This window comes from Ursus americanus, chromosome 20, assembly GCF_024610735.1.
Source record: "Ursus americanus isolate L20-20 chromosome 20, mUrsAme1.1.p, whole genome shotgun sequence".
NCBI lineage: Eukaryota > Metazoa > Chordata > Mammalia > Carnivora > Ursidae > Ursus > Ursus americanus.
In genome coordinates this window covers 34,522,369-34,586,477 of record NC_142146.1, presented here as the reverse complement: position 1 = coordinate 34,586,477, position 64,109 = coordinate 34,522,369, and the positions used below count along the sequence as shown (strand labels likewise).

General features: G+C 43.9%; 1 protein-coding gene across 1 annotated transcript; it reads right to left on the bottom strand.

Moving 5' to 3' along the window:
* Positions 1-15,376: 15,376 nt before the first annotated feature.
* CLDN18 (claudin 18) lies at positions 15,377-34,156 on the bottom strand. The gene is made up of 5 exons (XM_045791948.2): positions 33,751-34,156; positions 23,842-24,006; positions 23,088-23,205; positions 18,754-18,864; positions 15,377-17,564 (listed from the first exon to the last, which is right to left on the bottom strand). Exons 1-5 carry the CDS (start codon positions 33,968-33,970, stop codon positions 17,393-17,395), a joined length of 786 nt encoding a protein of 261 aa, XP_045647904.2. The 5' UTR covers positions 33,971-34,156; the 3' UTR covers positions 15,377-17,392.
* Between the last annotated feature and the right edge of the window lie 29,953 nt (positions 34,157-64,109).

The following is a 64,109-nucleotide window of genomic DNA, read 5'->3' as shown; positions in this document are numbered from 1 at the left end:
TAACAATATCTATTCTTTTATAGACTGCCATGTGCTAGGCACTTTACACATATCATCTTTAATCCTTGCAATAACAAGGTAGGTATTAGCCTGTGTTGACAGAGCTGCTGAGGCTAAGAGTGGTTAATAACTGGCCCACTTTCACACAGCTTGCTAGAAAGTATGACTCCAAATTTCCCAGGACCCTTCCTCCCACGTTCCTATGAACCATATTTCTAATTCGGTCTTATGTCATGGTGCATTGAAACACCATGGGCTTTGAGTCAGACAGACAGGATTCAAATCCCAGCTCTAGTAATCACCAGATGAGTAAGTCTGCAAGTCATGTAACCTCCCTGAGCCTCAGTTTCCTCAGCTGTGTTTGTGATAATGATGCTTTGAGAGGTTGTTATGGAAATGAAATGAGCTGAAGCACTTCAATGTCCCCAACATGGTATTGGCACAATTACATAGCACCGCAGGATTTCAACAAATGATACTTTCTCTTCCTTCTTTATTCATCTCTGTACCTGCCATGGCCCCTGGTACAAAGTAGGTACTCAAGAAATATTTGTGGAAGTAAATTCAAAGGATTCTGCATGGCCTTGCTTCCCAGGGACATTATGAAGTTGGACCCTCTCCAAAAGCTCCCTGAAAGAACAAAAGAAGTTTTGAAGCATGTCAAATCTACGCATGGTTAAAATCTTTAGCACGAAGCAGGAAGACAAGAATAATCCTAAAAACAACAATAGTACTAAGATTCTGAAGTGAAATTCACTAGGTGGAGTGCTGTTGCTTTTCAAGAAATAGCAATGGTTGAGGATTGTTAAGTGCTCTGAAGCATAAGGGACAAAAAATGCAATGAGAATGACTCTTGGGTTTGGTGGATTGTTCAACAAGGACTGGATTGGCTGGAGACAGTGCACTTTTATAAGTATACCCTTGCTTAAGAGGAGATAAAAAATAAATACAAGATTTTTGAATGCGTAACACAGGATGTTGAAAGAAGCACATCCTCACTGTGGTGCAGAGAACGGTTGGCTGGGTTCCATCTCAGAGGGATTCAGAAGGGTGAGTGTGTGGCATGTGTGCTGCCATTCCCCAGCCAGTTCCATGACAGACACTGCTCATTGATTGTGGCATTCTCTCATGCCTGAGTCCTTCTAACCACAGTTCATTGGAATCAGTCTGAGTTGGCATTTAAGATCTAACCATTTGTGTCCCTGGCTCCAAACAAGGAGACTTAATGCCAGCTTAGTACCCAAGATTCAGAGACCATTCCCCCTTCCTGGGAAACTTCAGTCCTGTCTCCTGGTGCAGCCAGGTCATGGTACCAAAGCTACCAATACCTCTCAAAGTATGTCGTGGAGATTTTAGTGAAGTAGTTGCCAATATTTTTCATTTCTTTTTATAGTGCACTTGGCCTAGAATTCAGATACAAGTCTATGCACAGATTAGAGGACAATCAAAACGAAACCATCAGACTGCATCCAGAATCATCCCTACTCATCTTTGAAGGAAACTTGTTCTTTCCCCCTTTTCTTCCCTTGAGATGGGATGTCTTAGGACGTGCTTTGATTTTCACTCTCCTCATGTTCACCAAACCCGTGTGGCACAGTGGATATTTCTGTGGGAGCTGTATCCCCCCATGGTCTTTGAGGAAAGCCTGGTTTGGGTGTCCATGTTTGTTTTGATTAGGAGGCATTGGCTTTAAATAGTAGTGAATCCCAACTGAAATTAGTTAAGCAATAAAGAAGGTAATTATCATACATTATGAAGAGTTCAGTGATGGGAGGTCTGCAGGTGAGGAACATAAGTTTGAACTGCTAAGAAACAGACATTCAACTGTGCAAATTTGAAAATCTAATTGGCTTTATTCAATAATTGATAGTGAGCTTATCTTTAGTGAAAGAAGTTTTTTTGTATGGGAAGCTTCCCAAGGCTGTTTCCCTTGCTTTTGTTTTGTTTTAATGTGTTTTTTATTATTATGGAGATTTAATTTATATAACATAAATGTCACCACTTTAAAACGCACAGTTCTGTAGTTTACGGTATATTCACAGTGTTGTGCTGCTACCCCCACCATATGTTCTGGAATGTGGGTGCATCCTTATGGAGTACCTACCATGAAGCCAATTTTTTTTCTTTCTTTCTTTGATGATTAAAAAAAATATTTTGCTACACAATTCATAAATGTTGTATTTTACCAGCAAATTTTCTTCATGTTGGTGTAAAATAGCCATGAAATACATATTTATTCAGTAAATGAGTACAGTGAATCTTGAAAGTATATTATCTGCATGAAGCTCAATGTGGAAAACAATAAATTCAGTGCCGAGCCCCAGGTTCAGATGAAGGGGAGCTAGCTTCCTTGTAGAAAAGACGATGGTAAAGGGTTGCACCTAAGTGGAGGAGACTTCTTTCCAGAGTCTCCATTCCACGGCAACATGAATCAGAGCAGGGCAACTGGAGGGCAGCCAGCTGTGGGGCTCACAGTAGCGTCCTTACTCCCTGTCTGTCCTGCCCTCCTCGGCAAACCACACCGCTCACAGCTCGGCTGTCCACGGCAGGAGCCCAGTCACTCCCTTGAGGGAGTCTGGCCTGAGGACTGCTGCTTCAGAAAGGCTTTTCTTCCCCATCCGGGAGGGAAACGTGCTTAAAGGGAGGGGAGAGCTGAACTATTTGCCATTAATGATGAGGACTAATTGACACTCTGTAATCCTTTCGTGAAATAGTTTCTAGGTGATTAAAAGCAGAGTAAAATTTGTTTCATTTCTTTTAAAATCCTGTCTCCCTACAGCTTTCATATATACACACGATTCTCCCACTATCACACTTGTGTGGAAAAGTTATTTTAGCAGGTATTTTCAATTGATTCAATGTAGTAGGCATAAAATTACGTGGTTTTGTTTTTTGCTGTTATTCTTCCAGGAGTCGAGACATCTCCCATTCCTTAGCACATTCTGGTTGAGAACCAAGAACTATGGAATCGACTTTGTTCTAGCTGATACCTGCTTTATCCATAAACACAAAACAAAGAAAGACGCGTCACACAAAATATTCAATGTTAACACACAATAAAGGGGAGATTAAAATGTAAGAAGAGATGTCTAACAAACTGATAGCTTGGTAAGAAATACGAAATGAGAAAAGATTTTTTTTTAAAGCTGATGTTACCTCCTAATACGGGACAAGACATGCAGAGAATGACCTATTGATTCTTTGTCTTTTGTACCGGCTTTTTTGATCATCTAGGGACTTCTTGGGCGATGCCTTTGAGATAGGGGGATCGCGAGGAAATTTGCAACCTGAGGCTTCTACTTCTCTATCAAATGTCTACAGAATAACATTTTTATAATTGTTCTTTCAACTGGTTTCCAAAGTTAAGAATTTCCTGGTTTCGGGGCACCTGGGTGGCTCAGTCAGTTAAGTGGCCAACTCTTGATTTTTGGACCATGATCTCAGGGTCCTGGGATCAAGCCCCATGTTGGGCTCCTCACTCAGCAGGGAATGTGCTTGAGGATTCTCTCTTCCTCTCCCTCTGTCCCTCCCCCCACTCAGGCTCACTCACTCACTCCGCCTCTCAAATAAAAAAATAAATCTTTAAACAAAAAGAATTTCATGGTTTATTACTGGGTATAGAGACTGCCAAGATTTGCCCATTGCTATTATACATAAACAGATATTTGCTTCTTTTTTTTTTTTTTTAAGATTTTATTTATTTATTCGACAGAGATAGAGACAGCCAGCGAGAGAGGGAACACAAGCAGGGGGAGTGGGAGAGGAAGAAGCAGGCTCATAGCAGAGGAGCCTGATGTGGGACTCGATCCCAGAACACCAGGATCACGCCCTGAGCCGAAGGCAGACGCTTAACCGCTGTGCCACCCAGGCGCCCCAGATATTTGCTTCTTAATGTGGCTCCATTGATACTCCCAGTTATGTGGGGGAGTGTGGACACTGACAGCTGCCCAGACCTGCTGGGGTGGTTATAGTGGAAGACCAGATGCAGTGCACTGACTGCTCAAATTCTCAGGCTTTGAACCTGGCATTATACCTAGTGATATGTAATGTTCTATTTAATAAGGTCTGTTTCTGATGTTCTTCATTTCTTCCTGAAGATCCTAGTTTCCATCTGGCATCATTTCCCTTCAGCTTGAAGAAACTTCTTCAACATTTTCTGTAGTGCGGATCTGCTGGCCATAAATTCTCGTGGTTTCCTTTTATCAGAAATCTGTATTTTGCTTTCAGTCTGGAGGGATATAGAATTTTAGGGTGACGGTTTTTCTTTCAGCATCTTAATAGTATCACGCCACTTTCCTCTGGTGTCCCTTGTTTCTTTTTAATATTATCCTGTAAGTCCCTGAGGTTTTGTTAAACGATGTACTATATGTTGGCTAATCGAATTTTAATGAAAAAAACAAAAAAACCCTTCTTTGTCACTGTTCTTGGATAATTTCTATTGATCTATCTTCAAGTTAACTGATAATTTCCTGTCATCTCCATTTTGCTTTTAAGGTCACATAATATATTTTTAAAAATTTTAGATATTGTATTTTCAGTTCTAGAGTTCCTATTTTTTTTTTTAAGATTTTATTTATTTATGTGACAGAGAGACAGCCAGCGAGAGAGGGAACACAAGCAGGGGGAGAGGGAGAGGAAGAAGCAGGCTCCCAGCCGAGGAGCCCGATGTGGGACTCGATCCCAGAATGCGGGGATCACGCCCTGAGCCGAAGGCAGATGCCTAACAACTGCGCTACCCAGTCGCCCCTAGAGTTCCTATTTTTAAAAAAATAATTTCTACTTCTCTGCTGAGATTTCCTATCATAACGAAAATTCATTATGAGCATGTTTTCTTTTGTATGTGTGAGCATAGTTACAATAGCTGCTTTAAAATCCTTATCTGCTAATTCCAACGCTGGAGTTATTTTGAAGTTAGTCTCCCTGATTGCATTCTCTGTGAAACATGGGGCATGTCATGTGCATGTCAAGGAATTTTTATTCTATTCTGGATGTTGTGAATGTTATGTTTTAGGAGACTCTGGATTCCATTATGTTCTTCCAGAGAGTGTTGACTTTGTTTCTTTGTTTGCGTAAACGGTTCACTTGCTTATACTCTTACTACAAACTCTGTGTCTTGGGGGCATCTCAAATCTCTGTTCATTTTTGAATCCTAAGCCAGCTGTTTGTAAGTCAGCCCTGTATTTGTATAGTTCAAGATTTAATCAGAGATTTAGGGGAAAATTTATGCACAAAATTTCAACATTGCCTCTCTGGGTCTGTTTATTCCAAGATTCCCTTTTCATTTTATGGTGGCTATCATTGCCCCGAACCCTGTTCTTTGATTCCTCAGCCCACAAAGAATGCAGGTTTTCTAACAGAGGTTTAGCTGCTCCCGCTCCATGCTGCCTGACTTTGGCCTTCATTTGGGCCAGAAGCCACCAAATGGGAAACCTGTCTTATGCCTTTCTTTTCTTCTAAGTGTCATCTATCCTCCAGAATATGCCTGTCTTCGTTTGCACTTTGGTGGTTTCAGGTGGTTGTTTTTCATATATATATATACATATATATTTTTTAACAGAGTTTATATTTGTTATCTGCAGGAGGGTTAGTCTGGCAGGAACTTTCTAAGTCGTACTAGAAGCTGAGCTCCCCCAGACTAGTTTTGGTAATAAATTCTGTGCCATGCAAAACCCGCAAGCCAGGAAAACCTGGGAGAAGCACAGACGGTAGACCATGAAGCCTTATACACGGCATGGAGCGCGGGTTCATTCTGCTCCCAGGTGATTGCTCCTCCGTCGTTGGTACACAATCAGTGGCACATTCTGTTCAGTGTTTGGGGGCTAGTGAAGGCAGGATTTCTATCTCCTTTATGTAGCGAGCTCAGTTCCAATATCTGCAGGCGTGGCATCTGATGCTCCCAAAGGAGGTCAAAATACAAAGCTCGTGATGCGTCTCTAGTGGAAAACCCTGCGGGCCACATGGCATCGGCTCCCACTCATCACTTCGGCTTCAGGTTCTTTCTTCATTTCCAGCACTTGGGGTTGCCATGCTCTAGTTTGGCTGAAGATTTAAAAACATTTTTGTTCAGTTTTATCCAGCATTCCTGTGTGTTTGAACTGGCTGTGGGGCGTGTCAGCTCAGCTTGCTGTCTTGAGTGGCAGGCAACGACCGGGAATCCTGATGCTCCCGGTGTCAGTTTGCTTAGCTGCTTCTGTCTGGGATGGAGGGGGGGAGGCTCTCACCCATCCTCATCCAGACTCCGCCCAGAATCTTGTCCTAAGCTCCCAAGGGCTGAGACAAGGGGCAGTTGAGGAATGCCACCCTGTGTTTGATTTTAAAATGTTCCGTGCTGAATATGCTGAACCAGTGTCCCAGAACCACATTGGGGACCTTGCCTCTCCTGCTTCACACTGACTTTCTTCTGTCCAAGTAGAGCCCCTCCCTTTTTAATTTTGGAAACAGACTTTGTTCTCTCTTGTTGCTAAAGACTTTTTTTTTTTAAAGATTTTATTTATTTATTTGCCAGAGAGAGAGAACGCAAGCAGGGAGGGGGGCAGAGGGAGAGGGAGAAGCAGACTCCTCCCTGAGCAGGGAGCCTGACATGGGGCTTGAACCCAGGACCCTGCGACCATTACCTGAGCCGAAAGCAGACGCTTAATGGACTGAGCCACCCAGACGCTCCCTCTTGTTGCTAAAGCCTAAACCTTGTGTGTCATGATCCAAGCGTCAGTTAGTTGCACAGACATCTGCGATCTTCCTCCCAGATCTTTCTGCAAACAGATCTCCCTCATGGTGGTGTGTTCTATTGTGTAGGAATTCCTGAGGTGGGTATATATGCGCCATTTCTCCCGCCCCCACCACCCCCCTCCCTGTCCCTTTATTTCTCCTAAGGCCCTATTTTCTCCTCTAGACACACAAAACGTGGTAATTAATTTTTTCCCTTCAAAGTTGTCTGAAATTTTACTTCCCTAAAGAGTTTGCTGTGGGATTGGCACATTTGCTGTAGCAAAAAGGTTAAAAGAAGGAATTAAATTTGCTCCTTTCCCATTCCTTCTGGCTGGTGGGCGGAGTATTCACCTGGGAGGGGCATGTCAATGGGGAGAGAGCTGAGAGGGCTGCAGGTGCCAGCCCCAGCCTGGGGAGGGGAAGGGAGAGAAAGCCCGCTGATTCCATAGGGAGGCACTCCCTACGGCATTCCATAGGGAGCCAGGTCCTCCTGGCTGTTCACCATGGCCTTGGTACAACCTTGCCTCTCTCTGCTCAGTCTTCCTCCCTGTCCCCACTTTTTTTTTTTTAAACAGCAAAAGAGGAACCAAAAGGGGAATGTGTTAGAGAGAGAACCACTGCTTTAAACATAGTTAACTCTAGCTATTTCTGATGGCAGGGCTTCCCAAATTTCAATGAGCATACAAATTACTTGAGGATCTTGTTAAAGTGCAGTTTCTGATTCAATAGGTCTGGGATGGCATGGAGATTCTGCATTTCTATTTTCGGTTTTAAAGGTTTTTAAAATTTTTTTAAAATTTTTATTTATTTATTGGACAGAGGGGGAGAGAGAGAGAGAAAGCACACAAGCAGGGGGAGCAGCAGGCAGAGGGAGAGGGAGAAGCAGCCTCCCCACTGAGCAAGGAGCGGACCTGGGATCATGACCCGAGCTGAAGGCAGACACTTAACCCACTGAGCCACCCATGCACCCCAAGTTTCTGCATTTCAAACAAGCTCCCTGGGAATACCCAACCCACTGGTCCTTGAGTAGAAGGGTCCTACGGTTTAGAGGTACAGCCAGGTACTAACATCAAAAGGAGGGCGTCTGGGGCTGGGGTTAGAATGGTGAGATTTTTGTGATGCTTCATGGTCTCTGCCGCAGGGGGGCAATACCAGCAGAGGCATAGAAGGAATGAAAGGGCGTGAGGTCTTAAGTTTGGGGTCTCTGTCTTGGCAACAAAACTGTACTTTTATATACGTTCATAAATCTGGTCTTTGCTTGGGTGTGATTTCAAAGGAGGAGAAGTCCACACTGAGCAACAGAAATATCTATGTGACTACTACGTGCTATGGAATTTTATCGGTTTTAAACTCATACACGTGCACACCTAGGCCCGTCTTAAGAAACAGTACCATTGCACCAGTTAGGAGTACATCCAACTTCCAGTAACAGAGAATCCAGTTAACGGTGGGATTGATCGGTTTCACGTAAGGGGAAGTCTGAAGCATTGGGTAGTGTGGTATTACCTCTGACCTGCTTTTCTATATGCCTGCAGACCTGGGTTCTCGGCTGTGGCCAAACCACCAGGGGAACTTTTAAAAATCCCGATGTCCTGTAGACCACCTAGACCAATTAAATAAAAATTGCCAGGATTAGGACCGGCCATCAATATTGGCAGAACCTGTCCACATGACGGTAACGGCTGAGAACCTCCGCTCTTGGCCTTGCCGCCACACAGCTTCCTCCAATACTTCTCATCACGGTCTTAACAACCTCAGCCGCGGGCGTTAGTTCAGGGCCTGACAGTGTTACCACCAGCCTGTGATCCAGCTCGGTTCCCAGATGGCCGCTGTGGCCCCACTTGTTCCCTGCGTCTGCACTCTAGGCAGGAAGAAGGAGAAGGAGAGAGGCAAAGAGAAGGCAAAGACGGGGCTCAGACTTCACTCACATCTCACGGCTGGAACTGTGCTGTGTGGCTTCTGCTAGGACAACGGGGGCTGGGAAAGGGGCCGGATGAGCTTTTCCAGCCTCTGCAGCAGAAGCGGGCAAGAGCCAAGAGGGTGGGGAATGCTAGAAGGTAAGAGAACACGTGCAGGTCTTTCAAAACTTCTCCTGTCATTGCAAACGTAAGAACTACATGCCCCTTACAGAAAATTAAGAAGAACGAATAGAAGAATATAAACATACCCAAGTCTCAGCGCTTAAAGACCAGGACTGTGAATAGTTTGATGCATTTCCTTCCAGATTCTTATCCGTTTCCCCCATGATTCAGATCATAGTGTACTTATAATGATGAATTTTACCCTTTCTTGTAACATGAAAGGATGAGATTTTCTCCATCTGTCATGACGATTTCTTAAACACAATTTTATCTTCTGCCTTATATTTCATCATGCTAATGTGCTATAGTTCAACTTTTCTCCTGCTGTTAGGATTGTTTTTTGTTTTTGTTTTTTTACTTTTTCTGTTTTTACAGAATTAAAAACAACCCTGCACTGAACTTCTTTGTGCCTTTAGACTTTTGTCTCCTTTGTTCTATGTGTATCTTTTTTTTTGGTGGGGGAGGGGAGAAGGTAAAAAAAAGTTCGATGTTTGCTTCAAAGAGCTTTCCCGAATAGCAGTGATTCATTTATATTACACACCATCACTGATGAACACTATACTCCAGGCTTTCGTGACAGTTTGAAATCAAGAGAATGTGTGTAATATGTGTTTTTCTGGAATCTCCTGTACTCATTTGCACCTAAAGAGGCATGTTGCTTGTGTTCTTGTTCTCAGATGAAAGGTATTGACATTTTGGTTTTAAGAACAAGTTAAAAAAATCACAAATACAACCTGTATTTGGGTCTGGACTAATTACTAATCAGCAATAATAGTCTCAAATATTCAAATACTTAGTGAAACTGTAATGAATGGAGGGACTGTTGGTTGTAAGAGCTAGGCAGCCAACAGGGACTGAGGGAAGAATTTTAAGTCCGAATACGAAGTTCAGAGCCAAATGTCAATAATCTCCCCATTTTTGCAATATCTATAAGTAAGGTCGAGGGAAAGGATAATAAGAATTACCTGAATAATGTTAAGTAATAAATACATACAGAACAGGGGAATTTTTTTCCATTAAATTTGCCATTCGTTCCACTTCAATAAAATGCTTGTAGGGAGAACAACAATTTAGGGCAGAAGACTATATTGCTGTTGTTCAGAACTTCTTGAGAGCAAAAGAATGACTACTGATCAACTTTCTTGATTTAAAGTTAACTTTATTTGTTTTAAAACATGTTATTTTTGGGACACCTGGGTGGTTCATTGGTTAAGCGTCATGATCCCAGGGTCCTGGGATCGAGTCCCTGAGCAGGGAGCCTGCTTCTCTCTCTCCCTCTGCCTGCCGCTCCTCCTCCCCCAGCTTGTGCTCTCTCTCTCTCTCTCTGACAAATAAATAAAATCTAAAAAAAAAATTATTTTGTGACTTGAACCTCTATGTTATGCCTTCAAAAGCCCAGGAAGAAAGTAAAATCATATAGAAATTCAGAAATGTCACCAGTACATCTAGACAGACATTTGTGGTAGTTTTTGGTATCCGAAACCTTTTCCCCCCACATCACACTGATGCCCCTTTTACTGTAGGTGCAGCCCTGGAAGGAACGGGAACCCAGGTGGTGCGCAGAACTTTTACAAATTCTCCAAGTGGGGAACTTATTCTTTCCATGTGGATCAACTCCTGCTCTTTTGAAGTCAAGGCTTTATTTTTGTTCAGCTTTCTTCTACCACTTTCTGTGGTATTCCTTGGACATGTCAAGACATGTCTGGAGTGATAGCAGTATCGTTTCTTTTCACGTTCTCCGTACCCCAGGCTTCTGTCGATGGCTCCCTCAGCAGCAGGACCACAGTCAGGCTGGCTTCCAAGGAGCAGATTCCTGGGAATGGAACTACTGGGTCCCAGAGAATGAACCAGGTAGAGTCTTGTGTATGTTGCCAGAGAGGCTGTGAGGGTCATTCTGACACCAACTCTCCGCAAGCCTTCACTGGGTTCTCTCTGCTCTATCGGCTGTGCCCGTCTGCAGCTGGGTGGGACGGTCTGTCTGCACGAAAGCTACCGCAGGGGGGCTCTGCCAGTCCTGGTGAGAAGATGCTCACATGCACTCACCATTGACATTCAAAATATCTCCACCCGTATTTTGACCTCCCACTCCCACATCCTGTTTGTTTGCACCTGGACATCTTTGTTTCTCTCTCTCTAAATTATGACTTAACTCCAGAGACTTGGGCAAACACTCCCAGTATCACAAGGGGCTGCCTGGCCGGGCAGTCTGTGCCCCGTTATGGTATTTTATTCACCCTTCAGCCTCACTCCATCGTCCTTACCAGAGCCATTGCCATGGCAACTGTCCTCTTTTGGCCATTAAGTATGGGTGGCAAAGTCCCACATGCTTAACATGTTTGATATTTCATCTTTCAAAAAATTCTTTGGGGTAATTCAAGTTGGCTTGTCGAATAAAACAAATAAGATTTTTATAGTCAACAAAGACTGAGGGCGGCAGCTTTGATAACAGGGAAAGGCTGGCCTGGCCAAAAACTTCAGGCCAGTCACATCCAGCTCCACTTGAGACAAGAGAGGAATGGGAAGTCTCTAGAAGGTTAGGGGAGACTGACTCAGACCCTGGTGTTGGGAGCTTCAACCTAAGAGTAGTGCTGAGATGACATGAGCCTTGGCCCAAACCCAACGTCAAGGACCTTTGGGTGGTTTAGCTACCACTGCTGGAGGAGTGCGCTTAGAGACAGTGCGCTTTGGGGGCTCTGGGGTTTCCCTGCCCTTCGCACAGCATCACACCACAGTGCTCTCTAGCCCGGGAGCCCTTAAAAGCACACACACGTTGCATAGCACCCTGAGAGCTTTGCTGAGGCAAATCCGTCAGCTCGGAAGGGACCAGTTAGCCTGATGGTCTCCTCCATTCCCACCATCTGTCCACCATTTACAATGCATTTGCTCTTGTTCGACATATTTTTAAACTTGAGAATTAAAAATCGACTTTACGGTGTGTTGTTCTAAGTATTATGCTTCTTGGATTCATGGGCAAATACCTTTTTCTTTAAGGTAGATTTGTTCCTCCCCCTCCCTCCCTCCCTTCCTCCCTGTCTTCCTTCCTATGTATGTATGTATTTTGCCTGTTTAGTGGGATTCACTCTGGTATAGTAGGAAGAGAATGAGATGTGGAGCCAGACAGACCCTGGTTGGAATCCTTTTCTGTTAGCTATGTAACCTTGGCATAGGGTGACCAGCTGTCCTGGTGTGCTGGGGGCCGAGGGGTTTCCTGGAATGCAGCACTCTCAGTCTAAATCCAGGCCCATCTTGAGTAAACCAGGATAGTCAACAACCTTACTTGGGCAAGACACAACCACACTGAGCCTTGATTTCTTTCTTTATCTATGAAACGGGCAGTAGTACCTGTCTCCTGGGTTATTTTGAGGGTTGGGGCTAGTGTACAAAAAGGGCCTGAAGCTCTAGCTGAGGTCTCCTAGACCTAAACAGATGGTGATGACGGTAATATTAACATTCCTAAGTATCTGTATTTTTTAGGCTCAAAGTGATCTTTCACCATCATGCAATGCTTTTTTCTTCATTTCTAATGTCTGTTCAGGAAAGGGGAGTTTATTCTGGGTATCGGTATAAAATGAAGATAGTCTTGGAAAGTACTGAAAAGTATAAAGAAAAAGTATCATTATTATATCCCAAACGAGAAGCAACCACTTTAAAAATACTTTGGATCCGGGTTTACTATTCTAAACAATAGATATATATCTTTGGGCATAAATATTTATGATTATTTCCTTAGGGGAAATTAAAAAAAGAGGAATTGCCCAATTAAAGGACAAACATTTTTAACCTTCTTTTATAGTAGATATAACATTATCTTTACATTCCTCCAAAAATCGAAGTTGACAGAACAAAATAAGATGTTTTCTATGAAGGGAGTTACGTGTTTCTTGTCTCCACACAGGACCCAGCTCTCCCTGGAAGACTTTCTAAGAAAGAAGTCTGATGTCTTCCAGCAACCCCTATGGTAGTGGTGGCTAAGAGATTTCATCTTATTTAGCCATTAGGCAGTAGTTGCTTTTACTATTGAGTATTGTGGTGGTGTGCACACTAAAAACCATCACTGTTAGAGCTTTTTTTAAATAACTAAATTAAATACTTTAGTAACATCTTGTCTCCATGAAACAGTATCTTGCACTCAATATTAAACCAAAAGGAAACTGTTTATCTTCAACTCTTAATACCTTTTAATGGTCATTTCATATTAATTTGAGCTACTATAAAGAGAAGAATCTCTTTCCTTTCTAACTGTGGATTTGTAGGTATGAAAAACCAGCCTGGCTTCAGCTTGAGGAATGGAAGAGTTCAAAAGCAGTTCGGAGGCACTGCAAATGCCTAAGAATTGAAAAAGCAAAGAAATTATGGTCCCTGTTGAGGATCCAGAGATATTAAACATGGCGTTTGAGTGTGTGTATCTGTGAGTGTGCATTTTTGTGTGTGAGTGTGCCTGTGTGTGTGCGTGTGTGTTTGTGTGTGTGTGTGTGTGTGCGGTTGCTGACGAGTGTCTGTGAGCTTCCGGCTGCTCACTTAGACTGGGCATAGGTTGGAGGTTAGTGGGGTGAGATGGAGATTGTTGGAGGACTCGAGATGAAGTAGGTAAAGCATTAAATGGAGTGCTGATGATGACAAGGAATCAATAAGAAAATAATGAAACATGCTGGTGAGTCATTGTAAATGATCTTTCCGGTTCACAATGCTGGTTGGTAGTGGAGTCAGGACCAGAAGTTCCGGTTTCTGATTCTGAGTCCAGTGTTCTTGCCAGCGGAAAGCATCAGCTTGGAGATGCCAGGTGCTTTGGCAAAAACTGGCTATTGCAGTGGTTGACCCTATGTAATGTCCTGTGGAGGCGGGGCAGGGCTGACTATTAATCTAGAAAAGGCTAAAAGAATTGGCCATCCCATGGAGACATGGATTAAGCCTCCTTTCTTTTGGACCTCCAGGTGGTGACAGAGGAGTACTCAGTAGTCAGCAGCTTGGCTGCTGGGATTTTTATGGATAATGGCGGTGAGTCATATTTTGAGCACATATGTTATGATTTGATTCCTTCAATTATGTCTTTGCACGGGAGTCTTCAAAATGCCCCTAATCTTAGGAAATCTAATTTGAATAGCTCAAAATTATATAACTGAGGGCAGTTTTCTACTAACAAGTTTTGTCATCCCATTTGTTTAAAATTGAATGTAAAGTTTTGGCCATTTTTAGGTTTTAATTATCCATTTTCTGTGAGAACCAGAGTAACCTCTCAGATCCTCCCTCTCTGTCCTATAAATACTATGCTGTTTGGTAACTGGACAGAGAGGTTCAGAGGTTGCCCCTCTGAAGCTTTTCTTGGACATCAGGTTCAACCAAATGGGTAACAATGAGGCAAAACAATGAATTTGCCTGATTTCTAAGGACGCTGGGTCCTTTGTGGCATATGACAACTCTATTTTGACTGTGGGACCCAGGCTTGGCTAAGCTAAATACCACTGCTCTGGTTATATGAAGATGTTTAGGGGTGGCTACATGACTCAAATAGTCCAATAAGTTTTATCAGAATTTTTTTCTCCTACAGATATCAGGAAAGAGATACTTGCTTTTGGCAAGGTACCCAAGCTGAAAGATGACATATGCCTAGAAATTTGAGCAGCCTGTGGGGACATCCTGCCTGAGAAGCAAACCAACAAAGAGGAAAGCAGAACTGAGGTATGGACAGAAAAAAAGTAGAATCTTGGTCATATCCCTTGATCCAGCTATGCCTGAAGCCAATGCTGGCCTCAGATGTCCTAGTTACCTAAGCCAATGCCCTGTTTGTCTTAAAGTTATGCAAGTTGAGTCTCTGTCTCTTAAATAGGTCCTTTACTTGCATTATTCCATTATGCTTATTATCCCCATTCTATAGAAACCGAGACTCAGAAAGATTAAGTGCTTTACTCAAGCTAACACAGCTGGGAAGTGGGGAGGCCTGGGTTTGAGGTTGGCTGTTCTGACTCTATAGCTCAATTTGTTGTTGTTTTTAAATTTTATTTATTTATGTGTCAGAGAGAGAGCACAAGTAGGGGGAGTGGCGGCAGAAGGAGAAGCAGGCTCCCCGCCAAACAGGGACCCCAATGTGGGGCTTGATCCCAGGATGCTGGGATCATGACCTGAGCTGAAGGCAGATGCTTAACCAACTGAGCCACCCAGGTGTTCTGCTCATGTTGTTTCCATAGCTTGATTCTGCCTCAGTGAGTTCAGCTAATTGAGCTGGTGAAGCCAGCCTTTGACAGCATTACAAGGACAGGCATTGACTTTCCTGTTTTACTAGCTCTTGGGCAGGCCAGTGACATTAGACACTTAAGGCTGGTGCACTGAGGGTCAGACAGGCTAAATGTGGTCCCTGGATTCCATGCCATATGACTGCCTGCTCTGGTAATCCCTTTTGATTCAGGCTTCTTGACTTGCAGGAACCACTAAGTGGGCGGAATCAGACCTCATTGGCCTCCAGGCAGCCAGGCTACTGCTGAGCAGACAGATTCTGCAAGCAGAAACATTCCAGAAGATGCCCTCAGCTTTGAGGTGCTGCGACTCCACCCCCCTCCCCCCATATCCCAAAGTTTAGGACAAAAGAACAGGAGCTGTTTAAAAGTGAGATAATAGTAATTTTAATATTTAGTTCACAAAACATGCAGGTCAATAGTCAATGCATATACAACAGGACAGAGCAATAACAAAAAAGTTACAAAGCACAATCTAACTACATGGAGGCTTTCAAACAACGAAGTGTTGGATAGAGAATGTGCTAATTAAAAACCCAGCTGAGCCACACCTCAGTGCCTCAGACCTGACCAGGGACTTTCTGGTGGTAGAAAAGAGAGCTCATTGTGCCCATGACCTTCACGTCAAATCCTGAGGATTTACAGTCTCCATGCCCTGGATCGCTCAGTTTTGTCTTCCCCCATCCCTGCTTTTTTTTCTTTCTCTTCTTAAATTACCTATCCATCCCTTACCCCATCTCAGGCAATGAGTTCCCCAAATACTCTATCTGATGTAGCCTAGAACCACTGCTGTCTCAGTGAGAAGGGTCTCTGAGTTTGCTTTGGCTGTTGGTGAACAAAATTCCTCTCTGTTTAATGGGCTGTGATCTGGTTTTCCCCAGACATCATCTGTGCAGCCTGAAGACCCCTAGGAATAGTCCCCCATCTCCCTGGAGGCCACTTTCATATACACTATTGGTGTAGGGACTTTTTTCCCCAAATAATAGCCCGATGGTGAGATTCCAATGCTGCTCCCTGACTGGGTAGTTTCGAGAGACTGCCCTTATTTTACTTCCCAGGGGATCTATCCTGGCTCTGGTGCTGAGAAGGAATTCTGGTGGCCTGGAAGGAGTTAGGTTTTCTGCAGCAGGGATGTGAACACAGGGAAGGTGTGTGGCTGCCAAGAACTTTCAGTTCTTGGACATCCAATGGTCCAACCACTATAGCTGAAGTTAGTGAAGGGAAGAGCTCTCCGGGTAACAAAGCTGACCACAGCGCCTAGTAAGCGCTCCTGTCAACTGACAGCGACCTCTAGCCATGCAAACGTGCACAGGCGTCACCTGTCGTAACATTACATCCAGGCTCACCACTTTGTTGTTGCTGTTGTCTTTTGAAAGAACTGGTTTCAACTCACTCCCTCGGTTTCATCATTTGGTTTTTACAGGGTTACGCTCTATCTGTCCTGTGTGGTCATAGTCCCAGAGAGCTCAAAGGGAAACAATTAGGATCAGTGAGCATTTCATGGGATTCAAATTTACATGTGATTTTACAAAGTCGATATAGACAATATCAAAGTAATTATTTTTTCATTTTCTTCTATTCATGTGCAAGGGTGAGGCTAATTCAGAGACAGTGTATCATTTCACTAACATATTATTTATTCTAACTATATGGAGAATACTATATATATTCAGATTACCCACAAATATCCTTTTCTCATTCTTCTAGGGACACTTTCTGGCCTGTGACAGAAAGAGGACCTGCAGTGGGGAGCCCAGGAGACCCATGGGGGGCTCTTGCTGGAATTAGCAGATGCCAACAAAAGCAGAAAGCTTTCCTTAAACTGAAATCGCTTTGGTCCAGGTAATGTCAAGATCACAGTGTAAGAAAACTCAGATAATGAGCTGGAGACATTACAAATATCTTTCCCCAACACCTCTTCTTCAATCAGTGTTTATTAGTAGCCAAGTTGGCGGGGGAGGTTGAAATCAAATAGCAGGAAATGATGTCTTTTGATGGACTCTCCTTTTTTCCTTGCAGAATTGTTCTGGGGGACGAGTTGGGAAATAGATCATCGATGGGCTATTGTCTGATAGGAATTCAAACCACATTCTATCATCAGATTAGGAAGGTTAAATTAAACAACGAAGAAATAGAGGATTGGAAACTGAACTGTAGCCTCTAATTCATATCTGATAACTCAGCTGTTTTTGTGATGGAACATTAGAGACATAGAGACATGTGGCCCAGACCATCTGGCCTCCTCACGGGTGAAATCAAGGTTTTTCTAACTTCCAACTGTGAGTCAAAAGCAATCAGGAGTCAAGGTAAAATTTCCTTGTTTTTCAGGTGAGCTCTAACCAGGGGGCTCTTGTGCCCATGCCGGAGCGTCTTAGAGCGCTACACGTAGTCGTACTTGGAAGGATGAGACTGTACCTCGTCCTCTGTGCGGGCACCCCCATCATATATCTTCTTGTTTTTGCTGTTGGGCCCAAAGCCGGTGCTGGCCTTGAAGCCTCCGGGCTTGTAGGCGATGTTGTGGCCCGAGGCATGGTAAGACACAGCTTTGTAGCTGAGAGAAAAAAGAAAAGTTCCATGACTACAGGTGTACTTGGTAAGAGGGCAACCCACTCCGTTTACCCTGGGATGTCTCAGTTTTAGCACTGAAAGTCCAGCATCCCAGGAAACCCTTAGTCCTGGGCAAACCGAGAAGGTTGATCGCCCCCGGCTTCGAGACCCTGGATTTTCTGCCTCCGCACTGGAGCAGAGGTTCTTGCCTTGTATCAGAGCCGGTCATTTGTGACTAGTGAGCTCCCTCTGTTAATCAGTTAAAATGAAGCTGAACCAGAACCAATGTCCAGGGGAATATGGTTATGCCAGAAAAATAATCACAGAATTTGTGAGCTGGAAGGCACACACAGAGCCTGTCTCCTCTAATCTGCTCAGTTTATGGATGAGCTAACGGAGGCCCAGAGAAGGCAAATGACTTGCTGGAAGTCACAGGACTAGTTAGCAGTAGCCCCGGCCCGGGATCCAGGTCCCCCAGCTCCAGGTCCATGTAGGGGGTACAGTGGGGTTTCTCTGCCGCAGGACTCTGGCATTTTGGAACAGATGCCTCGTTGTCACGAGGGCCTCTCCTGTGCATCGCGGAAGGTTTAGCAGCACCCCTGGCCCCCACCCACTAGATCCCACTATCCCCCCCACCCCACCCCACCCCAAAGCTGCAACAGTCAAGAGTCTCCAGCTGTTGCCAAATAGCCCCTGGTGGGCGGAATTGCTTTCAGCTGAGAACCACTGAGTTACAGATTCCTGAAGTCAGAGGGAACCTAGGACGATAGTTTTTTCTCTCAAACAGGATCATTCCTAAATCTGCTCATCTGAAATGTTCCTATTCTGTTCTTTAGGTTCCCCATAAAAGAGAAGGTTCAGGATCCTTTAGTTTTTTTTTTTTTTAAGATTTTATTTATTTATTTGACACAGAGAGAGACAGCCAGCGAGAGAGGGAACACAAGCAGGGGGAGTGGGAGAGGAAGAAGCAGGCTCCCAGCAGAGGAGCCCGATGTGGGGCTCGATCCCAGAACGCTGGGATCACGCCCTGAGCCGAAGGCAGATGCTTAACGACTGTGCCACTCAGGCGCCCCATCAGGATCCTTTAGTTAATAAGTTCTTCCATAAACCTAGGCTGATCGTTCTGGCTGCAAATTATACTTTAAAATGGACTCCGATTAAATGTCTGATTGCACTGGAATGGGGAGACTCACTTGGTTTCCTCGGGCGCCAGGCCCCTGCAGGCGATGCACATCATCACACCCCCAATTAATGTGAGGCCGCCGGCGACCCAGCCCACGAACAGAGCCGAACCAAAGGTGTACCTGGGGGGAAATGAGGGATGAATGTGGGCGACTCAACGCTCCACTGCACTTGGCCACGCCCATCCTCTCTGTCTGCTCTTTTGGGTTCCATACCCATCCCCGCCCATGCCGCTGAACACATAGCCCTTTGGGTCTCGGCCAGCTGAATGAGGTGCCCTAGAGAACAGAATTGGGACTGAAGCTCGTCAGCAAAAGAGCAGTGGGATTCTCGGGCCCCTAGCATCACTCAGGCATGGAATTAATCATAAGTCTCTAATCTCAGAGAAACATCTCTGGAAATCCACCTCCCTCCCTGTTGGCATTGGGAAGTGTCTTAAAGGTTTGGCAAGAGGAATTTGAGAGACGTGGAATCAGTCTGAAGTTATTATTTCTGAAGGAATTTTGGCCCCTTGCGTTCTCCCTGTGGGCCAATAAGCTCTCATCTTACCTAATTCAGGTACCCTGGTAGCTGTCCATGCAGGTAGGAACGTTATCTTCAGAAAGAACTAATGTGAAGTGACCATTCATTCTTTCATTCATTGTTTACACATCTGTTCAATAAGTGTTTATTGAGCTCCTACTACGTGCCTGACACTGCCCTGGCACTGGGACACAGGGGTGAACAAGACAGACACAGACTCCACTTTCCCGGTGCTTCTGTTCCAGCCCACAATGGAACTTGAACCTGTGGTCTTTTGACTCCAAAACTGGTATCCTTTTCCCTATGAGGGATGCCTCCAAGGGACTCGTTACCTCTGAGCAGGATTTCTGAGAACAAAGTGTCCTGAGAATAAAATAATGCTGATCCCAAATGGACCTTTGTGGGTGGTAGAGACCGTGACCAAAAACTGTTAGGACGTCAGTGGGTATTTCAGTGTTAGTCGGTAACTTTCCCTTTAACTCCAAGAGCCCTGCAGGAAAGGGGAGCTCAGCACAGTGGACACCTGCCTGTGGAGGTTTTCTGCCTGGGCTCATCAAGGAGCATGGGGCTGTTTGTGGAACACCATGAATCACTGGTAGGTTTAAAAATCACAACTGAAGAACATTATGCCAGTAGTTGGAAGACAGAAATATGTGTGCAGACCTCTGCAACCTAAGAAATGAAGATACTTTAGACGTGCTTAAAAGGTACACACATTTTAGCAGGATCAGAGTAAGCAATATGAGCCCGATGACCAAGTGTAATGTAAAGGGCAAAGCTGGTTGACTGAGCTCAGGGCTTGAAAAAGTTCTGGGAGAAAATTTATCTGTAGGGTATTTTTATTTCCTTTGGACTAGGGAAAGACAGACATTTGGTTTGAGGGCTGTTGGCTTGGAATGAAAAACCCCATCCCACCCTCTTGGTTTTCCCCATTGTGGCTAGGGGTTTAACAGCTGACCTCTTCCTCGGGCTCCTTCTCAGCCTCTGGGTGAATCTCCTGGGGGCAGCCCTGGTCCCTCTGTCCTGGCACAGACAGAACCCCTGTCCTTGATACCCCTAGAGATGGTTGAGTGACTACATAACGTTAATGATGACAACAATTGCTACCAGTTATTGAGCCCTTACTGATACTGTGATGGGCACTTTTGTCATAATTTTATTTAATTCTTCCATCAGTCCCATTTAGCAGGATTTATCATTCCCATTTTATAGATGAGGAGACTGAGGCTCAGAGAGGCTAAGTAACTTTTCCGAAGACCCGGGAAGGAGTTGCTGGAATTCCATTGCAGATCCCTCTGCCTCCAAAGCCCTCACCGTTAATCATGAAGCAAATACCACCTGCTGCGCATGGGGAATGAGGTCCTCCTTTAACTTAGATCCTCTTGGTCAAGGTTAGCAAACTTAAATACCTAACTGGGACAGCTATGGAATTTAAATGAGTGAAGCAGGCTGGGTATAAGAAAATATTTCCCTTTCTCACCTCGTTATATGGGGAAAAAGCCCCACAAGCATAATGATAAATGGCCTCAGAGTTGGGACATTTGATAAACTGGAGGGCGTGAGTCCTTGCTAAGAGGGCATCTGTCTCAGCTGCAGAGATTGTTGCCATAGAGAATGAGGGTGCAGTACTGTCGGATCGGACGTTTTCTTTCTTTCTTTCTTTCTTTCTTTCTTTCTTTCTTTCTTTCTTTCTTTTTTTCTTTCTTCCTTCCTTCCTTCCTTCCTTCCTTCCTTCCTTTCTTTCTTTCTTTCTTTCTTTCTTTCTTTCTTTCTTTCTTTCTTTTACAAGAAGCTGGGAAAACAGATTGTGCGTGTGTGTGTGTGCGTGTGTGTGTGCGTGTGTGTGTGTGCTCTGCCCAGGTCCCGTACGTTCGTTTAACCATTGCTTCTTCAGCTCCTGTGGTCTTTGCCTTTGCCCGCCGGCCCCCACGCGTCCCCCTGAGCTCTAGCTTTGGTACACGCGTTGGTGCCATTTTGCCTACATGCCTAGAGGCTGACGTGTGCTGGTCCTGAAGTGTGAAAGTTTGGAGTCAAGACAGCTCTGAGGTGTGCTTCATGCTCACAGCTCCCGGGAATTGGGTTGAGTCCCAGACTTCATTGCAATTAGCCTCTTCTCTGTCCTGGGTGCCCCGCCCCTACCCAGTCTCCCCTTCCTTAAAACATCCCTCGCACAAGGTGCCTTGGGATCTGTGTCTCAGGATCTGTTTCTGAGTAACCCAACCTACGACACTTCTAGTTTTTAAAAGTTGGTGATTAATTCAGATTATAAAATGGAATGTTTAGGCTGATACAAAACCCCTCACAAGCTGCTATGTATAGCAGGAAGGCAGACAGTTTGTAGCCCCGGTACACTCAAAGCAGCAACAGCAGTGGAGGGGATACCAGAAAGCCAAATGGGGTACCAGAAAGCGCCTTCAACTGACTGCCAAGATCTTTCTTGGAAGCTGTGCTGTCCTGTGTGACTTCTGGGTAGACAGGATGAGAAGACAGAAAGAAGGGAAAAAGTGCTGCCCATCCATGGAGGAAGGCATTCAGGAGCCCTCTCAGAATCCTATAGTCTTGACCTCAGGACTGAAGTTGGCTGCCCAAGGGACGGGGCAGGCTCTAGGGAGATGGTGTGGGAGAATGATGGACGGCATTAGTCCGGGTGCCAGTTGGGTGGGTGACTCCTCGGGGCAGAGGCAGTGACTCTAGGCACCCAGATACTCCAGATAAGGTGGGCTCCTTTAAGTAGGCTGACCAACCATCCTGCTTTGCCCATGAAGGAAGAATTTCCCAGGATGTGGGACTTTCAGTGCTAAAACTGGTAAAGTCCCAGGAAAACCAAAATGAGTTGGTCAGCATACTTCTAAGTTGCCCTTGTAACCAAGAGACCAGAGGAAGCTCACAGAGGAGAATGGGGGGAGCATATGGGCATCATTTCCTTCTCATTCTTGAAACAAAGCAGGAACACGGAAGGGGGCTGGAGCTCCAGGGAGCCAGAGAGTAATGGATTCATCGTATCCTCACGCCCTGTGTGTATCCCACGATGGCGTGGCGGGAGAAATACCAAGTGTATCGACTCCAGGGATGATGGGTCACTTAGATATAATATTTACATCATTCTCTCAGAACCAGATCCTTCTTCCTCAAGAATTTGCTGCTGCTTCTTGCTTTGAAATACATCCCTTTGAAGTGGGTAAATGAATACGGGTGTCAGAATCGCTCTTCCATCATTTAAAAGTTCTACCCTCCTTTAGACACCAGATGATCGTAGGGGTTCATCTCCCTCAGCTAGACCATAAGCTCCATGAGGACGGGGACCCTGTCTTATCCCCAGCACTCGGCACAGTTCCTGCCCACAGCAGGTGCTCCATGGAGTTGCAGGATGAATGCACGTGTGAATGAGAGCAAGACACATCACATTACTCTTCTCACCTGTACTGCACCTTGCTCAATTCTCCTCAAGCTTGCACCTGTCGCTAGCCAGGTTCCCGTCATGGCCTGGAGGTGCGGGTTGAGGCTCATTTACATGCCTGGGCTAATAGTGCCTGTTTCATTGCCACCACAATGGGGCCTGTGTAAGCGTGTTAGATAAATACTGTGAACTGTCGCTGTATTTCAATGCAAATGTCAGCTCAGCCTCAAGTCATAGCACCAAGGATATTTCACTGAAATGAAGTTTATGAATTTACAGATCATTGTTGATTTACGATATGGCATGGCTGCCTCTGATAAATTGTTGCTATTTCAGGCGCTGACAGTCACATTAGGCATATGTGTTTAATAGGTTTTTTTACAACAATATTCACCTTAGAATACTAAGACTACATTAGGAGGTTACCTGGTCTGAACGGTCTGCACCATCCCGCCCATGCCGGTGTACATGTTAGCTGTAGACATCCAGAAGTTAGTAACCAGCATGTTGGCAAATACAGATACACCAACGATTGCACAGAGACCTGTGGGCCAAGAACGAGAAAGCTCCAGAGTCAGCTTTAAAGGGATCACGATATTTCTGAGGCAATGTGTGCTTAAATGAGTTTAGATGAGCAGGCTGTAGAATATTCCATTCGTATAACAGAATGGCTAATCCAAGCATTGATCATTGAATTCCTACTATGTGCTAGACATTATGTTAGGTGCTTAGACTCTCTTATCTCTCTAATTGTGGAAGGATTTATAAGTGTGCAGAAAGAGATTTTCCGTGCATCTTGGGACAAGGGATTAATAATATAAATATATATAAATATTTTGGGCCTGGTACTTTGATGATGTCAAGTGCTCTTCCCTTAAAATCATTTTTCTAGAGTCCTACCAAAATAATGCCTTTAGGGACTGAGTCACATCACTACCTTAGGATTGAGACTCTCTTCTAATAAAGTGGGGTGGCAATGAAGGGGGACCTTAACACTCATGATAATTCTGTAAAGCATAATTGGGTCCTAATCTCAGATCTTGAATCCCAGTGTGTCAAGCTCTGATCCATGTTCAAACCATGCTCATTAGAGAGAAGCCATGTTTCTTCTGCCAGAATGATTTTGCTTTGACTGTCCCAGAAGCATGTTTGAAAGAGGGAACCTCAGAGCCTTGTTTACCTGAGATGATGAACATGATCCCAGAGGTCAGTGTCATGTTGGCTTTGGCGGAGTCCTCCATGCTGCCAATGCGGATGCACTTCAGGGCAAAGATGGACACCAGGAGGCTGATGGCACCCAGGACGATGCCCACAATCATCAGGGCTCGCACTGCCTGCAGCATGGCTGTAGGACATGGGACAAGCTGACAGATAAGGCCACCTCCACATGATTGATTAGGCTTTGGTTCAATAAAATAAAGCAACCACAATCAACCAGCACCAAATTCCTGAGAAATAGCAAGTCCATAAACTGTGAACTTTGTCATCACCAGGGGATGTGCAATTGTGAAAAATGCAAAACCACCACATACAGTCCTCCGATTGCTGAAGGACAGCACACAGTTGTCTGTAGAATGAGAACACTGTGGAGCCGGGACAGCAACAGAATTTAGCTATTTCATTTCCTCATTTTAAAGCTTGATAATCTGAGGTCTTTGTAGAGGAAACAGCTTGACCAAGGTGACATGAGAAATTACTGATAGAGTTTACAGTGAAACTGTGTGGCTTCAACTTCTAACCCAAACATTTTTCTCCTCTGGTCTTCTCATATGGGCTCAAAGCTTCATATTGCTGTGTCCACTTTAGAAAAACCCAATATTCATTGATAGCATGCAATGAGCAAGGTCACTAGGTGATATACCAAGGGTACTGTATTTTTGTCTCTTTCCAAAGGGACTACTACAGTCAGGGTGAGCTGCAGGTTTGGGGTGTATACAGAAAGACTGCTATATCAATCACAGGCCTTTCAACACAGCTAGTTTATCAGCAGTCCCCTTCTCAGGAAGCAATGGAAACTGTAGGTCCTGCTGGGACTCTGCAGCAGTGACCTCCCTTCCAGATATATCCACGGTGGTGTCTAGTGTGTCCTTAATATGCAGTAACTCCTCTCAACAGTTGTTTTTTTTCTTTTTTCTGAACCCCTATGACGAGGCACAGGGATTTAATTAATTAATTAATTTAATTAATAGGTCAGACATGGTCTCTGCACTCATGGATCTTATGCCAAAGTGGGGAAAGACAGTCATTAAACAGGCCCACTACAAGCATAACGGATTTTACAAAAGAAAGACAAATGAATCCTTGATGTTCTCCAGAGGGAAAGGCCCCGAGTAGGAGTATTTCTGGTAGAGCAGAACTGAAAAATTGTGTGAAGCAAAGCAGAAAGCTCTGTCCTACCTTAGTTATCATGCCAATTGCTACTTTTTGATTGAAAGCTATTAGTGTTTTCAGACATTAAAAAATTTAATCCACAGTAAAAAAAAAAAGACAACAAAAAAAAAACCTTGCAAGGTAGATGATACGATTACCTCCATTTTATAGTTGGAGAAACTGAGAGTCAGAGGTTAAGGAACTCGCCCAAGGACACATATCAAGGGACAGGCAAGAGCTGGGGGTCAAACCCAGAACTATCTCAAAATGGTTACTTTCCCCATCACAGTACATCACCTTGAGGTACCTAATGCTGGGAAAGCAGGCTGCCATCAAGGTGAGGGGATCCGTAAGCACCTACGAGTATGTATCCTTCAGACTTGGAGACTCGGCTATGAAATATCATCCTCTAAAATGGATCCTGAAAATGTGTAAGGAAATACTCTCTAAAAATCATCTCAGGGAATAAGCTGTCCCAGGAGATTCTTTCTAAATGTGACTCTTAAGACAAGGAATTTCCTGGGAGGAATTTCTGTTTAATCTCTTCAGGAAGATTTCCGTCTCAAATATGGCCGATATCACTGGAGCTGCCAGCTTATTCACTCTAAGGTGTGTATCACAGAGTGGCTGGTCATGATGGAAGAAGAATCGGCAGTCGATGCAGTTTAGTGAAAAAAGAGAGAGAGATCACGCAGAACTCACTCAAGAGCCTTCTGCATTCAAGAAGAATGGAGGCCCGGGCAACCTTCTTACCAGGTGTCTCCCCGTGTGGAGATGATGGTATCCAGCCATCCAGTTCTATGCCACTTGATTCTGATTCTCTTTTCCCTGAATAAACTTCTGATGTTAGCTTTGCTTCTCTGCTGAGAAGAGAGTTCTACACGCAGCCATCATCAGTCTTAGTCCTACTGGCAACTATATTAGCAGGGTAAATACGTTGGTTTATGGTGTGAGTCAATCCTGCAGGATCTGGCCATTCTTTCCTGGGAGAACTGAACTGATTAACTTTGGCATCTTGAGATTACAGCTGAGTTCTCATGCCAGAGCCACAGCGACCCCAGTACGGCAAAGAGAACTCAGGAGGGCCTTGGAGTGGCCCTTGGATCCACTCCTAATACGGGAGGGCTCTAGAGTGTTACCTGTGTTCTCTAACGCCTTGCTCAATGCTTTGCTGGCCCTGCAAGAGACGGGGAACAAACACCCTGTTCCTTCCTCTATTGACAAATGCACGCTTGTGTCATCTACTTGTGTATTCATTTACATTTTTGTGTTTGCATCCAGCACATGTTGGTATATGCCCATAGTCATACATAACCATACAACTCATCCGGGAATATATCGAGTATTTTAAAGCTCAATTCTCTACAAAACCCTTTGTCAGATGCCGTAGGAGGTATAAAGTTTCATGAAAAATAATCACTGCCTTCAAGCAGTTTATGACCTGGGAAGATCATATTTTTACTGGAAATCCTGAACCTCAAATTTCTTTTCACTTTGGGAGTACCTTGGCTAAGTAATAATAGACCCACTTTCTCATGGTTGCTCATGACGTGGTTCTAGCTCTCTTTAACACGTACAATTACACTACAAGCCTGGTTCAGGACAGCTATGGAGAGGACATTCGGGCGGCAGCCCCAGACTTGAGGAAATATCCTCCAGGCTATACGAATATGTATGTTACTACCAGAAAACTGGACATATGGGAAGAGGAAGGGACCTGACTGTCCCTTCATCTTGTCCCCATGGGCCTCTTGTGAGCTTCAAATTCACCCAGAAACCTGTTGGAGGTTTTATATACTGCTCTCATTCTGACATTTTAAGCCTTAAGCTATTCAGAGAACAAAATTATTTATCCTTTTGAGAACCACCTGGCAAGGCATCTGGTTAAAACAACCAAAAACCAATCAACAACCAACCAACCAAACAAAAACCAAATAAACAATATTAATGAGGCAAGATAAAGGATGTCCCTTCCTCATTCTACAAAAACATTACATTTCTCCCAGACTCTTGGTGAGGGTGGAGTCATCGACTCTTTTGACTGAGTAGTTTTAATGTTTGTTCCTGAAAACATATCACCAGGGGGCTGTGGCTGAGGCACATGGTCTTGCTTGACATTGCTGGATTAGAAGGGCAGTGAGACTGGCAAGTGGGAGGTGAAAGGCCTGTGGACTTGCCTCCTGTGGAGAGTTGCTGCTGCTGTGCCCTGGGAGCTGTTGGGTATGGAGCCCCGGCCAGCCTGTCCTGGTCAGCCTTTGCCTCAGGCTCTCAGAGGCCCTCTTGCCTCTGCTGGGTCAGGTTTGCATGACAATGTCTCGTTTCTTTCCTACTCTCTTTTGATCTCTGGGTTTCCGATGACTGCTGGCACCTGCTTTGAACCAACAGTCCACCTTCACCCTGAGTACCTTTTTACTTCTTAGAATCTGTTTCTAGCTTACCCCTACCCCTTTCTTTTAGCCTGTGGTCGGAAAAGACACAACATTGTTTTATATCATGTGGGACCACTGTCCGAGTCCCAACCCTGGGCCTGGATGGATGGACCAAGGTCTTCCTTGCTTTGTAGATTCCTTGAGGGGTTCTTCTGAGAGTGGGAGCTGTGATGGGGGCAGGTTCCAGGAAGTGGGAGGAAATGTTCTCCACCACTCACGGCTAGAAATCCTCTATGTCTAGTAATGACCATGGAGATGCATGGGGGTGACCTCAACTTCCTTTCCAGCTGGAAGATTCTACCACCTGGGGTTCTAATCCTTCATAGATGGGTAACCAGAGAAACTGCTCCGAAAGGAGGTAGGTTTCTCTTTTAGCCACTCTGTCTCTTATTTGCTATTCCAAGCAAGAGGCATATAGGCTTATCAGCTGATAACAGGTGAGTCAACGGCTCTATAGACTGATTCCCTGCACCAAAGGTGTGACTACAGCATTCTTTCCAATGAACAATGAGGCATTATCGGGCTTGAAGGGTGGGCAGGATTCAGGGCTGACAGAAGCAAACACAAAAAATGGGAACTCGGTGTTCCCTCCCTGTTGCAAAATATCTAAGTCCCCCAAACCAGCTATGGACTGACAGGCAAGGTGCCTTTGGGTGTGGTTCCCAACCCTGGTTGTACCTTGACATCTCTTGGGGGAACTTTTAAAGAAATGTTAATGTTTTGCCTCCACCCCTAGAGATTTTAATTTAATTGTTCAATAACGTAAAATTTCAAGGAATAATCCGGGAAAACAGCCCTTCAGAGGGTTCAGGAGGAGGTGCTCAGAGTGGTGAACTGAGAAGAGAGAGTTCCCAATGGCTGACATCCCTGAGCTAGCTCGGGTGTGGGGATGGGGCTTAGGAGACAAAGGCCTGACCCGGGGCTTTTGTTAGTGGCGGTTAGAGAGGACCCACACCTCAGGCTTCAGATTGGAGGCAGGGAGGGCTGATGGAGGAGTCCAAAGGAGGGGAGCCCAGAGGAGGGAAGTCTGAGGCCAGACTTCCGAGAAAAGGTCCTTCAGAACAAGGTGGGAGGGCCTAGAGTTCTCCTGAGATCTCAGGGAACCAATACGGAAGTCCTTTGTATCTCGTGAAATCCTAGAGAACAATGTGATGCCAGGTAGGTGTCGTTAGGCAAATCTTTTAACCTCACCGAAGCCAAGTTTCCTCAACCCTGGAGTGGGATAGAGCTATCTCTTACACAGAGAGGTTGTGAGCACCGGATGCTACTTGACGCCAGCACAGAACTAAGCCAGGCTCGGCAAATATCAGAAAAGAGAAAAGAAGTTCTCTCTCTTCAGCCCCACATGGCTATGGCTGGTACTAACTGCATAAACCTGGTCCTCTCACGTGGTGATAAAATACAGTTGAGAAAGCCATGCATGAGGGACTATGAGGGGCCAGAGGGGAAGAAGATTTGACAAGAGTAGGAAGAAGAAGGCCTCGACTGAGATTGGGGGTGGGGGGGGGAGATCAGGAAAAATGGACTCGAGATCTGGCTGGCAATGAGGAGGGGGGCAGGGGAGGGGTGAGGCTGTGGGGGTGGCGTCCGCCTTCACTGCCCTTCCTTTTCAATGCTCAGGTGGGGTCCACCTAGGTGACTCTGACCACTGCGTCCCCAACAAGAAATGGTGCCCACCACTGACTGGCCCATGCTAGAGCGTGATACTTTGTGCGTGGCTGCCCCTGGTCCCCCAGCAGCAGCCTCCACAATCCCAAGCTGGGGAGGCGTTCGGATTCCTGGGTCTGCATCCGGCAGGCAGCCTCCGTTCACGCCTCAGGCACAGCTTCTCTCCAGCCCGGTGGATGCGCGCTTAGTTCTCTGCGGGACCTCCTTCAGACACACGTTAGTGTGTACACGTTTAGTTGTTTGTCCACGTATTTAAAAAAGCATGTGTGGGCTAAAATATGTTTCTTTTGGGAAGAAAGGGAAAGCAGCTTGAGCAAAAAACCAAGAGGCTCCCCCAGATTTCAAGTTTATAACTAACTTACAACCACTCTCCCTCTTAGGGCCAGTTTCTTCCACCAGACGATGGGGAACAACGAGCTGGTTTCACAGGATCACGAACACTGGACTTAATGTGAAACAGTCAGCCAATAGTAAGGAGAAATAAACCAGGTGGCTCCTTTAGAAACGGTGCTGAAAAGCAGGTCCATATTTTTCCTTTACGGATTTTTGCTTTAGGTGTTGTAGAATTGTTTTCTGGGTTAAATGTGATTTTGTGAAAACCCCGCATTCCGATGTAAATATGATTGACACGTTGATGGGAAACTCCCTAGATTTCCGGTAGCTGTTGTTTTTTTCACATTGCAGTAGAAAGGGGCAAATGTAGCCAGTTGTTTGAAAAAAGAAAAAATAAGACTCTCCGTGCCTGCAAAGGGGCTGGAAATTCAGTGTGATGTGCCCAGAGCACAGATGGAACGGCGGATGGAAAGGAGGAAAAGAGGACCTTAAATAATCTTTACTTTGGGTATTTGGATTCATAAAAGATGTTTGATTTTGGAGAAGAAAAAAACCCTGGAAGATCAAACATCCTGTTTGAGAGCTCTGGGTGGTATAGGCAGGGCAGCAATGATTTATTGACGCCAAGAGCCAGATCTTGTACACGGGTTGCAGAGCACTTCCATACAGATGCCTTATTGTGAGGCACTTCACAGATGGGGAAAGCAAGGTCAAGACATGTAGCTGGCCAAGCTATGCTCTTGATCCCAACTCACCTGCCTCTAACCATAGGGCCCTGCCACGGCACCAAATTCAATCCAAATATTTGCAAACACGTTAGAAAAAACTACTTGGGGCACCTGGATGGCTCAGTCAGTTGAGCGACTGGCTCTTGATTTCGACTCAGGTCATGATCTTGGGGTTGTGGGACCCATGTCGGGTCCTGTGCTCAGTGGGAAGTCTGCTTGGGATTCTCTCTCTCCCTCTCCCTCTGCCCCTCCCCCTGCTCTCTCTCTCTCTCTCTCAAATAAATAAATAAATAAATCTTAAAAAAATAAAAAAGAAAACATTGCTTGACCATGATGTCATCATGGGACCAGGACATGGTCTTTCTTTCCCAGGTCTTTGCCTCCTCTCCACCCTGCTAATTGACTGCCCTCCCTCCACCCACCGTCTCCAGGGTCGGGGAAAGGGAATGACACACACAAGTCATCCGCTCTTTAAACCTGATACTCCTAATAGTGCAGTGTGATGATATGGCCATAGAAGGGTCAAGGTGCTTGTGTACCGTCTACTCTTACTGCACTCAAGACCAACCTCGTCAATTCTAAAGGTGGCCCCTTCCAGCGGGAGTGCAGAAACAGAGCGTGACCACGGGCAAGGGAAAGACGCAGACCTGAAGCTGTGTGGCCTCATGTTCATTTTCCACTTCTGCCATCTCCGTCCATGGGAGTTGGGCACCTTACTTTGTCTCCCTATCTGAGCCTATTGCTGTGAAGATTAAACTGGAGGGTCTACGTGCAGTCCAATCAACGGTAGCTGTTTTTATTTCTGGGCAATGTCCTTGGAGAACTACATGCTGCATAAACCGTTTGAAATACAATGAGACGGAATCTTGGGCTAGTCATTATACAGAGCTGGTCACATACAGGTAAACATTCCTGCTACTACCACCACTTACGTCACTAACGATCTGGAGGTTACGTAGTACAGCTAGTTGAATGGAATTCAATTATTCTATGGCTGTAAGTTCCAACTAAATGTGATATATTTTTATCAGATGAATGAAGGGTTATGTGAGATTTTGCAAGAAAAGAGCTTATCCTTAGGAAGAATTGAATAATTGGCAGTGATATTATGATCGTTAACTGAAGTATTACAATGGTATCTGCCCCATGCTTTTATCCTTTAAAAGCATAAAGTAGTTTAAAGCTTACTTCTCTGCTAGAGGGTGGTACTTCCCTGAGTTCTAGGTCAAAATTAAACTCTCTGCAACCTTCCATTTCCCAGGTCCTCTGCTTCAAGTCTTTCTTCCCTATGCCCCTCATCATGCCCAAGAAAGTGTTTTCAGCAGTAGTTCCTGATGGCCAGGTCCCCTCTAGGTGCTAGGTCCTGGGTGGTTAACATTACCCCTTTCTGCTTTCTCAGAAGCCCCACAAATGTCCACCAGCCACCCACTGGACTCCTCTCTGGCTGCTCCATCTTCTTATATTTTAGCCTCTAGTTTTCGGAGTGTCTTTTAGCCTTTTCCTTCTGGCAATCTTCCTGCCCATCCCTTACTTTACTCAGCCAAATATTTTATTTTATTTTATTTTATTTTATTTTATTTTATTTTATTTATTTATTTAATTTTTTTTTGAGAGAAAGAGAGTGCATGTGTAGGAGGGGGGAGAAGCAGGGAGAGAGAGAGACTCTTAAGCAGGCTCCATACCCAGCATGGAACCCAAAGGTGGGCTCTCGATCTCAGGACCCTGAGATCATGACCTGAGCCGAAATTAAGAGTCAGCCTGGGGGCAGAGGAATAGTAAGAGATAAGTCAGGCAAGGTGAGGGGTATAGGAGGGCATGGGTGTCAGCCTGTCATGTCTTCAGCTAATTAAGCTGTGAATGGGGAAACCATGGGAAGGTTTGGGTTTTAAAATATCTAGGGAGATGAGAATTGGGAACTGGAAGCTGGTGATTGGAAGGTTCTACCCGACCATCTGCCATAGTCAAAGGAGTAAATACTCTAAAGAGAGGAAGGATGGAAAGCAGACTAAGAAAGACTAAGAGTTAGAGGCGGTAGTAAAATTTATTCTTTTAATTTGGTTGTCAGTGACCCAGGGAGAGACAGAATTTGAAAATGATCAGAATCATGAGATCTTCTAGGAGAAGAGAATATAAGCCTAAGCGAGGAGAAGAAATGAAAGAGGCAAGAAGGACAGGGGCTGATCAGCAAGGATGACCAGAGAGGATGGTGTGGGGCCCCGCGTGTGGAAAGAAACGGAAGGAGTGAGAGATTGGCAATGTGTGGTGGTGCCCTGGGCAGAGGTTATTGGGCATGAAGTCTTGGGATGTCATCCCTTAGTTTTGAGTATGAGGTCAATCCTTTTCCTTCACTGAATAGTTAAAATGAGGTGCACTAGGAGCTCAACAATCCACGTTTGCACCTTCCGCCTTCTGACCAGAGCACAGTCCCTCCCCCACGGCTGTCTTCCCTGCGGCCAGGTCCTACCTGTCTTGTTCCCCGAAGCAGGTCTCAGTCAGTGACCCTGCCAGGCCTGCAATATAAGTGGCTTCCAAAAAGGCATCGATTACCCTGATTCTACTCTCTCACCCATCTTCTACCTCTTTCCAAAAATGAAGATCTATCAGTTGAACTGCTTTTCATAATTCAATTTCAAGCGCTGCCCAGGCTCTTACCAGTGTCCTGCAGACTTATTTCCCCCTACCTGCTCACGGGTGCTTGTTTCAGAGCAGCAGAGCTAACACTACTCCCTTCCTCACCAAACTTGTATCTTGGCCACTCCTTGGAGCCACTGATTAGACTGGCCTTTTAATTTCTTTTTCCCCACCTCTTTCTTTAAATAGAAGTAGCTCCCAGAGTTTCTAGAATGCGAAGATCCTATGTGCATGTTTGAAATAATAATCTGTATTCAAAGCAGGGGTTTAATGTACCTCATCTTCAGGGGTGAAAAGATGTCACATTCATAATTGTATTTTTATTGTGAGGTTATTACAATTATAACTTTATAATTCTGGCATACATTTGTTTTTTAGGAGTGCATACTAGAACTTCTCAATACAAAGCAAGAAAAGATATTTAGAATTGAATGGCACTGTATATTTTCTGGCGCTTACAGAGACTCCAACTTTGCAATGAAAAATTGAATTGAATTGAAAATGAAATGAGCTCTCAATAAACGTTTTTGGCTAGAAGAAAATATTCACCATCCTACTTCCTTACTCCCACGTATGTCCAGGCAAGAGCTGGTCACATGCACATACATACACACGATTTTCTCCTTTGAGGAACATGAGTCTGTTCTAGTATCCCGAGCAGAGAGCATGCGCGCCTTAACAATACATCCCTTTTTCTTCAGGACCCGCACTTCCTTCGATTCGAGTATGAATTCTCTGATTTTCTCCCGCATGACTATAGCCCTCTTTGTCACGGGGCCAACTTCTCTTCTTCCCACCTTTTATTCCGAGCCAACGCTGCCAGGGTCACACCCAGAGGTGGGGAGCGCCGCTCGGTCCCTGGCGCTGCGGGGAGCGCGGGCCAGCCCCTCCCGGGCCCTCACGCGCTCGGTCCGGCCCTGCCCGGCCTACCTGGAAGGCCCAGGATGGTGAAGTAGGGCCGGCACTCGGTGAACCCTGAGCTCTGCCGCACGCAGCTCCGCCAGAGCCCCTCGTACTGGAACACGGAGGTGACGGGGTTGTCGTACAGGTCCTGGGTGCTCCACATGTCCATGCCCGTGGCGACGATGCAGCCCGCCAGGCCCAGGAGGGACAGGAGGAAGCCCACCACTTGGCACGTGGTGGTGGACATGGCCTTAGCCCGCGGCCCTGCGATCGCCGGCTCGGGAGCTGCGCTTGCTCCTGTGCGGGCGGCGGGTGGGCGGGCTGCGCTCCTGGGCCCGGCTGCCCTAATCAGACGGTTCCCCTCAGCTCGTGGTGTTTGCTCACGGTGTTTTCCTTAGATAGTTCAGTTTCACTCTTGGTTCAAGGGCATTATTTTTTCATTTGTTAGGGCAGCGGCCCCAAGAGGCACTTGTCCTGCCGAGCTGCGCAGGCCCAGCTGGTTGGAGAGCAGAGCGCTCCGAATGGACACGCCGCCCAAAGGTTATGCCAGCCTCTCCCGGTCCCTGGCTCTGGCTCGCCCCGGAGCTCGCCGGCCATCACCTGCGGAGAAAGCTGAGGAGTGCAGCACCCCCACCAGCTTTTGCTTTAGGCTCTGCTCATCACAGGGAACCACTTTGGCTGACCTCATCTAAAACAAAGGCCCCAGGAGTCTGCGTCTTAAACCAGACTTCCACATTTTCTCCTCACAACGCGTAGACTACATTTCATGTACATCTTTCCATTTTGCTCTTACAGAAATGGGTAGAGTAGGTATTATTATCCCACAGCCACATATTTGGAGGCAAGTGAGGTATGAATAGATTAAGGAACTTGTCCAAGTGCCCCGAATCACAGGTGCATTAAAGTCAGCAGCGGTGGAGCTCCAGTCCCCACTTCCGGTCTGGTGCTCTTTCTCTATTTCCATGTGGAGTGGCAGGCGCAGGCAAGATGTCCCCGCTTTTGAGAACAGGAAGGCAAATCCTAGAGATCTGCTTTTGTTTTACAGGTATGGGAAATAGGACGAGAAGAAGCGAGACATCCTGCTGACCTGCATGTCACCCTTTCACTCACACCAGGAAAACCACATGGAGACCATATGGCAGACACAGAAAGTTCTAGAAAGGCCAGAGAAGGACTCAGGGCTGGCTGGGCCCAAGCCCCTAATCTGGTTACTGAGAGCCCCGGGACCTGCTTCTGACACTGTCACCAACATGCGGTATGCTAGATGATGTCAGGCAAACTGCTCAGCTCCTGCAGGTCACAGTTTCTTCATCTGTAACATTTGCATACTAAAGTAGACTACTTCAGCGCCCTTTCAGATCTCACACACTGCCTTCCATATTTTGCAGAAAAGTTTCGCTACAACTGGTCAAAATATGAGGAATTATTAATCACGAAAAAGAGAGACCTGGCCAGAAATTAGCCATTGCATTTTCCTATCCAGTTTGATTTTGTAAGAGAATTGATTGACCTGCCACTTCCTGGGGTTCATGTATGTCTGGCCTCTGAATTCAGAACCATCTTTTAAAAATTAATTAATTAATTAATTTATTTATTTTTAAGTTGGCTCCACGCCCATCATGGAGCCCAACATGGGGCTTGAACTCAATCCTGAGATCAAGACCTGAGCTGAAATCAAGAGTCGGACACTTAACACTGTGCCACCCAGGTGCCCCGAGAACCATTTTATTTTTTTATTTTTTAAAGATTTTATTTATTCACCCGACAGAGAGAGAGACAGCCAGTGAGAGAGGGAACACAAGCAGGGGGAGTGGGAGAGGAAGAAGCAGGCTTCCAGCAGAGGAGGCCGATGTGGGGCTCGATCCCAGGACCCTGGGATCACGCCCTGAGCTGAAGGCAGACGCTTAACGACTGAGCCACCCAGGCGCCCCTGAGAACCATTTTAAATTATAGCTTCCCAACTCTGGACTTCCAAGCTTGGAACACACCCAATATACCAATCTCTAACCTGTACAGGTTCTCCAGGAAACCAGCCTTTGCATCTGGACATTTCAATGTTATCTTGAATGCACCCAGCCACTGCTTCCATTCCTTTTTTCCCCAGCAAACACAGAAAGCAAATATGGAAGGTCTCCCCCTAGTTTGAATGGATACCACACTCCCCTCAAGTGCTTATCTTATTTTAGTTTCTGTGATCAGTGTAGCGAGTGAATCATGAGCCAGATAACTTGAGAATAGAGAGTAAGCAGGAGTTACATCACTTTTGGTGAAACAGTGTTGGTGTCTCTTCCCCAAACTGAGTTACAAGGCGAAGTCCAAAAGGTGAGGAGGGAGCAACTAGAAAAAGAGCATCTGGTCTCTGCTGCTGGATGGGGATTGACCAATTAGACTGGAAAATATTGGAATAGTTCAAGAATGATTCTGCCACTGTTTCTGTGGACAGAGTCCATTTTGCTCTTGTTTCAACCAAGACGCAGGGTTTTTATTCATAAAGAGTTTGGTTTCCAGCTGTTCATTTTACGACATTTGTCTAACACCCACTCCATACCTTGACTATAATACCACTGAAATAGTAGGTGGAAAATGTAAAAAAATAAAAGAAATAGGTTATTACACGTCGTCTATTCTCACTCATGGCAGTTTCCCTCCCGCTTCCCCAATGCAAATGTTTTATGCAAAATTTCAAGACCAGGGAAAAAAAGTTATTCAGGTAATAATGAATTAGCTTGCTTTCTTGTTTGAAATGGTGACCGTGACTTTATTTTTTGAAAGAAGGAAAAGTTAATTTTAAAGGATAAACTAAAGCTACCTAGTAGAATACTGAACGAATAGAGAGAAAATGTAAGTCTATACTGTACTTTTTAAAAGTGAAATAAATACTGATAGATTTTGAAACATCTAAAAGATGGAATCTGTCACTTCCTGGTGGATTTTCTGTGCTATAAAATGAGTGGACCACTGTTTTAAGGGTCACTGCCAAAGAGTGGATGGGGGTCCACGGAGGAAAATCTGGCTTCCTCGTTCACGCAAGAGGCTTTGTTAAAATACATTAAATGTATCTCCAGTAATAGTAACAATTCATGGTCTGAGTATAATAATATGTAATAATAATCATTCATGGTCTGATTCTGTTTAACGATAATGGGGTTGGTATAACTTTGTTTAAAAATCTTTAAGATGGAGCAAAATTTTTTGCTGATTTCTTCAGGGAAATCATCCCTATATTCAGGTTTAAATATGGTCTGGTAGTGCCTTTTCAGGTCATAAATGTTCAGCAGTTTATATTATATTATTGATATTGGAGAAAAAATTTCTCCCACCTTCTCCTTACATCTTTTTAGGAATATTAATATGTAGAATGCCTTCTATGGTAATTAGGCAAAAATGGTGGTCAAATAGCAATATAAAATATCATAGCTAGGAATACAGAGGAAGTAGAATGAGTATACTAGCAAGACAGATCACTAATACTTCGGTTAATTTCTTTCTTTTAAAATAGTACCACATCGTATATCCCTAATTTCTGATGAGGGATAAGAATAGATCTTTTGGTGCTCGTAATAGAAGATTTGGAAGCAGAGAAATTTTTAACATTTTAAATCCTAGAGAAAATATTTGGCTTCTTTCCTTTTTATCCTTTCTTTGTATATATATTTTCACATGATTAAGAGATTATACGACTTGCTGTTTTGTTCTTTTAACTTAATTGCATACATAGACGATTCAAGCTCCTTGTAAACATCATTTAATATGTGTAATATTAAACACTTAACGCAGTATGAGCAAATTAGTATTTAATACTAGCAGATTAGTATTCCATTACATAGAGGTGCTCTTAGTCACCGAAACAGCACCTATTCTTACGCAGTTGGATTATACCCCTCCCCCAGTTGTGTGTGTGTGTGTGTGTGTGTGTGTGTGTGTGTGTGTGTGAAATACGATGTTATAATGAACATTTTCGCATTAACTAGTTGCCGGCATTTCTGATTAGTTAGAATAGATTCCTAAGAGTAGAATTCAGATGTCAAAGGGTGTGAAGTTTTAAAAAATCTTTTTTATACAGAACCAGATTTTTTTCTATGAATTTTATCCCAGCAGCAGTATTTGAAAGATCTTGTCTGCGGCACCCTTATCTAATTTGTAATTTGGTAAGTTACACATGACCGTTTGTTTTAGTCTGCATCATCTTGATTACTAATGAAACTTTTTTTTTAAAACAAATACTTATCCAGATCTATTTTTTCCCTTTTCCTGAATTGTCAGTTTGTACTTCTTTCTCATTTATTTACTGGAATTTTAGCACTTTGCCTATTGATTCATTGAATAAATTATCTGTTTAAGATTTTAATATACTGTTATTTATTTGTTTATATATTTATTATGTTCAATTAGCCAACATATGGTACTGTTATAATTACTAAAAAGATCTTTTCTCATTGATTATTTGCTTTTTTAATTTTTTCATGGTTTTACATATTCTATTTATTGTTTCATAATATCTGGTACATAGTACGTGCTTAATAAATATTTGTTGAATGATGTAGTCAAATAAGTTTGCTTTTGTGTTTCCTCCATTTCTTTTTATTTTTTATTTTTTTTATATTCAGTTAGCCACTGGATAGTACATCATTAGTGTTTGATGTAGTGTTCAGTGATTCATTAGTTACGTATAACACCCAGTGCTCATCACAACATGTCCCCTCCTTAATACCTATCACCCGGTCACGCCCTCCCCTCTGAAACCCTCAGTTTGTTTCTCAGGGTCCCGTCATTCTATGCTTAGGAGTTTATTTTCTATTTAGAGGAAGAAAACAATATTAGAATTATTTTAGAATTTTAGAAGATTTAAAAGTATTTTATGTATTTTTACATTACTTAATCTGGAATCTAGTTTGGTATATATGTTGGTTGCTACTATAATTCTTTTTTTCCCTCAAAAAAGCTTATCAATAATTTCTAAAGTTTCTGCAATTTCTTATTGAATAACCTGTCCTTTCCCCATTGCTTTGTAAGTCCTCCTCTATCTATATGAAATTCACATATATGTCTAATTTTGGATTTTGTTCCATTGACCTTTCTGTCCATCTTTGGGCCAAAGCACACTTAATTACCCCAGCTTTAGAATGTGATTAAATATCCAGTGGAGTTAGCCCACTCTTTTTATTTTATTCTGAGAGAAATTTTTAAAAGTTAATTTCATCTGCCTCTTCTATAGGTAAACAGCTTTGTCAAGTTCCTGAAGGAAAACTCTTGCTGGTATTTTGATTAGAATTCTTGGTATGTAACTTAGGTTCTGGAGAAAGTTTGCCTGGGTTGGAGTTCTCCCCCAGCCAATTACAATGTCATCAAGCAAATTCTTTAATCTCTGTGCTTCAGTTTCTTCATCTATAAAATGGAGATAATATTACTACTCACCTCATAGGGTTGTTGTGAAAATTAAAGTATGCATAAGTAATTTATATAAATGTAAAATTTTGTAATTTATGCACATTAACATATGCTAATTTACTAAACAAATACCTAGCACATAGTAAGATGTCAATAAATAAATAAATAATAATAATTTAAAAATCGATATAGGATTTATTATTATACATTAATCAGGGACAAATTCACATCTTCATAAATTCGTATCTTTATAATATTATCTAGGAACCTGTAGCATATATTTCCACTTAATTAGGACTTAACTTTTTCTCAGTAAAGCTTCTTTTTCATTTTGATTCTTGCGAAATATTTAAAGTTATTATTCCTAAGTGTTAAACGCATGTCACTGTACTGTATCACCCCCTCTCCAGCTCATATCACACGAAACAAAACTAAGTTATTTTGTTTCTCTTGAGTCACTCTGCTCTCTCCTGCCACTGTCTTTTCCAGATGATGTTCTCTCTTTCTGGAAAACTCTTTACCTCTTTACCTTCTTGAGCAACTCATATGCATCCTTAGTAACTCAGCTTTTCTGGCATTTCCTTTAAGAAGCCTTCTTTCCTCACGTCTGCACCCCGTACCATACAAGATGCTTACTATACTTTATTGCAGTGATTCTTACTGGGTCTGATCCCCCCCACCCCGGGACAGGGGCAATGTCTGGAGAGGCTTGATCGTCACAGCTGGGTAGAGGGTGCTGCTGCTCCCATCCCGTGGGTGGAGGCGAGGGATGCTGCTAACTGTCCTATAACGCACAGAACAGCACCCCACAGAAAAGAATTATATGGCCCCAAAATGTCAATAATGCTGAGGCTGACAAACCTTACTTTGCGATGGTCTGTTTACTCTTTTTCTCTTTCTAGATTTGTGATATCTATGTTCCCCAGGTGGAGACAGCCTGGAACATAGTAGGTGCTCAACAAATGTTTGTTGAATACATAAAGATTCCTTCTAACGCCACAATTTCTGTGCTATTTATTTTCCTGGTATATCTGGGTGTGGGAGAGGACCAAAGGCCTTTGCTTTTCCTTCCATGTCCTGCCAAGAGGGGCGCTGGTCCAAACCCGATCAGCCCAGGACAGGTTGGCTGCCAGTTATGGGCCTAGTGAAATGATTTTATCTAGGAAGGTTGACTGCCACTCCCATGCCTAGAGTTTCTCTGGAAACTTCTTTGGTTGTGCCTGACTTCTTCCCTCTGAGCCTGAGAGTCTGTGCTTGCATTTTGGGGAGTGTGTGGCTTCTCAATGGAAATTTAAAAATTCTGTACTTTCATCTCAGTGACAATGGAAAGGAAATTAAAACAAGTATGTTCCAGACCCTCAGGCTGGCTTCTTACGGTTCATGTCTGTGTTGGTGTTCATGATCATGTTTATACCAGAAGACAGTTAATATTCTCAACTGCCACATGAACAAAGGGTTCGTTGTTGCTCAAACAGAAAATGCAGTCATGGGAATTTCCCCCCCTTGTGATACTGACACTCCAAGCTAGGACCCCTGTGGCTTGGGGTCGACACCACACTAGCTTCACCCACAAGTGTGCACTGTCCTGTCTTTGCACATACCTCATTACTACAATCAGCGGCGGCAAATATGCGGCAGAGAACTTTCCCTCCCCAATTCCAGAAATAATTGGGTTGATAATCTTAGAGTCACATTTCAACACAACCTTACTTCAGATGGACAAGACCACTGCAAAGAGCTATCGAGCCACAGAAACCTCATTACCACAGGAATGACGGGGTTGCGCTTGAGCGTGAGACGTGAGTACCTCAAACTTACTGACACCATTTTGTAAAACAAGCCTGTGCAAGTAGAGAATCCTTGTTAATGATACTGATGTCAAAACACTGGAACAACTAAAATGCAAAATTGGCCTTGAGGCTCTATCTTTGTTAAACTCCAAATGCAAGTGAACCCTATCCCTAACACCACACTAATTTTGAAATTTGGATTGATTAGTTTTTCAGTGTTATTTGTATTACACTTGCAAATGCGCCTTTTGTTCTTGTATAAGACTTACATGCATTAGGAATTTAAATCTATTGTTATGCTTGAATACATTAAAGTAGCATCAAAATAAGTATAATTTAAGTGAACATTGAGGGTCTACAAGAATTTTTTTCCTTTAAAAGGGGTTCCTAGAAATTTCTTTTTAAAAAATAGTTCTCTAAACTATCTAGTGACAGGATTTACACACATGCACGTACACACACACACACACACAGTGCTAGAAGGTTCTGAGAGAAGGCCTAACAGGCAGTTTTGGTCTGGCCCAATTTTAGCTCTGGGAGCTTGGGCGAGTTGCTCTGCCTCTCTGGCTCCATCTGTAAAACACCTACGGGAGTGTTGACAGCTGTTGTTAGTCCAGGAGAGCTGCCAGAGAAGTCTGTGTGGGGCTGGGCACCAGGTGTCCGCAGGAGGTGAGGCTGGGAAGGCCCCTCCACGCTGGGGGCTTTTGCTTTGGGTCGGAGAGATGTCTGGAGCCCGAGAGTCTCGGGCTTCCATACTAGGGCAGTCAGCTGGGGCTTAGGTGGAGGCAGAACAGGGTCTGAGCCCTGGCTCCATCTGTATATGACCTTGGGCAAGCCACTCGAACTTCCTTTCCTTGTTTCTAAAAGGGTGATAAGAATAGCACGAAACTCACAGGCCGGTCTGCAGAGGTTACGCAAAATGTTGCAAGCCAATTGTTTACTCAAGTCCTAGTACGTGATCCACCATGGTTATCCTCCCTTTGTGGAGTGTATGAACTCCTCAGTGTCACGGGGGTGCTCTGTGTGGCAAGAGGTCAGCTCCAGGCCGATTCCCTCCACCCAGGCCTCTAGCTCTGCATGGGCCCAGGTCCTAGTTTCTGGAGAGATCTTTTGCATTTGAGGTGAGGGAGAATGTCAAGGACAGATGGTTAGACTCAGAGCTAAGGCTGGGTCAGCAGGATACAAGGATGTGGGGGTAACTCGTCTTTGCTCCAGTCCCTAGTGGAGGGAGACCCCACTGAATCTGCAGCTGGTCACCCACTGATCTGACTGATGTCCTCTTGTTTATAGCCAGTCCCTACCTCTCTAAGAGGGCATTCACTGCCTTCCATGATCGTGCTCACACAAACCCTCTCCGCCAGACAAGGTCACTCTTTGATTTTCCCCCAGGTAAGACTCGGGTGGTAGCACCCTCATGTCTTTGCTCGTGCTGCTTTTCCTTCTGCGTCGCTGCCCTTTCCAAACCCGACCTGCCTTTCAACGCTCCCTTGTGGGTTTTCCTCCTCGGTGGAGCCTTTCCTGAGCGGTTCCATACTCCCCTCATCTCTGCAGCACTGGCCCTCTGGCCTCACTTGGCGCCTTGTCATACCCAGCCTGGGGTGCACTTTCATAATTTTGAGGGTGCTAACCCCAAGAATCCTGAGGTTGCAGTAGGTGTGGAGTGTATAAAGTGTGACTTAAGTCTTGTTACTTTCTATGTGTTTCTAAGTCTTGACCTATAATCAGATGGCAAGTTCCTGGAGGGGAAAACCCCATTTTCTATTTCTGGAGCTCCCTACAATGCCCATCTTGGATCAGTGTCCCTCCCAAAACTTTGACGTATATTTATGGAAGGAACAAAGAACTAAAAAATAAAAGTGACAAGTTTATTCACTGTCTTACTCTGTTACATGTATGAAAGACACTTTTAACATTTCCTTTTTTTTTTTTACACTTTTAACACCTACTCTTGAGACTTGAATTTTTTTCAAGTTAAAACGACCCACCTACTAAGCCAACAAACCCACAACCCTTGTATGGTTAATACCAATCTGGGGAAGTGGGCATCACGGCCCACACACCTCGCCTGCGTGGCAGAGATCCCTTGCCACAGAAGGCCTCTGTGCAGAGAGAGCACCCTGAATCTGATTCCACGTGGCCAATATTTTCTGGAGGTCAGGAGCCTAGAGCCACAGAGAAGGGGCCCATCCAGCACCGCTCCGAGAAACACCGCATTCAGTTCTTTCTCTCTCTCTCCCCTCCACCCTTTTCTGTTGTTGCTATGTGCTTAGGCTTCCTTGCAAGCTGGGCCTAGGCATCATGGGGCTAAAGGAAAGAGGGGGCTAAAGTTGGGTCTCTTGAGTCCTGTTCCTATGTGCGATTGAGTCTCAATGCCATTGTCCACATAGGAGTTGTTTAAAGGATGTGCCGCTTGGGAAAAATTGGGCACCATCCAGTGAGGGGAACAGGAGGCCTGAGAGCTCAGAAGGCTCCTCTCCCTAAGGTCCCCGCATCCTGTTCTGACTCTGGTGGTGGTAGCTGTGGCTCCTCTTTCCCCAGCGGTCCCCCTGTGGCCCCCCAGGCGGCGGCCCCATCTCCCCGCCAGCCCGCCGGCGCCCCGCCCTCACCTGGCAGCCCCAGCAGCGTGAAGTAGCCGCGGCACTCGGTGAAGCCGGAGCTCTCTCGGACGCAGGAGCGCCACAGCCCTTGGTAGTTGAACACCGCTGTCACCGGGTTGTTGTACAAGTCCTGCGTGCTCCACTGATCCATGCAGGTGGCGGCGATGACGCCCGCAATCCCGAGCAGTGAAACCACGAACCCCAAGCCCTGGCAGGCGGTCACGGCCATGGTGGGGTGCAGCGTCGGCACAGAGCGCCACGCGACAGAGGGACAGCCCGGTTCTGAGCGTGCAGAGTGTAGGGATGGCGTTTTCTCGGGGACGCTGGTGTACACGTCACGGATGGGCCAAGTAATGGAGGAGGGGACTCAACAGTGCCACCTGAGCTTGTCCTCCTCCTTTATCTACCCAAGCGAGATAATTTCCACAACATGGTACCAAGAGCCATTTGTTTTCTGCCATATGTACACTCTACTCACTGTTTACCTTCGGAGGGAGTTTCTTTCCTGATTAGCCAGGCCCCCCTCTGTAGAGGGTAAAGCAGGTTTAGAGGGCGCTGCCTGGAAGGGCCTGCAGGTTGGTTATGCCTCAAAAATACTTGGAGACGAAAGGGCTTTGTCTGTGAGGCCCTCCCAAAGTATCGCTGCTGCTCTGTTTCAATAAATCAAATAGAGCTAAAATGTGGAACTGAGAAAATGACACAAAACATAAAGAGAAATAAAGGGATAGAAAACATGAAACAGCTGTAAGAAGCTTGGAGGATAGAATGAGAAGCTCCAACATATATCTAACAGGAGTTCCAGAACCAGAGAATAAAGAGACTGAGGGAAAGACCCTATTTGCTAAGTGACCGCCTAAGAATTTTCTAGAACTTGTGAAAAGCATTAATCCCATATTAAGGATGTCCAATAGTTCCATGAAAGGTAAATAAAAATAAATCAACATCTGGGTGCGTTGTAGCATTGGGAAGTACAAAAGATAAAGGGAAAAACCTCTAAAAAACCCAAAAGAAAGGTATTATAGTCGTATACCAATTGTAGCAATAGAAACCAGAAGACGGCAGAATTCTATCTGTAAAGATTGAGAATATCAAAACAATGCGAAGACAAGCCACAGACAGAAAATATTTGCAAAAGGAAAATATTTTCAAAGAAATATTTTATATCCAAAAAACATACTTGGATAAAAGACTCTTACCCAAGGTCTACTAAGACCTTAAAACTCAACAATAAGAAAATGAAGAACCTGATGAAAAAATAAGCAAAATATCTGAACAGAACCTCATCAAAGAAGACACACAGATGACAAGCCTAGGAAAAAATGTCATTAGGGAATTACAAATTAGAACAAGATACTACTCCGTACCTACTAGAATGGCTAAACTCCAAAACACTAACCCCAAGTTCTATGAGGATGTGGAGCAACCGGAGCTCTCGTTCATTGCTGGTGGAAATGAGAAGGTACAGCCACTTTGGAAGACGGTTGGGCAGTTGCTTACAGAGATACGTACTCTTAGCATAAGATCCAGCAGTTGTGCTCCTCGGTATTTGCCCAAATGAACTGAAAACTTACGTCCACACCAAAAAACCTGCATCAGCTGTTTATAAAAGCTTTATTCATAATTGCCCAAACTTGACAGTACCAAGATGTCTTTCGTAGGTGAATGGATAAATAAACTGGTAGAACCAGACAATGGGATACTATCCAATGCTCAGAGAAATGAGCTATCAAGCCACGGAAGGACATGGAGGAACTTTAAATGCATATTACTGAGTGAAAGAAGCCAATCTGAAAAGGCTTCTGTATGATTCCAACTATTTGACATTCTGGAAAAGGCAGAACTATGAGGGCAATAAAAAAGATCAGTGATTGCCAGGGGCTCAGGGCTCTGGGAGGATTAGTCAAAGGAGCATGCGAGATTTTTAAGGCAGTGAAGCTATTCTGTATGAAACTACAATGGGTGGACCCATGTCACTGTATGCTTATCAAAATCCATAAGTGTACACCACCGAGAGTGCATGCTAGTGTAAAAACTATGGACTCTGGGTGATAATGATGTCATGTTGGTTCACCGATTGTGAGGGATGTAGAACTCTGGTGTTGGACATTGGTAGCGGGGGAGGTGATGCATGTGTGGGGGCGGGGAGTATGCGAAACTCTCTGTGTTTTCCATTCAGTATTGCTGTGAACTTGAAATAACATCTGAGGGCTGAACTCCATATCTGGGTTGATACTTGAGTGCAGAGGGAAGAACAGCTCTGGAAGGGCAGAGCAGAGAACAAGTCTGCAGTATGGGCAGGGAGTTGGAATCAGCAGTGGGTGTGAAAATGTAAAATTCTGTGAAATCTTGGAGTGGGCAGTAGACTTTCCCAAAGTAGAATGAGGGCTCAAAACAATCTCATTTAGATCTTCAGGGAGAGGGGAACTGCTTAGGAGAAATCTCATTACGTGAGTACCAGAAAAAGAGGAGACCGTATCTTGGTGATGTGCTCTGTCATTGGGCAATTGTGAGTCCTCAACTGGGAAGTGAGAATTCTGACCCAAAATGCCTGTCAGTTGACTGTGAGGCTTATTCCTTACAGCTCTGCCCTTCTGGTAGCCGGAACACCTTATTCCTGCAGTCAAGAGAACACTTATTTTTTTTAAAGATTTTATTTATTTATTAGAAAGAGAGCACAAGCAAGTGGAGCAGCAGGCAGAGGGAGAGGGAGGGGGAGAAGCAGACTCCCCGCTGAGCAGGGAGCCTGACGCTAGACTCGATCCCAGGACCCCGGGATTATGACCCAAGTGGAAGGCAAATGCTTAACCAACTGAGCCACCCAGGTGCCCAAGCAAACACTTCTTATATCTAACTTTCTCTCCAGATGGTCAGTGGTCAAGGATTCTTGGAAACTTGTAGGATTTATTTATTTATTTATTTATTATTATTATTATTTATTTATTTTTTTTTTTACCAAATCCGGGAATCAGAAGCAAAGCTATCTTGGTATGAATGATAACATGTGAAGAAGTTTATGTCTTAACTCTCACATTGTTTTACCATTTCACCAAAACTGGGCCTCTGTTTCCCGGAGAAATAAGGAATGTTTTTTGTCTACTGTATAGGAATATTTTGAAAACACAGGCTGCCTGCCACTATGTCCAGAGGTCCTTAGCACTGAGTGCGGGCTCCGAAAAACAAATCAAAATTTCCAGAAGTGAGAGAACCAACCTACTCTTTCCAGGTGGAATGTCCATTCCAGAACCTGTAGGAGAAACTCAGCGTGTTCTTGTCATGAGCTCATGCTGCCGAGTCAGATATGACTCAGAAAAATGACCGCGGAACCCTGAGTTTCAGCCAAATGTGGGTGTTCCAAGGACAGGATTCAGCCACTTGGTGACTCATTTCCACTTGGTTTGGTTTGTGGGAGTAATAAGATAATACTCCCCTGACTGTGGACGGGGGTATAAATGGCCCAAGGGCCCCATGCCGTTTCAGTCTTGAGATTTAATTCTAAAGCCGATAAGCATAGCTATCCGTTACTGCCCATTTTTTGTTGGTTCTCTAGATCTGGCCATATTGTTGAGTCCCAGTTTGAGTGACTAATAATATATGGATTTCTAATAAAAATACACCTAGCATATTTGGAAAAGAATTTGAACATTATGTATCGTCTCAGGCTAGACAAGAATTAGGTCCCTATTTATTTGCTAAACAGTTTCAGCTGGGAAACCCAAACACTGCCCCCTTGGTGAGAAAGCAAGATGCAGCAGGAATATGGACACCATCCACAATGTCCAGGTTTTTCCTGTTGCCAGCACAGGTCAATATCAAGGAGTAACCTGAAATATAGAAGGCCCTTTAGAGCAAAAGTTTTAAGACAGAATCGGCCTTTGGCACTAGTGTGATGACATTACAGTTGAGCCTGACTGCCCTGCTCTCACCTGTCTCTCTCTGGGCTCATCCCTCTCTCACTGCAGCTCAGCGTTCCAGGCGCCTCATGCTACCCGACCCCCCAGCTCTAAACGCTGCTATTAGGAAAGAGGTGGCTAAGACCTGGCACGGCTCAGTTTGTAACCTCTTCTGAACTATTTGTATTTCACCCCATGAATCAACTTCCTTTCTCTCCACCTTAAAAACAAATCAAACAAAACCTTTTCTGTTTGCTGATGGTTTGGTAATCCCCAGACTTTTGAATTGTATGAATGAGAAAATTTTCGTATAAAAGACTCCAGGACTCAAAGAGGACACTGGATTTTGATTTTGCCCAGTAAGGGAATAACTAATTATAACAATTACTCTCATTTATAAGAAAAAGAATATTCTAATAGAAAACCACAATCTGAGAATAAAGCATAGTCATGGACAGCGAGGACATATATATTTGTATTTATGTTCCACGTTACCCTCATCTTTCCCCTCATTTATTTGCAGTTGGGAAAACCATTGCCATGGACCAGCATGGGTACAGAAGCCCAGAGCTGGGGGACTAGGAGTGGTCTTATAGCCAGTGAGATGCTGGCCGCTGAGATTGTTGAAGGGGAGCAATGCCAGGATATAGGGGAAGAGACAAGGCTCTTGAGCTGAAGGTGACAGTGGGAATTTTGGTCATCCTGAGGGGCGGTGCTGACTTTGGGATGAGATGCAGATGGACAGAGATAGGAGATCTTGAGGACTCAGGATGATCTGGCTGAGAGGAGAGGGGCTGAGGTGGTTGGAAGGGGGGTGTGGTGTGTTTGGTGAAAAATCATTTACCTCAGACGTGGAAGATAAGGTAAGCAATGAAAAGTCCCTAAGGACAGCGACCAAGACCTTACAAGGGACTCATCTAGAATGTTTTGGGGACAGAGAATAAGAAACATCATTGATTGATTTGATTCATTCATGGATGCCTTTGTCTAGAAAGCAATTGGTGAGCCAGGCAGTACACCAAGCACTGGGACTATGGGAGTGAATAAGGTACATCCTGGTCCTCAGATACGCATAATCATAAATGATCTGTATGTGCTACTATATTTCTGTATTGCATTGTGAAACATAGCCTAACATGGAAATGAAAGGAAGATAATACAAAAGTGATTGTAAATAGAAGTTCTGAAATTATCTCTCTGTACCCAGTGGATTGTTTGGTCCATCCCTGGGCTGTGCACATTCCCTGTTTGGAAATTATTGGCCAAGGCAGTTGTAAGGAAGTTGAGAGAGACTGGGAAGTATGAGTGTTGTGGGAGGAATATTCATGTAAGGCTGAGGAATAGACATGGGCTCGAAGAGAGAGTGGCCTTCGTTCTTTAGGATCAAAGAGAAAAGAGGGAAAAAGTGAAGAGAAGTGAAATGAAGCAAGAGAAGAGACGGGAATGTGCACACGGGCCTGGGGGAAGTACAGGGGTCAAGAAACCCGGTGAGGGACCTGCAAGGCAGAGCTTCCCAACAGAAAGGGCACTTGAAACTCTGGTTTGAGTGGATCAGGCTCCTTGGCTGAGCCTGCAGTGTACCTATCTGTCCCACGCGGTAATACAGTGACGACTGATAGTGCGTCCTCCACCACAGAGCACAGGCAGGAAGGGCTTACACGACACCCAAAGGAGGGTGAAGCCATACATTTTCAGGGAGAATCTTGTACTCCTCCAGATATATAGGTCACAGGGCACCAGGGCTCAGTGTTAGCTGTTTGAATCATTTGATAACCAGCATTAGGGTGACCAGACATCCTGGTTTGCTTGAGACCATCCCACTTATATCACTGAAAGTCATAGGACCTGGGAAACCCCCTCAATTTTAGGCAAACTGGGATAGTTGTCACCTAAGTTACACACCTTGTTTGCTCTTTGGAGGAACAACCCTGTATCCCTCTCAGTCCACTAGGTTCCAGTGGTTTCCTCTCCGGAGGCAGACATGTGACTGGGTGCTGGCCAACCAGCATCTTTCACCTCCTTGGTTGCAGTGGTTGGATCACAGATGGGCACGTGAGGCAAACCAGGTCAGTGAGACTCAATTCTGGACGTTTTGTCGGGACTGTTGGGAAAGAAGAGGGGCTTGTTTGCTGGGACTTCTGGCATGGAGTCTGACGAATGCTTGGAGATGCTGGAGTCCTACTGGAATCTGGAATAAAGCCAATTTTAGAGAAAAAATAAGGAGAGATGAAGAGATACTAATTCTTTTTTTTATTTTTAAGATTTTATTTATTTATTTGACAGAGAGAGAGCAGGAGCTCAGGCAGCAGGCAGGGGGAGTAGCAGAGGGAGAAGCAGGCCCCTCGTTGAGCAGGGAGCCTGATGTGGGGCTTGATCCCAGGACACTGGGATTATGACCTGAGCCAAAGGCAGTCACTTAACCGACCGAGCCACCCAGGCACCCAAGAGACACTAATTCTTGGTGATGCCTGAGCCCCTCTACTAGACCATGCCTGAAGAGAGCTTTACTCTTAAATTTTTTCAGTTACATGAGCCAACAAACCTTCCAGCCCCGCTGTCCCGCTTTACCCTTTGCCCAAGCCAGTTTGAATTGGGTTTTTCTACCTTTAACTGATGGAGTCCTGACAAATTCAGCTTGGGCTGATCAGATAGAGAGAAAGAAATACATGTTATCCTACCCAGAAGCCATCGTTCCTAGATGCAGCTTTCTGCATCTTGATGCCTGGGGACAGTCTCCTCTAAGATAAAGGAGATAATCAATAGTTGTATGGAGTTTAATGGTCAGGAATAAAGCTGGAGAATTGATGTCTAATGGAACTTGGTTATTATTTCAGAAAGTGGTAAGAAGTGGTAATACAGAACTAATGCTATAAGAAAATCGGAAAATTGGAAAATTTCAGATTTTTGTGCTTCATTGTATTTATTCCTTTATTTTTATATATTCCCTTGCCTAGAGTGATTAACAGCAAAATTTTGAAAAACTACATTAAAAGTGGGTTGTGAGTGTCTTTTGGGGAGCACCTAAGCTAAAGGAAGACAAAATCGAGGAACATCCAGGCAGACTAATAATTTAGAGCCCTCTGTCCAACCTAAAGTCTTTAAATATTTGTTCAGCATTCATTTAGAAGTGGCAATTATTTATGAATAATTCACGTCCATTGATTAAAGCTGCCCTAAAAATATTCCATAAAATGTCCTTCACTTTTTTGTAGTTTTCATTCTCCCCCATAATTTTATTATTTTCTGAAGCAGACATTTCCTTGGTAGGCTTATTAAAAAGTTTAAAAATTTAAAAATAAATCTCAGGAAATGGCCCTCTGCCATGCATGATTCATTTTTGTAATTTCAATTCTCTGTCGAAGAGAGCATCAGCAACCATTAGCAGGCTGGCTCTGGGTTGGAGAAGTTCAGAGAAAAATATAGGTGCTGAAGAGATGTGTTTTAAAATTTTTTACCTCAGGGCATATTCTGCTTTGGAGGGAGTAGGTCTATTTAACTTTTCACCAACAAGGTAAGGAGTTGTATAAGGAAACCTCAGTTAACTGACATCATATTTCCAATGTATTCAGTGATGGTTTAATATCCCATATGGACTGTCACACTATCAGCTGCCTGGTTAGCCTGGCCCTAATCCAGCCCTGGAGAGAAAAAGTGGTAGCACTGAGAATCACTGAACAGAAGAAGCTGGATCTTTGAATCTTCAGGAAAGGATGCTTTGAGAAGTATAGGGGAAACTGGTCTATTAGCTTTAGGCTGGGCAGTAGAAATGGTAGAAATGTCAGCCAGGTGGGGAGGTTTCTTAATTTTAGGAATGGTGGGCTAGGTACTTTGATCAAACCTTCTACTAGGAACTATTTAAAAAGCTGAAAAATTTTAAGAAAAAGCTTCTTGAAAACATAATCAAGTGACAAGATAACAAAGAATTACCCCTCCAAAAGTGAAGGAAAAACAGAACCCTGAGATGTAAACGAGCATGGAAATTACCTTTAACTGAGGACATTGGCTGACTCTTCAAAAATAGGACCTTTGTTTTGACAACTTGGTAGGATATGCGCAGAAGAGAAAGAATCAAAGTTCCATGAGAACTAGACATGGACAGACAAGACACTACCCTACATTAAGCTGGGACCCCAAAAATGTAAATGCTCAAGATAAGGATGATTCGGAAGTCCAGAATTGCAGCTTTAAAAAAAAAATCCCTAGTATTACAGATAATTTGGTTTAAGATAGTTTCATACTAGCAAAACCCTGAGCATTTGACGTAAAGGAAATTCAAATTCTCCCTTGAGCACTGTCTATTTATTGTGGGCCTCAAATTATTCCTTTAAATAATTTAAAAAATGTAATATACAACATATAGCCGAAGATAACCAGGCATACACCTAAATAAGGCTCCCTGAGAAAAAAACAACAAAAATCAAAACCCAACACAATAGTAGCTTAGACATACTCAAAGAAGGGATTAATGAACTGATAGAGCCATCAGAAGAAATTATCTAGAGTACAGTATGGGGATAAATGAGAGAGGGGGTGGGAGGAAGAAAGGAAGGAAAGAAGGGAAGGAGGGAGAGAGGGACGAAGGGAGAAAGAAAGAAAGACAAAGAAAGAAAGAAAGAAAGAAAGAAAGAAAGAAAGAAAGAAAGGGAAAGAAAAGGAGGTAAGAGTCATAGAGGACACAGTGATAAGATACAAACAAATGTCTAACGCAATCCACAAAGGAGGAGTGGGAAAGAATACAGCAGCTGCTGTAGTTGAAGAGACGATCACTGAGAATTTTCCGAACCGATGAAAGACACCAATGCACAGATTTAAGAGACCCCAAATTCTCAAGCAAGATAAATCAAAAGAAATATAGTCCTAGACACATGATGACATTGCTGAAAATCAAAGACAAGGAGAATTTTTAATAACAGCCAGTGAAACAGAGATGACTTTCACAGGAGCAGCGGGTGGAGGTCAGCGACAACGGAAGGCAGAAGACAGCGGGATGGTATCATCAAGGTGCAATAAGGAAATAGCTGCCAACGCACAATTTTCTATATTTGGGAAACGCATCTTTCAAGAATGAAGATAAAGAAAAAACATTAAAAATGATGAGTGAGTTTTTCATCAGCAGATGTGTAATAAAGGAAATTCTAAAGGATTTTTTTGGAGATAAAAATATGACTCTAAATGTCCTAGATCTGATATGGGACATCCATGAAAACCTCACAAATAACAACTGTCTAATGGTGAAAGACTAAATGCTTTCACCCTAAGATCAGGAACTAGACAAGGATGTCTACCTACTTTCATCATTCCTTCAACGTTTTACTGGAGGTCTACGCAGAGCGATTAGGCAAGAACATGAAATAAAAGGCATCCAAATTGAAAAGGAAAAAAGGAAAACTATTGTTATTTGCAGATGGCATGATATTAAATATAGAAAATACTAATAATATTAAATTCATGAAAAAACGAATAGAGCTAACAATGAGGTGAGCAGGTTGCCGGGATATAAGGTCGATATACAAAAATTAATTGCGTTTTATATTCTTGTAATGAAAAATCTGAAAATGACATTAAGAAAATAATTCCATCTAAAATAGCATCCAAAAGAACAAAATACTCAGGAATAAATTTAATGAAAGAAATATGAAACTTATATTCTGAAAACCATAAGACATTATTGAAATAAATTAAAGGAGATTGAAATAAATGGAAAAACTTCTCCTGCTCATAGATTGGAAGACAGTATTGTTAAGATGGCAATATTCCTCAAATTGATTTTCAGAATCAGTGCAATATCTATAAAAGTTCTAGCAAACTTCTTTGTAGAAATGATTAGCTTATCCTAAAATTCATATGGAAATTGAAATGACCCAGACTAGCCAAAACAATCTTGGAAAAGAACAAATGGGAGAGCTCAGTTTCCAATTTCGAAACTTACTACAAGTCTTGGTACAGGGTGATAGAGGCAGAAGAGAAGACATATGGATCAATAGAATGGAACTGAGAATCCAGAAATAAAGGCTCACATTATGGTCAACTGATTTTTGACAGGGGTGTCAGGACAATTCAACAGAAGAAAGCGGTGCTGGACAACTGTATGTGTGAGAGCATGGGGTTGGAATGCGACCTTTCATCATCTACAAAAATTAGCTCAAAGTCGATCCAAGATCTGAATGTAAGAGCTGAAACTATGAAATCTTTAGAATAAAACATGGAAATACAGCTTCATGATCTTGGAGTAGGTAATGGTTTCTTAGCTATGATACCAAAAACAAGCAACAAAAGAAAACAGGGAAATTAGACTTCATCAAAATTAAAATTTTTGTGCCTCAAAAGACATCTTCAAGAAAGTGAAAAGACAACTGAGAGAATGCAGTGTTGTGAGAAATCATCTTTTTTTTTAAGTTTTTTCTTTTTTTAAAGATTTTATTTATTTATTTGACAGAGAGAGACAGCGAGAGAGGGAACACAAGCAGGGGGAGCCTGATGTGGGGCTCGATCCCAGGACCCTGGGATCATGACCTGAGCCGAAGGCAGACGCTTAATGGCTGAGCCACCCAAGCGCCCCCCCTTTTTAAAAGATTTTATGTTTATTTGGGAGAGAAAGAGAGAGAGAGATTGAGCATGGGCACTTAAGAGCAGGGGGAGGGGTAGAGGGAGAGAGAGAAGCAGACTCCCCAAGGGGGAGGGAGCCCAACGCAGGGCTCAATCTGGACCTCAGGACCCTGAGAGCATGACCTGAGCCGTAAGGAGATGCTTAACTGACTGAGCCACCCAGGTGCCCCCAAGAAATCATCTTATTTAAGAATTTGAAATCAAAATCTCACTTTGGAGAGTGGAGGTACGCTGAAGGAAAATACACCGCCAGCCCTCCTGGGCTTATAAAAGCGGGGGCAGTGATGCTGTTTCCCTAAAGAGTTTGTGTACGTGAACTGGGGAGGATTGCTTTCCTCCTGATTTTTGATTAATGGAAATAAAAAATAGTAAAATATAAAATTAAATCACCTTTAGTTGACGTATGCAATAAGCCCCTGTATGGGAAGTGGTTGGGGTGAGGATCACAGCAGTTTTCATTGACCCAGCAGCACACACCTTATCTGAGCCGACACTCAGAATCAGGAAGCCCTGGTACTTTGTGTCTCCTGCTCTCAGGAGAGAATGAGGCAAGAGAGCAAACAAGGTGGGGACGGCTGGTTTCTGTTTGACGAGTTGTAGGTCCTCAAGCCTCCCTGCCTCCCCCTGAAACTCAACACACAAACTGCAGGTTCACCTTTGGGTGCTTTTGTTCAGGGGAGCTGAACCGGCCCCCCCAAAGAGTTTCTGAGTCAAGGGGAAACTGAAAGCTTCAACTTGCATTTACCTTCACAAAAGGGTTTCTTTAAATGACAGTACTTGTTTTTTTTTCTTATCATAACAGTAATATAAAATGGTAGAAAATGTTTAAGAATGAAAAAGTTTAAAGATCCCGCAAAGGTATAAATAGGGGGTATAAATAGGATTTTTAGGGCGGTGAAACTACTCTGTCAGATACTATAATGGTGGCTCCATGTCGCTATATATTTGTGTCAATGCCGTGAGTGTACAGCACCACGTATCCACGTAGGTTCATCATTTGTAACAAATGCACCCGTCTGGTGGGGATGCTGAGAGTGGGGGAGGCTGTGTGGGGGGCGGCAGGAGGCATGCGGGACATCTCTGTACTTTCCCTCCAATTTTGCTGTGAACCTATAACTGCTCTAAAAAAGAGTCCAGGGGCGCCTGGGTGGCACAGCGGTTAAGCACCTGCCTTCGGCTCAGGGCGTGATCCTGGCGTTATGGGATCGAGCCCCACGTCAGGCTCCTCCGCTATGAGCCTGCTTCTTCCTCTCCCACTCCCCCTGCTTGTGTTCCCTCTCTCGCTGGCTGTCTCTCTCTCTGTCAAATAAATAAATAAAATCTTTTAAAAAATAAATAAATAAAAATAAAAAAGAGTCCAACAAAAATGTTTTTAAAAATAAAATAAAAGGAAAATTTTTTTGAAAATCAGAGAAACAAAATCATAGAGAATAAAATGATTAAACCATGATTCTGCCTCTAAGAAATACCATGGCTAACATTTTGGCTTTATTTCCTTCTAGTCATCTTTCTTTGAATACGTATCTTTTTTTACATAGTTGAGATCATACTAAACACACAGTTTTTATCATTTTTTTCATTTAACTTTGTATTTATCAAAAAATATTTCTTCATCCAAAATTCACTGTAAGCATAAATTTTCACATCTGATTATATGTGGATATATCATGTCTGTGTAACCTTTCCTGTGCTGTTGAATATTTAGGTTATTTGCAAGGTTTACTTTTTATGTGTAATTTGATTTTTGAGAAACCGGGACTTCTGATTTTTGAAAACTTGAGGAGAGAAATTGAAAACACTGCTGTACGCAGTTTTCTATTTCATTAGAGGTAGGGGCTCTACTACTCCTTCAAGACAGGCCGTACCTGGACCCAACACTACAGTTACACCCATGTAAATTACCCACTTACTATTCTTGGCGAAAATGTGGTGTCACCATCAACCATAATAGGGATGTTTGTAGATTGAGAATCTAAGTATCCTGATAGCGAAAGTACATTGTTCTGGTGTATGTTTGAGTCAGAATTGTGTCTGTAGGTTTTTTTTTTTTTTTTTTGGAAGGAGAAGTGAATGAAGTAGAAGAAGAAGAAGAAGAAGAAGAAGAAGAAGAAGAAGAAGAAGAAGAAGAAGAAGAAGAAGAAGAAGTTGTTTTTTTCTCAGTTTGAAATGAAACTGCTTTTTGCCTAAGGCTTGTTCTCCTGGGCATGGATATGCATGTCTGTGTATATGCCGTCTTGGTTACCCGAACACTCAACCTCTTGAGATCTAAATAAGGCTAGTTTTATTATTCATTCTATAGCTCATGGGTCTCCAGAGCCCTGCTCAAGAGTTCTGCCATTTTCTGAGGGTCTTATGATCTCATCGATCTGTCTTTGGGATCCTGTGTCCCTGTAGCTGTTCCTGTCCGGTACCATCTACACCCAGATGTCAAACTCAGCTTCTTCCTCAATTTCCACGATACTAACTCACACAGAGCATCCCTAGGTGGAGAAATAAGAACGAGCCCTGATGTTTATTGAGCACGTAAACTGTACCAGGTGTGATTGTAACAACTTCAGTGGTATTGCCCAGTTTAATCTTTGTAACAACTCTGTGAGGTAGGAACTTAAATATCCTAACTTCACAGAGGCAGAAACTGAAACACTGAGAGATTAGGTACAATTTGTGTGCAAGCGTGTTTACTAAAGCATTCACTTATTAAGAAGATTAGTCATCATCCTAGTAATTCTGTGAAGTGCTAGGGATTCAATGGTGAATAACACAGACGTAATCTTGGCCTTCAGACACCTGAGTCTAGAGGCAGGCAGGAAACAGACAACTAAGAAGGTACCAAAAACGCAAAGTAGATAAGTACAGAGTGATATTCCAGAGAATTTTTTTTTTTACCTCCGTCAAAGTTATGGAAATTTCCTGAAAAAACTGACAACTAATAAAGACCTGCAGGATAATTGGAAGTGAGCCATGAAAGGGTGTGCAGAATCAGGTAAAGAATATTCCAGGTAGAGAGCAGTCTGTGCAAAGCCTGGGAGGGAAGAAAGGATCAGGTGCCAAGGGAGGTTTGGAATGGCTGCAGCGCAGAGTGAGGCAGGGTGGATGGGGAGAGAGGGGCTGGGGACTTGGGCAGAAGCCAGGACGTGGAGATCTTATAGGTCATGGAGGGTCTTGAAGGCTCATTAGGAATTTTAGACCCCAACCCAAGGGTAAAGGCAAACCAATGAAAGGTTTAAGGGGGGGAAGGGCATGATGGTATCTGCATCTGAGAGGGTTACTTTGGTTACATATGGAGAATGCAATTGAGCAGTGGGTGATGATAACAGCAGGAAATCCAGCAGGCTCTGGAGTGGGCCATGTGAGAACCCGCGGTGGCCTGGACCCAAGGAGTAGCAATGCCAGTAGAGAGAAGCAAATGGATTTGAGATTTACTTAGAAGGTTGTATTAGTCTGGGTTCTTAGTTACAGAAAACAGGATCCGTTCCAGGTGATGTAAGCAGGAAGGGATTTATTATTGGCTATTTAGGATATTATAGTATATTTATAATGTGAAGGAAAAATCAAGAAAGAAGTTACCATTTTGGAAAGAAATAATTAATTAAAACCTAACCTACTTTACAAAATTAAAGGAAATCTAAAACATTTCCTGTGATTTTGGCTGTGCTCTGAGGGGACACCAGTTCGGTCACTTAGATCAGACCAGGAGCAAGGGGGGCCTCCCGGGTGAGCAAGGGGTTATGAGTTTAGGTCCCACAAAAGTTCCAAGTCAGCTGGCTTGGAGAGAGAAGGAAGTGCTCCCCACCCTTCTTAGGCTGCAGATGGTGGGTCTTGAGCCAGGAGGAGTGCACTTCCTTTCATGGGGTCATCCTGAATCAGGGAAGGGATAGCCCTTTGGGTCGCTTTTCTTTCTAAGCCATTTCCCTGCAAAGTCCAAAGTTCACTATGAATTTTGCCATTCAATCATCCCCATTGCTCTGAGATTTATTCCCTATGTCAAACATACACTCACTATTTATTCATTTGGCCATTCATTCATTAATTAATTCACTCACTCACTCACTCACTCACTCACATATTCACAATTCACTTGTTTACTCCACAGAAATTTTATGTGTTGTATATTGTGGGGATAGAGAAGAGAGGGGGGTGGGTTCAGAATTTGAAATCTAGGACTGTCCGCCTTGGCTGAGGGCACTGGGCAGACCCACCTTCCTTTTCCTGTACCCCCCACTTCGCTGGTGACTCCCAAGCTCAGTGCTTCTAAAACACTGATGTCCTCATGAGTCACCTGCGATCTTGTTAAATTGGAGATTCTGGTTCAGTAGCTATGGGTGAGGCCTACCATGCTGGATTTCTGACAAACTCCCAGGTAAGACCAATCCTGCTGGTCCTCAGACCACATTCTGAGTAGCAGGAGTCTAGACTGGTGCTGTCCATAGACGTACTAGGGGGGCCCATATATATATAAGACACCCAGTTTAATCTGAAGTTCAGATATACAATGAATTTGCATGCACAAATATTGCGTGGGACATATTTATACTAAAAATTTACTAAATATACTGAAAACTTCATTTGTGCTTATCTGAAATTCAAACTTAACTGGGCACCCAGCATTTTCATTTGCTAAATTTGCCCATCTTACATGTGATCGGAGCCACAAATGGGAGCCACATGTATAATTTTACATTTTCTTGTAGCTACATTTTAAAGTAAAAAGAAGTAGGTGAATTAATTGAAATAGCATACTTTATTTAGCCCAATATATCCCAAAAACCATTTTAACTTACAATTAATGTAAAATTATTAATGAGCTATTTCACCTTCTCTTTTTTGTTCTAAGTGTGTGAAACGCAGGGTGTAGTTTACACTTAAGTCTCGGTTCGAACTAGCCACGTTTCAAGTGCTCAGTAGCTGCGTGTAGGTAGTGGCCACTACGTTGGACAGGGTAGGTCCAGGTCTCCCCGGATATTCTTACTTCATTGGCCTGGGGCATGGGTATATTCTAATTGCTTCCCGGGGATTCCAATGCGCAGTCAGGTCACCACGGGCGGGGCGCTCTACCAGGTTGCCTCGTCCCAGATCATTCAGTCATGAGTGGCAGCTGCCACAAGAGGGAGCCAGCTTCTTGGAATAAAGGCTTCTCCAAGCCACCTGGTCTTCACTAGGCAGGGACTCGGGAGATGCTGGGCGAATTCGCAGGCACAGCACCTGGACCTGTTCTTCAGTTTCCCTCCCACCTGCTTTCCCAGCCATGGCGTCCCCCAGTCTGGGTCACTACGGCAGGTCTCTCTGTTAAGTTGCTCTGTAAAGATCCCTTTCATCTGCAGTATCTCTCCTCCTCCCACCAACATAAGGTCTTCCCCACCATAGCAGGGTGGAAAGGCACAAAGACGGAACCAGGGGTCCACAGATTGAGGTCTGCGCCCCAGCTCTGCTGCTTACTGGTTAAGGGCTCTTTCGACATGTCACATAACCGCTCTCAGCCTCCTCGCAATATCATCACCATGTCAAGGAAGGACAACGTGGGATCATATGCTTAGAGCAGTGCCCAGGAGATGCTCACAATAAGGTGAAGAAGCAGGTGCTCAGGAAATCCCCCTGCCCTACAGATACATACTGGAGGTGATGCGATGCCCCTAATATGCTAGTTCCCCAGCTCGGCAGCACTCCTGGATCACCTAAGGGGTTTATGACTATATCTTATTTCTTGATCCTCTCTCCCAGAGATTCAGATTCTGTAGGTCTGGCATGAGGCCAGGGATTATGGATTATGCATCTGAAAGAAGTTTTCCAGGTGATTCTGAGCAGCCAGTCTGATACTGATTTTGTGGGTTGTTTGGGGGACCATCGACATGTGGAAGGAACAGGGGATTTGGAACCAGGAGTCCTGGACTTCTTGCTTTGTTGTTGACTCAACTCTGAGCCCCAGTGATGCCATTTGTTCCAAGGACAAATAAGATGGTCTGCTCAGGAGGTGATAATACACAGAAGGCAGACTGAGAGCTGGGTGGTTATGGTCTTTCCCTTCCTCCGCTCTGTCTATGCTCTCTCTTTCCTAACTCCCGGAACTACCTACTCTTTCCTTTCTTTTTCTTTTTTTAAAATTTTTTATTATGTTATGTTAGTCACCATACAGTACATCATTAGTTTTTGATGTAGTGTTCCATGATTCATTGTTTGCCTATAACACCTACTCTTTCTAGCACAGGTCATTCTTTCTCTTCTCCCAACCGCTGTCCATTTCTTTCTTGCCACTTGGGCTTTCCTCCGCTCCTTCTTCCCTTGTCCCTCCTCTGTCAGAGCTGGGCCAACTAAACCAACAGCCCCACACTCCCCGTGGACTTCAGATTAGATTCTCCTTGGTGTCCCATAGCTCTATTGTTTCTGATTCAACGTCTCTGACTGAGCAAGGAGCCCAATTGGCCCAGTTCAAATAAGGCTGTTCCCTATCCCCTCACCACTCCTCCCATCCTAGCCCAAGAAGCCAGACTTAGCTGACAGTTCTTCTTGGGAGAGAATGGGTGCTGGAGCGGCAGAGAGAGGGGAGAAATTCTGTGTGGGGAAGAGCAAAGAAGACAACACCATCCTCCTTTGCAATCGTGGGCTTCTGACCTGAAACAGATTTACTTCATAGTAAAACATCACGAGAAAAAGCTGAAAGACAAAGGACTAAAATCTTAATAGGTGTCACACGTAAATGATATTAAATCAAGTTTGGAGTTTTGATTAATATCATGGACCAACCATTGGCTTGAGACAGCAGTTATAACTTAAAGTGGTTGTAGATTTGTCTAAGCAAGGGCGACCAGAAATATCAGGGGCCTGCTGGTGTTGTCATCTAGCCAAAGAGAAGATGTACACCCACTGACTGACCAAATTGTAAAGCGATAAGAGAAGACCCAAGATAAAATTGGATTATTATTATATCTACAGTCGTGCCTATTCAATGTACTTGTCACATCCAGTATTCTGTAAGCTTTTTATTTTTAATTTAATGTATCATGAAGTGATTTTTTATGTTATTACATAAAAATTTTCCTCAAGCTTTTAAAAGACTGCATAGGATTCCATAGTGTAACTATATTATAATTTATTTGATCAATCCATGTCAATATATGTTCGGTTGCCTATGTTTTTTATTATAAAGAACAATGATATCTTAGAACATCAATCTTTTCCCACTTGTGTCATTATTTCCTTAGGACGAGCTCCCTGAAGCGAAATATGTAGTATAAACATAAAAAAACCCGCACATTTAAAATTTTGATCATGTTGTTCTCTCAAAAAGTTAGATCAGCTTATACATTTGCTAAAAAACATGATATTGAATGACAATTTTCCATATCTTTAAAACTAAGGATTATTAATATTTTTATTACTTTCAAGAAAGAACAGATAGACGTGATGCCCCCATCTTAACCTGCAATGCTTTGATTATTGTCCCCCAATGAGTGCCTTTTCCTGCATTTGTGGACATTTTTATTTCTTCTCCTTTGATTTGCTTGTTCATGGTGGTGAGTAAAATTTTTATCAGATTAATAATACCATTATCTTCTTTTAGTGAAATTAATGTCAGATTGGGGGGCAGAGGTCTTTACCCCCCAATTATGTATAGGATTCATGCCTCCAATTACCATTTCAGATGAGAGTACTTTTCAGATTCTTATCTTCTGTGCAACTTGAGGTTTTGCGGTGTTTCTGGGTTTGGTTTTTGTTTTTTAAGAAGAGTTTGAGTATAGCGTGAAGCTCATTCAGAGAGAAACAAGTTTGTGAACATGGCCTTTCGCGGGAGAAGGTGCTGCTTGCCTAGTTCATCTCTCTGAAGGACCTGCTCATTGATTCTGGAAGTCAGGCCGTTTGGATCTGTTTGAAACAATCTTGAGAGACGTTTAGAAAGACTGAGAGGGGGTTTGTTAATGAGACTGAACTCCATTTTTTACTGGACTGTTAAATGTAAGTGTTAGTAAGCATATACAGATGGGTGCTATGATCGATTTCCATTCTCTCTTCACTAGGAAGCTTGTTGAAAGTTTTCATCTGGGATGACGACTAGAACGGTGGTTTCTGGCCCATTGGCAGTGACCAGGTTTCTGGGACCAGCTCTGTGTGTCTCAGCAGCTCTTCTGTGTCCAGGCACGTCTTACATGAGGGGTAGTGGTGGCACCTGTTGTTGGCAGACATTTCCAGCTCTTCCCGTCATGTTTCAGTTCGGTGTAGGGGCCCAGTGTAATCACGAGAGTGAAGCTCAGGATTTTCCTTTCCTCCAGTATCTTTTGCAAAATACAGTGCAGGAGCTGAATCCGTAGGTGCTTTCTGAAGTAAACTTCTATGTAGAAAATGTTTATTGAAAGTGAAGTAATGAAAATGTGCTCATTTGAAGCGTATGTATGTATTATTAATACTCAAGAGTAACCACAATGACTGTTTAAACATGAAACCAACAAAAATATTTTTGGAGGAAAATTTTTCCATTGACATAAATTATATAGAATTGCTACATGATAATACTAAAAAACAGGCTGATTTTGAATAGATTTTATTATTGCTTTTAAATTCTCTACAGACAGCGCTTCTCTCATGACTTGGTACCATATAAGTTCCCAAGTTTCGCTTCAACCCTCAGGAGAACATGGGAATGAAGATCCAAATTTCTGTCATTGAGTGACATGTGGCTTGAAGCAGAAATTATACTCAGTTATTAAAGAATGGACAAACTTGCTTTCTTAAACATCTGAGTTCATGACTGGAAATTTGCACTCAGTAACTTGTTATTCCAGAAACGGCTTTTTGGTGTTGTGGTGTTCCTCTCTCTCATCTCAGAAGAACCCTGGATCTTCTTCCCATACGGTGCACTTTCTGTTGTACGGATAGAAGAGATTTTAAACTTTTATTTTGGAGAGAAGAATCACTTTGTGAATGGGATCCAAACTGAACACGGATGCCCCCCCCCAGGGGGCAGAAGCGAAGCTGTGTATCCATGCTCAATGGCAAGTGGGTGTAGAGGTCCCTTTCATCCTCCCTTCCCTCCCCCCATTCAGGGCATTCCACACTCTCACCTGCTTTGGCACTTCCTGGCCTTAGCCTATTCTAGGAAGCTAAAATGGCGGGTAGGCCACTTCCTGCCAAAGTCTTCTCTCTGAAAAGCACTGATCTGAATGTCTGTGACAGAGAGGGAGGGCCTGCAGCTGTAGAGAAGGGGCTCTCTTGTAGGGCACGGAAATTTTTCTGAATAGTGAAATCCAGTGTGTTTTGCAAATGACCACTGGTGAGTGAGTCTTCAATCAGGATGCCTCTTTGGTGGTGTTTCAACTTGCAATTATCTCCCAAGTCCTCAGGGTGAGGTACAATTAGTGTGGTCCCTCCTCGGGCCTGATAACTCTCCAAAGCCTCCCTGGGGATGCGGTGCCCATGCCAAGAAGGCCCTGTAGCAATTAAAGAAGGTTTTCTCCCTGAGCTCCGGGGTGTATTCATCTTCAAGCTAGTGGTACGGTTGGCGCTTCCTTTTGCCAAGCTTCCTAACAACTGGGCCTCCTACGCCTTCGCAGCCTCACGGTGAGAGGAGGTTCAAAACAGCAAACCGTCCTCTTCTGGTGAGCAGGGCAGAGCGCTCCTTGAACACCCATTAGCTTCAGTGAGTCAGCCTCATTTCAAAGGTATCTTGTTGACCCATCTCTGGTCCTACGGAAGCTGTGACCTAGAGGAGGCGCTGGGCCCTTTGTCCCCAAGGGCTGGCGGGAGGGAGGCTGGGCAGCCCGGAGGATGCCCTGCCGGACAATGGGGAGCATTGACGAAGTGCTCGCATTTATTGGTTGAGCGGCCATATCAGTCATTCATTCACAGGCACAAGGTCTAAATTGCAGAACCAATTAACAGCACTAATAGCCCTTGCCTGAATTAATCTTTGAGACAAAAGGGAGGAGAAGTGGAAGTGCTATTAGCAAATCAAGCTGTACCATCCCTGCTTTCTTGCAGAAATCTCAGTGTCTGTATGTGGCTATTGTGTGCTGACTGCAATTACAGCCCTCATTTAAAAATGATTAAGTGGTTATAATTATTTTTCAATTAAAACTTGTATCTTCCATTTATACAACATTTCAGACTTCAATTAAACTTCTTTTTAA

Excerpts from the sequence above, each read along its gene's own strand:
- CLDN18 (XM_045791948.2), bottom strand. The coding sequence starts at position 33,970 with ATGTCCACCACCACGTGCCAAGTGGTGGGCTTCCTCCTGTCCCTCCTG. Across the intron at positions 23,206-23,841 it reads GATCATGTTCATCATCTCAG|GTCTCTGTGCAATCGTTGGT; the intron begins GTAAACAAGGCT and ends CTTGGCCCACAG. Across the intron at positions 17,565-18,753 it reads CTGGCGCCCGAGGAAACCAA|CTACAAAGCTGTGTCTTACC; the intron begins GTGAGTCTCCCC and ends TTTTTCTCTCAG.